The sequence below is a fragment of the Physcomitrium patens genome, chromosome 13 (genome assembly GCF_059467195.1).
Source record: "Physcomitrium patens ecotype Gransden chromosome 13, ASM5946719v1, whole genome shotgun sequence".
NCBI classification, from domain to species: Eukaryota; Viridiplantae; Streptophyta; class Bryopsida; order Funariales; family Funariaceae; genus Physcomitrium; species Physcomitrium patens.
Window position 1 is genome coordinate 9,560,165 of NC_143422.1, and position 72,089 is coordinate 9,632,253.

Consider the following 72,089-nt stretch of genomic DNA (forward strand, 5'->3'; position numbering starts at 1 on the left):
TATTAGAATACGTTTTCTTTGAAATAATAGTTATGAAAACATGTACGTAATAATGTGCCAATATTTCGAACATACACATATAAGCTAATAATTATCTATATAAATAGGTGGAAGTAAGTAGAAGTAAATAAAAGTAAGTTAATTCTATAATATCTTCTATAGAAGCTTTCCACAAGCTTCATAGATGCTACTTTGACTTTATAGGTATCTATAATTAATTTTTTGGATTAGAAAAGTAGTTAATAAGTTGGCCATATGCCACACATGTTGTTAGCTTGAAGATCAAGCTAACTATTTGGCCCACACATAGAAAAACTTACCTTGTAAGTCAAGGCATGTGTCTTATAAAGTCAACACATATTGGAGGTCCTATAAAACATTGCCACGTAGCCCCTAGTTAGATAGTATATATAGAGACAAGAGTGAAGTCTTTTTCACTCTTGTCAACTCTTTTCTTGCTTCTAGTCTAGTTTTAAGAGTCTTAAGTTTCTTGTCTTTTGGCAATAAGCTATTCCAATTTCTTTTTAATATACATACTTTTTTATTTCTATTTTATTACTCTTTCTTTGACATGGATTTCATTAGTTTATGCATCATCCTTTATTTCATGTCCTTGATAGCCAGTTGATGGGTCAACAATACAAATAATGCTTGATGAATCAAAACCAACATATATGGCCTCTTGTCAATGAACTTCAATGATACGTCACTAAAGTTTTGGTACTAGAATCCAAGCACAGCAATTAAACATTCATATATAGGATACATTTGTAACATGACTTGAAATAAGCTCTTGTGGTATAATAATTTCAAGAAAAGAAGGATAGAGGCATATTAATGTTGCAACATATAAAACTATATGCTCTCATATGGATGTAGGTAAATTTTCTTGAAGAAGGGGTGGTTAGGTAATAAGTTGTATATGCTTTATAAATGACTTTTTAAGTCTATTTTGAGTATGTTCATATAAAATATAATATGTTAAGTCAATCCATATTGTAGTATAATACTCTTCAAAAGACTTTGATGCAAATTCTTTTATATTATTTGTGCCTAATATTTTGATAGGATAATCAAAAAAATGTGCTCAAAAAAAAATAAGTATAGATATAAGATTGGCAAATACTATGTTTTAGATTGATAATAATAAAATATATGATTGTTTGCTTGATGCATCAATAAAGACCAAAAAATAAAAAAATTGACTAATTATTAGATTAATAGGACTACAAATATTACCATGCAATCTTTCAAGCATTGGTAGTAATTCTCATAGAAGTTTTCAAATTGAAGATCAAGCAAATATCTTGCCTTGCACACATGCATGACATAATTCTATAGAATCTCTATCTGCAGGTCTTAAATTATGCCCAGTTATACATGGAATTATCTTCTAAAATAATGTAGATCTTGGATGTCTCAATTGTCTATGCCAAAAAAAAATGCAACTCTCTATGATAGATGATGTAAAATTAAATATAATGGGAGGTTGAATTGTAAACTAATATAAATTATTTATCACAAGAAAGGTTTTTTTAGAAATTTATGATTCTCTGTAAAAATCAAAACCTCTAGCCTATCTAAAATTGCAGTTGAGAAGTGATAACTGTTAGCATGCACATCTTGATAGTTGATCAGACTCTGAGGCACTAAGGGTGCAACATTGCATGTTTACATTTTATGATGGAGGTCGCAAGCAATTTTACCACTGTTGTTCTTTCTTGGAAACAAAATACATTTGATCTAGCTATAGTCATTAAATTTTTAGTTTGCCAAATTGATGATTTTTTAGTAAAAAATTGTCTATTTTTCAAGATAATATGTATTGTTGTAGAATCAATGAGCACATCATTTGACTCATCATTAGAGGTTTTGTCATTCATGTAAGCTACTAAATCATCAATACCAATTGAGTCTATAGATACATCTATGGTATAAATTTCACAAGCCTCAGCTCAAAGTTTCTTATTTTTTTGGAATATATTAATAAAACATTCTGAAGTACGGCATGTATGTACTAAATATCCAATCATTCCTTATTTATGAAAAAAATACATTGCTAATTTTTATTTTCTATTTTAATTAATTGTAGAATATTTATTCTTTCTATATGAATAAAAGTGGTTACAATCATGATTGATTTGGTGCTTATGAGCACTTTTTCCATATTTATATAATTTTTTCTTAGACTTTGAAATATTAAATGCATGAGATTATAGAACCATGGTTTCATTAGGATGAGCTTCTATATTATGTAAGAGTAGCTCATTTTGTTTCTCCACAAGAAGTAGATAGGATATGAGATTAGGATGGTACTAAAATTTCATGTTTATATATTGTTGTACAAGTACAACAAATGTAGGAAGAAATGTAGAGAGAATTTTTTCAATCATTTCTTCTTTAGAGATGATTTATCTAAATAACTATAGTTATGAGATAATATAATATATTTCATTGTTGAAAGCATTTAAATTTGAAAAATCCAATATATGTAAATATGTCTAATCATGACGTGTAAGTAGAAGAAAAATAGACTTTTGATGATCAAACATGGATTTAAGATTCTCCTAAAGCTTAGTTGAATCTTCCATTTCTAAATATAAATGTTGTGATGTAAGTACAAGATGACAATAAAGAAAAAAAAAATGCTTTCCAATAGATAGTAAGAAAAATTAAAATACTTACAATAAGAGATTCTTCAAATAGAATTACATGTGAAAGTTTTTTGGTAAATAAATTTACTTTTGTTATTTTTACCTATAATAGATAATTATTTCTATTAACAGTCAATGGTGGAAATAGAAGAGCTTGAAAAAGTTGGGATGCAATGGTGATAGTTAGAAATATAGTAGATGTAATTGAAGATGTTGAAGCATTCATTATAAATAAATAAATAAGGGTCTGCAATGGAGTGTAACAAGGTGCGATATGATGCAGCAGTTGGTAGCAAGATGTAGTAGATAGTGACAAGATGTAGGAGATGGTAGTAGGGTATGGTAGTTAGTGGCAGGATGTAATAAGCGGCGGCAGGGTGCAGTAGTTCAGCAACAGTATACAATAGTCTATGATAGGATGCAGTAAACTGTGGCAAGATACAATGTTGTGTTGTAACACGATCATATAGTAAAAGATAACAATATGGATCTTATTATAGAAGAGCCAAGTTAAAAGAAAAAGTAGAAAAATATGGATAAAAGATAGGAAGATAGTAAAACTTTTAGTAGTAATGTTGCCCTTTTAAAAAAAATAGCTTCTACTTACTTTGTAGGGCCAAAAATAAGGCAAAATAAGGTATATTAGAAAAATAAATAATATAGACATCTTTAGGAGGAAGTTAAGAGTAAATTCTAATAAAAATTATCTAGAAAAATTAGATATTGATACCCAAAGAGGGCTGGTTATCAACCTAGGTCGAAATCAGACCCTGAGGCACAAAACCGAATACCTATAGAAATTCAAGGGTTCTTTTGCAAATCGAAGAGTGGGATTTGATAGAAAATTAGATAAGGTTTCTATGAGCATTGGTTTTGGGCAATTTGGAGTTGTTATGACTTTGTAAGAGCTTTATAAAGTCAAGATTGTTTTCAGATGACTTGGGAGTTTGTGAAATAAAATAGGATTGATTTTTCTAGTGATTTCAAGAGTTTTGTAATAGATCTATAAGTAAAATTTTGTAGATTAATGGTCATAATTTTTTTTAATATTTTTTGTGAATCTTAGCTCAATCTAACGGTTGAATTGAGGATTATTGAAGTTTAAGTGAATCAAGGTCTCAGAAAGTAGAATTTTAGGTCTAGTGAGGGTTTTTAAGATTTCTTGCAATCCACTAGTTGGATTGGAGTGAAATTTGTGTGAAAGGATATTAGACTTGTTTTTCTATATGTATGAGAATTTTGAGATCAATCGAATAGTGAAAAAAAGAGATATTAGCTCTGGGAGATTGGCATCAAGGTTGGAGAAGGAGGCCGGCCAATACCTAAGCACGTTTTTGAGGTTATCGTCTATTTAGTAATTTCGATCCTTTTCAAAAAATTTGTACTTTTTTTAAACTTAGTTTTTAAGAAGTGTGCAAATTTTGAGTTAAATCAACGGTTCATTCATTAATTATTGAGGTTTAATTCTATTGTAGAAGTTACTAGGGTTTGGTTAGGATTTCATTTAGGATTAGGATTTGATTAGGGTTTAGTTAGGATTTGGTTAGGATTTGGTTAGGGTTTGATTTAGGATTTAGGATTTAGGATTAAAGATTAGGATTAGGATTTGGTTAGGATTTTATTTAGGATTAGGATTTTATTAGGATTTGATTAGGATTTAATTTAGGATTAGGGTTTGGTTAGGATTTGATTTAGGATTAGGATTTGGTTAGGATTTGATTTAGGGTTAGGATTTGATTAGGATTTGGTTTAGGATTTAGAATTAAGATTGGAATTTGATTAGGATTTGATTTAGAGTTAGGATTTGATTTAGGATTAGGGTTTGATTTAGGATTTAGGATTTGATTAGGATTTGATTTAGGATTAATATTTGGTTAGGATTTGATTTAGGATTAGAGTTTGATTAGGATTTGGTTTAGGATTTAGGATTAGGATTAGGATTAGGATTAGGATTTGGTTAAGATTTGATTTAGGATTAGAGTTTAGAGTTTGGTTAGGGTTTGATCAAGATTTGATTTAGGGTTTAGGATTTTATTTGAATTTATTTAGGATTTAAGATTTAGTTAGTTTTTGGCCTAAAGTTTGAATGAAGTAAGATTTCAATTAGGATTAAATTAAGATTGAATTGAGATGTATTTGAAATATGTTTGTAATCATTCTAATATTTCTTTAAGATTTCTTATTGATTCTTTGGAATTCCTTTGAGGTTTCTCTGAATTTGATTAAAGCTTGTTCAGCATTGTTAGTGTTCTATTAGAATTAGGATTTTATTGCTGCAATTTCCATTCTACCTTCCACAACCAGGTGCCCTAAGCATTCTTAAGCAAGACTTCATGTTTTATGTCAACAATGCAACATTGCACCAATATTGCACAATAGTAGCAACAACACAGCAACAACACAACATAACAATAAGACAACACAACAAAAAGGTAAAAGAAATGAAGAAAAAGCAAAGGATAAAGTGCACATAAGTTTTTAAGAATGAAGACTAATGTATAAGAGCAATCATGTTAATAACGTGTTGAGAATATCTAGAGAGACACAAGAGTAGTTAGAAGTAATGTGCACAAAAACACATACACACACAAAAAGGGAGTATATTGATATGGTTATCTATCATATACAAAGAAAAGATGAGAAGATAAATAGTTTCTCTCTATTATATTCAAAACACTGTAGCTACAATAAATGCAATGAGCTTCATCCCACCTTAAAATATATATATAATATTAAAAACAAATGCCAATTGACATCAAAATTTTAATAAGTTGATTTGTTTGTTCTTCTTTGTTTTGTTCTCACCAAACTATTTGTGCATTGTTATTGCAAGGCATTCAACTTCAAATTTCATAATAAACCTTGTCATTGTTATTATCATCATTGTTGTTCTTGTATTAATTTCTTATTACCAAATATTGTTATCATCATAAATTATTTAATACATCATAAAAAAAATCTAATAATTTAATTATCATTTGAATTAAAAAATTAAAAACACATATTTATAAAAAAAAACTTAAATCATATATTGTGCAGTGTATTAAAAAATAAGATAAATTATATATATATATATATATATATATATATATATATATATATATATATATATATATACATTCTTTATTATAGTCTATTTGTAATAATTGTGAACTAAAATTATTGTATAATATATTTTTAACTTTTTGATTATGTTTATATTTTTAGTCATAATCTTTTTTTATTTTTTTATTTTTTTATGTTTAATAATAAGTATTAAATTTATTTATAATTTATATTTTATATTAGATTTTAATAAAATATCAAATTTTTATATGGCTTATTGGAAACTAGTTTATTTTTATTCATTTAATGTGTATAATTTATTGTGTTTTTTATATGGGTTTTTATTTTTTGTTTATTTTATGTATCTAATTAATATTTTTAAAAAATTATTATACATTCTTAGTTTGTATAATAATAATAATTTTATGTATTAACATATATATGTATATATATATATATATATATATATATATATATATATATTAAAAAATGTTGATTTTGAGGGTTTATGTAATGTATATTTCATTGCACATTAAATTTAATATATAGTTTACAAAACCTATAAACCATGTTTGTATCACATTTTATTTTTTTATTTTAGTCTTTAAAATAATTAAATAATATGTAATATTTAAAAATTAAAATATTCATTATAAAATCATATGTTATATATATAGAAGAAAATTCATAGTTAATTAGTAAATCTAAAAAAATATTGCACAACTATTATAATTATATAGAATTATATATATTTCTTTTTAAATATTAATTGAACATCAAATTTTAAGTTTGCATGATAAAAATTAAATAATAGTAATAATGATAATAACAAATACAAGAGAATGAAGAAACTTGTAAAAAATATTTTCTTAAGAACACACAAATACAAGTGAATTCCCTACCAACAGAAAAAATTATTTTAATAATCAAAATTAAAAAATAAATCTCAAATTTTGGTGCTCTTTCACAAGCCTATATTCCAATTAGTTAAACATTCTATTGTAAATACACTATCTTCTAGCTTACCAGCAAGAACCACTTGACTTTGGAATGCTTGTCTTATTCAGCCATATAACAACTTTGGTAAGCTATTATTGTTATACTAATACAGCTTGTGTACCCCCAGTACACTCAGCTGTCCTCAAAGAAAATTATGTTTTCTATGTTTTATGTAAAATCAAAAAAAACCATTACATTGAGTTGGTAATTTTGAATCTATCAAACTGATATTTTGTTCAATATACGGTGTAAGGGAAACAAACATGTTATTTTGTTCTAATTGTATTATAGAGATGGTTGATTGATTATATTTTCTTTTGTTTTTGTTTTTATTCTTGTAGAAATTGTTTCAGTATCTTTTGCTTAAATAGATTAGCTTCGCCATCACAATGTACGATATATATATATATATACCTAACAATCTATATTACCAACTTAAATAGCTCCAAGTTGCCACCATATGAGTGAAAAGAAGCTTCCATGAAGATTAGATAAGCCTTCCCCTTTTATTCTGTCCGCTTGTATTGTATACTGAACATGGAAGGACGTAACACAGACTGATCCTGCAGTAACAAGACATTCACAGAACTGGACGGTGATGAGGACTACTTGGTACGTAAAAAATCAAATGCGTTTGTCCCCTGATAAATAAATGAAGGGATATTGATCAGTTTGGCAACACGAGCATACACGGTCGCCTTTACTACTCTTTTTGAGACACTAAGGACAACCAGAAGCATGCTTTGAGATGTTGAAAATCATATCGTTCACACCTATACAGCCCTTTACATGAAAACCCGAAACCTTTCTATAAGCCATATGACTCATCTAAGCTACCTGGGTGACCCCAAATTGCTTCTCGAGGGGGACGAGCAGGCTGCTCTCGCCCCATTGGAAACTGCCAAAAATCATCCGAGAGTGACGATTGAAAGAAGAGCAGGAAGAGCAGCCCTGAAAATGCGATCATTCCAAGGAGCATCGCGTATAACTGCCATTCTGCTCGCCAGAAAATAAACAATGAGTAGCAGGATAAGCAAGTGATTGAACTGTTATCCAGTGCAAATAATCAGATATCATATCCCTAATCTAGCAGCATAGTACCAAGAATTTAGTAAGTGGGTCATCTCTGGTGATTAATGCGAGACCAACACAGTGACACCGACTCCGTTTTGATATGAACAACTCAAAAGTTTCAGCCTTTCACAAGATAGAGAGTATACATCAGAAACAATGAACGAAAATTACTCTGATAAAGGGCATCCAGTCACTCTTCGCAAGAGGATGAAGATGGGAAATTACCTTTCCATTCGAACTTTTTCAAGCGACTAACCCGAGCAGAAGAATCTGCTCCTAATGATAATAGTGACCTAGAATGATACCACACAATCAGATCAGCTGGGTCGCCAGTGAGGTTTCTGACATATGCATTGTGTTCTCTACATCCACTCCAAAGGTAGGAAAAGCAGCACTTTATTACACCAGATTAGGAACACTTTCACCATCTTAGAACTATATTGAAACAATGAAAATGATAGTAGCTGTACTACAAGCAAGCACAAACATATGCACTAGAACAATTCGACAGGACTTTATATGTACCTTCCGTGTTTGGAAAACTCCAATCCCGTAACAGATAAGCTGTGGGCGCTTCCAATTAGCTGAGTTACTTCCATTCTCCTTACTAGCACTACAGCTACATCACCTTCTATAGTCCCCCTGCACATTCATCTCATGAAATATCTCAAAATTTGTGATAATTTGTTGTGCCTGAAAGAAACGAAATAGCCCGCCAATTGAGCATGTACTTTTATGCAAGAAAACCCTTCGGCACACCTGAATATCAATAAAGGTATGCTACTCATCCAAGGACCAGAGATAAATAATAAACAGAATTGTCATGCACATTACGAATGAAACTGAAGCAACGGCCAACACGAATACTCGGACAACCGTAGAAGTGATGGATACGATTAACTTACAAGCCCAGAGATTTTCCATCTCGAGAAATGGCCAGAGCTGAAATGGAGGCATCAGCTAACTTTTTTAAGCCAAGTTTGCTCCAATCCATCATATTCCATACTCCAACATAGCCCCTTTTACCTGCATGAGTTAATTCAAGTGTTATCTATGTAAGCTACACCAAAACGTAACATAATTGGAGCATTTAGATGAGCAGTCGATCACACACTTGTATTCAGGCAACGGTATACACAAAAAAAACACATTATCGAAAGACTACATAGCTTACCCCTCGTAATTGAAACAAATAAGAAGGCTTGTGTTCCATCACGTGAAAACCTGCAGTAACCAAATTTCTCATCCTGCCATAAAAAATGATATTGACACGAATCAGCCATAAAGATAGCAGAGAACGTAAAACAGAAATAACCCCAATGTAGAGATCAGTACAGGTGCTGGCCACCACGGTACACCAAGTCACACCAAGTCATCCCTGATTCCAAAACCAAACAAAATTTTCAAATCTATGTCTATTTCGACTGTAAAACATGTGCCAGAAACATAAAACTCACCAATATGCAATGCCAAAGAAACATCCCACAACATTAACACGTCAAGCGAAATCCCTTGAAGTCTTTTAGAATGTGCAACAAACAGAAACTGACAACACTAACGTTTAAAAACATAGTTATTCAATGTCCAAGAATGCCAAACACACCTTCTCACGCTCCAACCGAACCAAGGATTCTAGTTCTACAATGTTCCACACACGACAAGCACCTTCCTCACCAGTAGATGCCAAATATCCTGAATCCAAACTGAGACATGTCACAGCCACCTTGATCAGATAATAATAGACATTGGATAATCAGAAATACTCAACTAATTATGTCATCCTGGCCGGCAAGGAAGTCGAAACGTAAAAGGAAGTAGGCATGTTACCTAAAATCAATATCTTGAATTGAACGATGTGACTGAGATTCATCGAGTGCAATCTCGCAACTGGGCCAAGCAAAAATTCGAAGATGACCATCCTGTTTATAAACATAGTTGCACAAAGTAATGCAAAAGCCACAGATGAAGACAATTTTACGCAGCCTTGGCAAACCATGACAGCTTAAAGTCTTATTAATTATTAGTCCTAACTGCCTCCAATACGTATTTTGGAGTTAAAGACTCCGTAAACGAACCAAGGAAGCTACTTCTGTACGCTTGGTGTCACATACAAAGAAACTTGAGCAGATTGCACCTAAGCACGAGTATGCCCCAAGTGCACCAAGCATTATCCCTGGTGCTTGGTAAAATCCACTGGGGCGGAATCAGTAGCAACAACATCAAAAATAGTTATTTGAATTACCTTGCCACCTGTGGCTAACAAGGAGCCATCTCCGCTAAAACATATGCAGTTCTGGATTCCAAGCCCCTGTAAAAGAGGAAGCTCGCGCTCAGAAGCTTTAAGCTTACATGCACCCTTGGGATTTATTTCAAAGAACCTGTAGAGTTTTCACACATTATTGGTGTTTCGGTGCTAAATGTTCTTCGGTAATACGAAAATGATAAAAAAAAATAAAAAAATAAAAAAATAAAAACTTTTATTAGCAACAATTTCTAGCCATGATTAAAATGCAGGATGACAAGTGAACTTGCATTTCAACTAAGGATAAAAGCGTCGCCTCATAAGAAACGGAAGTAAATGACAGCAAGTTGACACCCTATATCATAAGGATTGATATATTTTATTTTTAACAGAAGAAGAAGAGGAAGCCGCCTAACAAAAGTAAAAACTTGCAACTTGAGGACAAACGAAATAGAAAAAGCTTACTTGCAACTATTTGCAAAAAAACAGATTACTCCATCTCCACTTGGATGCACTGCAAGTCGCAAGGGAAGACCGTCTTCTGGAGAGATCGAATAAATCTACAAAAGCACCCGAAAATCAGTGCTTAGAAAAAAATTGGAAATTCATTTCACACGTTCATGCAGTATCTCTGGAATATACCAAAGCCATACTTGCTTCCATGTCTTTACCCTCAAGACCAGCTTGTAAGACTAGACAATCTGGATTTAAAAAAAACCGTTCTCACATTCTGACAATCACAAAATCTGAGCAAAATCTCCTGAAGATGACGCAATTTAGCCAAGCATTTTCTTTCCTGCAGTTCGGTAACAAATTCGATAATCGTATCTACAACCTAAAACCCCGGTTCCATGCGTCTGCAAATAATTCTTGGCAGTGATCAAGCACTCAATTCACATACAAGAGTCGTTGTTGTTTAATGGAAACACAAGCTTAACCCACAGCACCTACGGTGTTCTCCCAACGTAGTAACTCTCTTTGATTGAAGCAACTCCGACTACAAATCATTCCGTGAAATAAAGCAGCTGTTACCATAGTCTCACACATTCAATACACTTGGATAAAACCCTGACACGTGCGCAAACATGAACCAAAACCAGGACGATATGTCGACTGATCGGGTCGTTGCGTTCCTCACTGCCACATTGCAGTCCCCAATGCACACACGAGCATAGCAACGATTCTAATAACTAGCAAAACGAGAAACGCTTACAATGTCGGAGATGGTGTCAGAATCGAAATTATACTCCCGAAGGGTGATTGCCTTCGACCATTCTTCATCATCCCGGCCCAAGAGGACAAGAGCCGACGGGGAATCTGTCACACTCCCTGCCCGAGGTGCCCATGCCCCGCAAACTGCCCCAGAATCTTCATTCCTCGTCGTGGGGCGTGTATACTTCACCCTCCGTTGCCCATTCATCGTGTTCCTTCTCTCAATCCACACGCCAAAAACCCTAATACCCAGAAACCAACTTCGAAGTTTTCCTCCGAAACTTGAAAAGCAAGATCAATCGCATGAACACATAAACCCCCACCACGCTATGCCAATCAACCCATGAGCATAGTCCAAGAGGCAACAACCGGGAAACACGCACGGGGTGCTTCTTCGTGAGTGTCCTTTTTTCCTTTGCCTCCGACCTCGGCACCCAATCCCCAATCAGGATGCATTCTTTGATTCCGATTAGTTTCCGGGCCACGTTTGCAGGATAGCCGGAGGGGGAGAAATCGTGCACTCGGCGCATGCGTCTCGAATATGCGAGAGTACATTCCTTGTTGAGCCACGGCACTCCTCTGGCAGAGCAGCTCGGTCACGTCTCTCGGCTACTTTCCGTTTGTGACTGGCAGGGACTTCCTTCTATGAAAGTTTTTTGACTCAACCAGTAACAAAGCACCGAAAAACGTTTACATTCTAATGTGCATATACACAAAAATACTTACATGCACTCGATGAAAAATCAAGCATCATAGAATTAGTGGAAAAAGAAAAGAGAAATGTAAATAGGTAGATAGATAGAGAGAGATAAGGTGGTGTTTCAAGGCAATAAATTCTGCTACTGAGGGACAAAACTTTAACATTGTTTATTCCTTTTTCGGGTTGTTCTCCTTTTCCTCTGTGGGGTGTGGTGTATTTTTGTTGACAGTTACGTGAAATTCGAGGAAAAAAATTACATTACGAATGACGCAAATTGATCCGACAGTTCGATACTCCCCAGCTATTCTAAACTTAGAAGCGGCCCTTCACATTTCTAAACATACGTGCTCCGTTGCGTATTCGGCATATTTACGATTAAGCGGCAAAGGGGACAAGCATTTTGGTCGGAAAAAGCAGATCATCAAATACTTTTTCATCATACAGATGCGAATAATTCCTCATCCTCAGAGCATTGGCAAGGATCAAGATGCCTGACGATGCAGGGTTAATGGAACACACGGAGCAGCTCACAGAAACCACGACACCCGAGCCTTCATCTTCTCGAAGATTACGGGCCATCTGCCGAACTTGCACCCATCTGCCAAAGGTGAATGGAAATGCCGCCCCGCCTGGTGGGGAATATGTTGCCACATCACATGAAGACTGAACACAGAAAGCCTCTTCTCAATCGCATTGTAAGGATCTCACTTACAACAACACACTGCAAATCATCCGGCCTAAGAATGTAGAAGAGCTGGTGCCAGCACAATATCCAGCTTTCCGATCATGGATTGACACAGCGGGGACGAGGAATTAGGGCTTGCATAGAGTATGAGATGGTTCATCATGAACGGCAGGAACTTACATTTTCTTTCCAAATGTGACTCACGACTAGTAAACAAGCAGCAGACACAGTTTTTGCCCCACTGAATTTCAGGTTTTCGTATACAGCAGTGATGGTCGGAGGTTTTACTGCTCACAGGGGCTTCTCAAAATGTGAGCTGAACAGTAACGACCAAGATCACTTACAGCTTCACTTACAGACGGGTCGCAACAAACTTAACACTGGAGTCAATGAGACTTCACAAACATGTATGCAGCGGAACACAGCTAGACGCACAACATCGTCATCAAGCACGCACAATGCACCAGAAAAATTGATCCAAGCCAAAGCAGAGGGTCTACAAAGAGCAACCTACTGCATGTGAGAATCGGACAGAGATGAGACCAGGTAAATCGGTCGTCACTTCGCGGTGATCGACCTTTGTTTCTTCAAAGTCAAAAAAACGATCAGAAGCTTACAGGATTGCAAATTTTTAACCCTACATGTACAAACTTCCCGGTATCGTGAGATCTACGCCGACTTGAAACGTCTGGGCGTTGTCAAGCGAGAAGCTCACGTACGCATCCCAGCATTTCTGAGCGCTTAACATACTGTACAGATGAACCCTCCTCGCAGGGAGCAACCCTTTAGGTTTATCTCCTCTAGTCACACGAGGGCTTCTCTCTGAAGATTTCATAAGACATCAAACATCGACAAACCCTAGGCTCCGAGGAACAAGCTGAAACTGAAAGCTACTCGTGTCTGAGATTGACACACCCGGGGCATTGAAAGTCGGAGACTGGTGAACAGCTCTCGCAGCGCCACAAACTGTGATCACATTTCAAATGCACAGGATGTCTGCGCAAGGCTCGTAAACTGGCCATTGCCAGCTAGAGTTCGCCACTGCGCTTTACATGAGCCTTGAGCTGGGAGTAGTCTCATGGATCTGAAAGTCGCGTCGTCGTTCTTCTTAGCAAGCCCCATGATTATAAGAGAGTTTCCAGAGGCGGTGATGGTTAAGGACTTGAGCTCCCCGCTCTCAGTATCCTCCGGCACTTTCTCCACTGCTGTCCACGTATTCTGCTGTTGGGAATAAACAACAACCTCCTTGCCACGGATGCTATACAAGCGGCCCGCTAAGGCGACCAGAGAGCTCGGATTTGCTACAGCAGGTTCCGTGGATATAAGTGGCCACATGTTGTCAACAAAGCTCCATGATTTGGCACGAGAATCGTAAACCTCGGCACTCTCGCAGAAGGCGCCCTGAGATTCACTGCCATAGCCGCTCAAGACTAAGAAGCTGTCGCCCAGCACCACTCCTGTGCACTCATCCCGCTCCTCTCTCATGCTGCCCAAGCTCTCCCAGCAGTTCGCTTCAACATCGAAGGTTTCCACAGATGCCAGAGCTTTCTTGTTCTCATCGTGACCGCCCGCGACAAACACTTTGTTGCCGATAGCTCCACAAGCGAAGAAGTTGCGGACATTCACCATGTCGGCTCCCCTCCTCCACGTCTGAGTGCTGAAATTGTACACGAACACAGACTTCGACGGCTCCCAAGTTCTCAGCCACCACCCACCCAGCACCACGAGCAATCCGTTCACCGCAACGAGCCTGCAACACGTCGGCAATCCTCCCACGAGGCCCGGAACCGCAGGCAACCGACTCCAAATCTGCTCATTCACATCGAGAAGACTGACCCCATGAACGGGATCGGGAGAGCAGACAGCTCGACCAGCAAAATCCTTCTCCGGCACAGCCTCGCCGCCGCACATCGGCATCGGCTGCAACATGCACACGAACGACGAGGTCGTCCCTTCCGCCTTGCGCAGCTCGTAATACTCCCGGCTTTGAACCAGATCTCGAAACGAGCTCGACACTCGCTGCAGATTCGCGTGCCATTGCAACGGCACCCTCACTAAACACTCGACAAACAAATCATCGGGCAATGCCTCGATCAACCCAGCTGAGCTACAATCCACTCCGCCACTGCTCGACTCCACCATGCGATTGTACTCAATAAAATTCGCCATAACACCCCAAAAAACACCAACTCTCACCGAAAGCCGCCTTAAATCTTCCCTTGCTCACTACCTTAAGTTCACGCAATCCCACCCAATCATCGCGAGCTGCACAAGCGAGGCTGCTCCTGCTGCTGCTGGAAAATGAGCTAAGGGCAGTTGTCAAGGCGGGCGCAGATGTAAATATAGATCTGGGATATGATGCAGGTGATTCTTTAATTATTTTAGTATATAACGAACTTTTTAAAACTCTTTGCGATGTATTTTATTCTTAAATCTTGTGTCTAAAGTTCATCAAACCTTGAAAATAAAATAAAATGAATATACTTTTAAATTAACCAAGATTTTACTACCCTCGAGTCTTGATGAATGGTGCTAGTTTTTTTGCTCTATTATTTGTAAGCATTGAGTTTTGGAATGGATTTTTTTCTATGTGAGTTAGTGTCGTGTGATGGTTTTTATGGATGTGGGCATGGTTGTTGTGTCGTATAGGACCAAACAAGCACTTGTTTGAGGTAAATGGAAATTGCTAATTGTTGATGTTAAGTGAATTAATACCTCACTCATAATTACAAGAAAAAAAATAAGAAGACAAATTTAAAAATAATAAGATCCTTGTTGCTTCTTATAACATTGAGTTACATTATAGTGTTAATTTGATTTCATTGTTTTGCATCACATTATGTGTAAAACTTGGAAGTTGGTCAATCCCATTGTCAATCATGATACATTGTAGAAAGTTTGATAGTTCTTGAAAATGAGTCTTTATACTTTATTTTCTATGACAAGAAAAAAATTCTTGACAATTCTTGCACTCAAAATACAAACATTTTATTATGTTATCATGCATTTTTAGTAACATGTGTTGAAGTACCATAATTTGTGCACAAAAATACAAAGCAAAGTATTGTTCTTTAGAATGAGTACTATTGTGTGAGATTTATTGGAACATTGCTCACAAGTGTATAAATCGATTATTTTAAAAAATAAAATAAGAAACTAATGGAAAATCACAAGATAGTTGCATGAAGAAATTTTTAATAAACAATAACTACAATTTTGAGGAATTATTATACATGTTAGGAACATAGTCCTTAGAACCTTCTAGAGACAAGTCTTTGGAACCTTCTAGAAGCTTCTTAGTTGGTAGAAGATGTTAAGGACATAGTCCTTAGAACCTTCTAGAGATAAGTTTCTAAAACCTTCTAGAAGCAAGTCTCTGGAACCTTCTAGAAGCTTCCTAGTTGGTAGAAGTTGCTTGAGAAGCTTCCTAAATAGGAGTATATATTGGAATCGAGGCTGAAGAGTTCTTCAGTCTCGACAACACATCTCTTGGAGCTCTAGCTCACCTCTCTAGTATTGTTCTTGTATTCATCTCATTAATCTAGTTCTTGCCAGTTCTTCTTGAACTTCTTGGTAGATATCAAGTCTGTATTTCTGTGTCTGTGATAGTTTGTCGAGACTTCATTCACCTCAGATATCAGAGCTAGTTTCTTCTTTGTTAGAGTGTGGATTACCCCTCTGCTTGGAAGTGTACTAGCACTTTAGAGGTTGTGGATTACCCTCCTCTAAACTGATACTTCTTTTGTTACAATATTGGAGTCTTATTCTTCTTGGAGAGAGTGGATTATCCCTTTTCTTGAAGTTCTTAAGGCATTTTAGAGGTTGCGGAGTACCCTCTTCTAAATCAATATTGTCTTCTTATAGAGTCATTCCTGTCCTTCTCTTAGAATGGTCGGGGGGCCAAGACATTAGTATGACGGAAAGTTCAGAGTCCAAGTTAGATGCTATCATGAATGCCCTCGCTACGTTATCACAAAGAACTGCAGAGATTGAAGGAGTCGTGGCAAGGCTTGATAATGATGGAGCATCTGGGATGGTACAATCTAGGTTGCACCAGCTTCAAACTTCTACACTTGGAGAAGCAACTTTGCCTCAGGTTCGACAAGCACCGCTGGTTCTATAACATAAGGAACCCCGAGTTAGCCTTCCGGACAAGTTCGATGGTACACATTCCAAGTTTTGAGGATTCATCAACCAAATCAAGTTGATAACAGTTTTACAGCCCGAACGCTATCCAACGGAGGAGTCACGTGTTGGGCTTGTTGGAACCTTACTTACAGGACAAGCTCTATCATGGTTTGCTCCTTTGTTTGAGAAACGATCGTCCATACTAAACAACTTTGAAACCTTTTTGGAGGCATTTGCGAAAGCATTTGGTGAACATGACAAGGTTCGATGGACTACAACAAAGATCCGGTCACTACGACAAGGGATGCGTTCTACATCAGTCTATGCATCGGACTTCAGGCAATTAGCATGCGACATCAATTGGAACGAAGAAGCGTTGATGAGTCAATTCTATTGAGATTTAAGGGACGATGTGAAGGATTTGCTGTTAACTCTTCTTGATCCGCAAACGTTCAACGAAGCTATTAGCCAAGCTGTGAAGTGCGATAACCGCCTATTCCAATGTCACCAAGACCAACGTTCAAGACAACATACGGTTCGCCACACTCCAACTATGTCGGCAAGTAGCATGAGTTCACATTCAGAGGTAGAAGACATGCAAATTGATGCGGTATGTGTCACATCTCTTACTCTAGAAGAAAAAAAGCGGCGTATGGAGGAAGGTCTATGCTTGTATTGCGGTGAAGAAGGCCACAAAGTTGGAAACTGCCTCAAGAAGCAAAATCGACGTATTATCAAGACTACGAGTGCATTTATTCAAGAAAATGAAGATGTCCAACCACAATAGGAACCGTGCGGCTGGACAATGAAATATCGCAACAACAACCAGGTTCCTTTCTTTCCGCTCAACCTGTCCTTTGTTTTACAATCCCTTTGCTTATTGGCCCTTAGAAACTGCAAACCTTAGCATTATTAGATTCAGGAGCATCTGCTTGTTTCTTAGACGAAGAATTCGTAAGGCGTCATAAGATCTCTTTAGTACAAAAATCCAAACCTGTTCACGTTGAGGTCATAGATGGGCGACCTTTATTGTTTGGTAGTGTCACCCATGAATCAAAACCTATAGAAGTGACGTTTAAGGACCATAGTAGACATATTATTTTCAATATTATTAGAACCCCATCAAATCCTGTTATTCTTGGTCTTTCCTGGTTTGAAAAGCATAACCCATCCATAGATTGGAAGTTGCCGAAGATGACCTTTCCCACAAAACCATCCAAGAGCAAGCCTAATAGAAAACCCCGAATAGAGAAATCCTTATTTTTTGGAGCAAGAGCGTTTATAAGATTGTCCAAGGGAGGCACACCGTTTGTCATTTATGCGGCTTCAACTACCGGAGAGAAGATCTCGACAGCAAGTATACCGGAGCAATATAAGGATTTTAAAGACGTGTTTCAAAAGAAAAATGCCGACATGCTACCAAAACACAGACCATATAATTGTGCCATAGACTTACATGAAGGAGCACAACCGCCTTTTGGCCCAATCTACAATCTATCGCAGATAGAGTTGGCGGAGTTGCGGAAGTACATCGACGAGAATCTAGCCAAGAACTTCATTCGTCATTCAAAATCATCAGCTGGAGCACCCATCTTATTTTTGAAGAAAAAAGATGGCTTGTTGCGGATGTGCGTGGACTATCAAGGCCTCAACAAGGTAACAAAGAAGAATCGTTACCCATGACCCTTGATTTCTGGTCTCTTAGAACAATTTGGATGTGTAAGGATCTTTACAAAAATTGATCTAAGGAGAGCTTACAACCTCGTACGAATCAAGGAAGGAGATGAGTGGAAGACAGCGTTCCGTACAAGGTATGGCCATTTTGAATATAATGTCATGCCCTTTGGTCTTACCAATGCTCCAACTGTCTTTCAACATATGATGAATGACATTTTCCGAGAGTACCTTGACAATTTTATTGTCATCTATTTGGATGATATTTTGATATTCTCTAAAAATGAGGAAGAGCATGAAAAACACGTTCGTTTGGTATTGGAGAAACTACGCGAGCGAGGACTATATGCCAAGTTGGAGAAGTGTTTATTTCACCAAATAGAGATGGAGTTTCTAGGGTTCGTTGCGACTACGAAAGGCTTGAAGATGGATCCCAAGAAGGTGGAAGCAATTGTGTCTTAGGAGGTTCTGAAGACGGTTAGAGACGTACAATGCTTTCTTGGTTTTGCCAACTTCTATCGGATCTTTATCAAGAATTACTCTCAAGTTGCTGCTCTTCTTACTCGGTAGACATGCAAGGATAAGCTGGAATGGGGACCTCTAGCAGAGAAGGCGTTTCAAAACCTGAAGATCGCATTTACTACGGCTCCAATCTTGGTAAATCCAGACTTTACAAAGGCCTTCTATTTAAAAACAGATGCTTCGGATTTTGCTTTGGGAGTTGTACTTTCACAAATGGAAGAAGACAAGAAGCTCCATCTGGTTGCATTCAATTCTCGAAAGTTCTCTGCTGCTGAAATCAATTATGAGATCCACGATAAGGAAGTTCTTGCTATAGTGGATTCTTTCCAAGAATGGCGTCACTTTCTTGAAGAAGCTGCACATCCAGTGACCGTATACACAGATCATAAGAATTTGGAGTATTTCATGTCGGCTCGAGTTCTAAATTGACGTCAAGCTCGATGGAGTATGTTGCTATCTAGGTTCGATTTTATTATCACTTATCGACCTGTAAAGCAGCAAGGACTATTTGATGCCTTATCAAGGAGATCGTATCTTGTACCATAGGCTGGAGATGCAGCGTTTGATCAACAATGTACGATATTGTTGAAGCCAGAGTAATTTCAACTTTGCGCCACTATTATGCCAATTGATGCTGACTTCCTGAATCAGGTAGTGCTGTAACCATTGAAGATTCAGTAGCCATTGATATTAAGCAGCGTGCCAATGACGACAAGTTTAAGGTGGAGGGAGATCTTTTATACTTTGAAGAGTGGTTATATATCCCAAAAGGACCAACACGACTCTGAGTTCTTCAATCTTACCACGATTTTCCAACTACGGGACATTTTGGATTCAACAAGACCTTGAAGCTTATTTCTTGAGATTTTTGGTAGCCCCAAATGTGGAAGGATGTGAAAGATTTTGCCCTCTCCTGCGACATCTGTTCAAGATCCAAGAATCCTCGGCATCGCCCTTATGGACTCATACAGCCATTGCCGATTCCACGTCGACCATGGTCTTCAATTTCCATGGACTTCATCACGGACCTGCCATCATCGAACTCATTTGACAGCATCTTTGTCGTAGTAGATCGGCTTACAAAAATGGCACACTTTGTCCCTTGCAAGAAGACATCATCCAGTGAAGTCACAACAAGGCTCTTTCTCGATAATGTGTATCAATATCATGGACTACCAGATGATATCGTATCAGATCAAGGATCCCAATTCGTATCAAAGTTTTGGAGATCTCTCTTTGAGATACTGAAGGTGGATATCAAACTTTCTTCGGCTTTTCATCCTCAAATTGACGGTCAAATGGAACGGGTGAATCAAGTCTTGGAACAATACTTACGATGCAACATCAACTATCAGCAAGAGGATTGGATGACATATCTGCCGCTAGTCGAGTTTGCATATAACAACATCCTTCATGCGTCGACTCAATACACACCATTCTTTTCCAACTATGGGTATCATCCAAAGCTTGATTTATTGAGTCCATCAACAAATAACAATCCAGCAGCTGAAAGATTTGCGAAACAACTATCAGAGCTTCAAAATACGTTGAAGCTTCAATTACAATCCGCTCAAGAATCCTACAAGGTGTCTACAGATAGATTTCGGAATCAAGCACCTACTTTGAAAATTGGAGATAAAGCATGGCTTCTTCGACGGAATATCAAGACCAAGCGACCATGTGATAAGTTGGACTATCGAAGATTGGGACCATTTATCATCCAAAAGCAAATCAATCCAGTGGCGTACCGTCTGGAATTACAGGCTTCTATGAAGGTACATCCAATCTTTCATGTTTCTTTGTTGGAGCCTTATCGAGAGTCATCTTTTCGTGGAAGAGTGCAATGTCCGCCACCTAGTATTGAGATCGAGAACCACGAGGAATACGAGGTTGAAAAGGTGCTGGATTCTCGGCGAAGGTGGGGCAAGTTGGAGTATCTTGTTCAATGGTGCGGCTACGACATTAATGAGCGAACGTGGGAGCCAGCTGAAAATCTCACCAGTGCGTCGCAAAAGGTACAAGAGTTTTATCAACAACATCCTCATAAACCTAAGCCGGTTCGACGATAGCTTCTTTCTGAAGCTTGCTCACCCAAGAATATAAGAAAGGGAGAGAGCACCACCAAAATTCGTAGTTGATGTAGTTATTTTCTCCAAGATAAAATAGAATTTTTTCAGTAGCCATAGTTTGATCTTCTGATATGGATAGCCAAGAGATAGATACTATGCCAGTTAGATTATGTCAACGAACTAGTTCACGAAGGCGACCCCGAGATGAAGAACCACCTGCACCACGACGACAACGGAGGATACCAAGTAACCGATCACTGGTGATTGTATTTGAGTCCGAACTTGCTTACCATGGTCAACCAGAAGGCATATTTGTAGGATAATTTCACAATGAAGACACGGAAGTTCATGCTTGGTCAGAAGTTGAAGGAGTGGGCCACTACCGTTGGCTTCAAGGGCCGATGAACCACTTACCTCGTGAACAACAGTTGGAGTTCATAGCAGACATTATGCGACAGATCTTCATTTTCTTGCGTTGGTACTGATTGATAACAACATTGCTTCTCAGAGACCTCGAAGCTAAAGGAGGGGGTGATGTTAGAGACATAGTCCTTAGAACCTTCTAGAGACAAGCTTTTAGAACCTTCTAGAAGCAAGTCTCTGGAACCTTCTAGAAGCTTCTTAGTTGGTAGAAGATGTTAGGGACATAGTCCTTAGAACCTTCTAGAGATAAGTTTCTAGAACCTTCTAAAAGCAAGTCTCTGGAACCTTCTAGAAGCTTCCTAGTTGGTAGAAGTTGCTTGAGAAGCTTCCTAAATAGGAGTATATATTGGGATCGAGGCTGAAGAGTTCTTCAGTCTGGACAACACATCTCTTGGAGCTCTAGCTCACCTCTCTGGTGTTGTTCTTGTATTCATATGATTAATCTAGTTCTTGCCAATTCTTCTTGAACTTCTTGGTAGATATCAAGTCTGTATTTTGTGTCCGTGACAATACAATACATCTAATAATTTGGAACATTGTGTATATCTGCATATATGGGTTGTATTTCACATTAGCATATTTTTCCCTCAACTTTTTAAAATCCATGTCATTGATATGTGTGGTTTTATTCTTATAATTTTATTTTTATTTATTCCATTTGGATGACAAACTTTTATGTTTGAAGTTTCAATTTTTGTATTCCTTTTTCTAAAATTTAACATATTATAGAATATTATATGACATGAGCGTATCATGAATATTAAAGAGAACTAAAAGTTATATAGTAAACTTTCAATTTTGTTGTCACATCTTTGTTTGATTACAGTGTGAAACATATGAATTTCCTGTATAAACAAAGCATTCTTGTATTGAATCAAGTCCTAATCAATATTTTCATTTGATATTCTCACGTTTCAAAACTATGAACAATCTCAAAAGAGTTCTTTAGTTATATCTTTTTAAATCATTCAATCTTAAAAAATAAAACTCAATAAATATTTAATATTTAATTAGTTGATATTTAGATATGTATTTTAAACATCTTTTATATTATAATCTATAGTATGTTCAAAATAAAACAAAAAAATGAAGTAAAACTAAAATTAGATATACAAATAATATTTTGCTACTTCTTGTACTGTTTTTGTTAACCTTTTTGTTTCACTTTTTATATCAAGTACCAATTATTTTTAGAAAAAGATGTGCACTTAAATCCATGTACGAAAAAGTTTAGCTTTTCTTTTATTTCTTTTATTAAAAAAGAAAACAGTTGTAAAATCATATTATAGTTATAACACTTCTTATTTTTGTTTCATTCTTAGAGAATATTAAGTTTAAATTGATGATTTTTCTTTGTGAATACATTTTAGTTACAAACATACATCAGATCATACACATTAAAGTAATTAAAAAAGTGTTCGAATCCTTCAAGTTTTGGTGCTAAAATTTCAAGTATACTTCATAGATAGAAATGTTAGGTATGTACACATGCATATTTATTCACATATATAATATGCAGACAAAAACAAACAACTTCTATATACTTTTTTGTGAAAGACTTGCTTCGCATTTGATAGTAATTTTTCTTTTCTTTTCTTAATAATAAATAAATATATACTTTTTAGACACATAGATTTTAATAATATTATTAAATATTATTTGAAGTTTTAAAAAATTAAAGACTACAAACAATATGCTAAATTCTTCAACTCCATTTTTAAAAAGAAGAATAGGTAAAGAACTTAAAAGCTATACTAACTACCAAATCAAACATCAATGTGTCTAGAAGTTGCAAGATGACAGAATTGGGCCATTTCCACAATTAATGTGGTATTCTTTTTTGTTTGTATACTTTCTGTAAAAAGATGCCTTCATGCTGATATCACCCAGTTTCATAAGCAATAAAAACAGACTTTTGAGATCCATTGAATTCTTTAATATATGTATATGTATATATATATATATATATAATCAAAAACCAATTCCCTACTTTTTAATCATGGTTATCATGCTTGTGCATGAAGTGCAATGACATTTCTAAGTATCTGAATCATTTCATCACCTTACTAATTTTTTAAATTTTAATTACGTAACTTGTACACACACACACACACACACACACATATATATATATATATATACATATATATATAGATATATAGATATTAATAAAAGAAAGAAGAAATAGTGCCACAAGTGTTTGTTCCCATGAAGAATAAGACTCAAGCTTGTTGGGCACTTTGCACTTGGAACTCTAGAATCTTGACATGTGGCATGGTTCACTGATTCTCTTGAACTGCCTGCCTCAAGAAGTTGAGTTCCAGAAGCTTCTAGAAGCTTCCATCCATACATCCATCCACTCACCCACCCACATCCATCCATCCATCCACTCATCCATGTCTGGATGTATGGGAAATGATCCCATAAAAGAGTGAACAAGGGCCATGTGCCATCTTGCCTTGGAATCCTAACTCTTCATGTGTACATGTACATGACAATGTGCCGACCAATTTCTTTTCAAGTATCCATTGCAAACCAAACCGAATTACACATAATTTAATTTTTATGCTCGTAAAATTCAATGTACAGAATTAGATTTATTGTTATGTATGAGAGAGAAATGGGGGTTGATATGAAATTGGGAACACCAAACTGTGCTACAGTTGCAGCATTAATGGGATCATGGGACATATGAGCATGAGCATACCCCTGTGAATGCACATTTGAGAAGAGTAAAACATCAAAATAAATAAATAAACAAATAATAGAGCCTTGTTCAATTATGAAGTATTGTTTAGAAGCTTCCAAAAGGATATAAGGGCGCCATTCTATTAGGTGGTATTGTCTAGAAGCTTTTCAAAACCTAAAAAGTATTATACCCTAAAAGTCTCTGCTGTTGAAACCCCTCAGGCTTAGATGGTTCAATCCTTCAGATGGGTATATATATATATATATATATGTACATATATAGGATCTTGAAATGAAACATACATTGAAATGTTATTTGTAAGTGTTGTTTAGGTCTTTCTAAAGAACATGGTTAAAGAAGTATTGTTCATTAAGAAACACTCATTTTCATATATAGAAACATATATGAAGCTTCAGAAAAAATTGCAGAAAATTATTGAAATGTAGTATGTTTTGATGTGGTTTCATTTGATTAAAAATAGGGGCTTTTTGTCAGTTTATGTAAACTAACACACAATAACCTTTTCTACCACATAGAAGCAAATCTCTCACAATAATCTTATTAGAAAATTTTCTATGTTGGCTTTTCAATAATGGTCAGTATTCATTTTTGTATTTTTATTCTCTAGTATGTAAAGTTTAGTTGAACCCTACTGTATGTGCATTGCAACCAACAGAATTAAGCAAAATATAACAAAATTATATATATATTCAATGAATTTTTTGTCATGTTAATATGAAAAAACAAGATCTTTTCATATTGTGAACTCCAACATTGGTTATTTCTCCAAAATATACGATTTTTCTTGTTTATTTTTTAATATTATAGATGATATAATCTAACTCTACATGGCTGGCAACTACTGGAGAAATGTTTTTGGAGTACAAATTGATTTATTGGACAGCACAATGAGTGGCTACGTCAGCTTTCTTTCTCCTTGCCATGAATTGTTTATTCTTTTCATTAAATATAATATGTTTATGGGAATGATGCCATAAAAGTCTTTAATCCAGTCCACTATTCAATTTATCATCTCATACACATTCATTTTCCTTTGATCCATACAGTGAAAGACAATAGGGTCCACCTGCTATAATTTATTATTATACATTGTTGCTGAGTCAGCAGATTCTAACTCCATGCTCCTACAGGATGCTGATTTGTGTCACTGCCGTATTGTTGTTGAACTACACTACTATTGCCTTTTTCATTGCATTGTAAGTGGGTCTATGTTATTAGTTCAACTACTTAAACAGGTGTAATAATAAAAAAACTGCATTGCAATAGTTACATAATAAGTGGCACATACTTGACACTACTACTAACCCATTGGTTACATCAATAATTCTGTTGGACTGATACCTTTGTTAAAGAAATTACTAAGTTGTACCAGTAGGTTGGTTGATTTAATAACTTGGTTCTGGTGAAATTTTATCGTGTTTTAATAAGTTTTTTAACACAAATATATTTGTTATGCTAATTCCAATAAGCAAAGCTATTCTATGTGCTTGAAATCACTTCTGGTAGGAACCTATGCTGTACAATTGAGAAGTCACAAAGTTTTTGTCATGTACACACATACATGAATGTGTACAATGTATTGATTCAATACCAATAAAAGAGGAAATAAAATGAAGAACATAGCTTAAATTATTTGATTCCATTATTCATTCAAACCATTGTTTGAAACATTAAGGAGATTCAGACTTGAGGTTTTTGGGTGATATTTCACCCATGATGATATCTCAAACTACCATGTGATATTTCAAAATATTAAATTTTTGATGAAAGTGATAACAAGTTGCAACAATTTTGATGACTTGTATTGCTTCTAGTTTCAAGTTTTCTTGAATTCCAGACCCAAGTTTGATATCTAACGTAAAAATGTATTGTGCACTTGCATGAAGCTTCTTATTCTAAATTTAACCTTGAAAGCTGTCATTTTGCATACAGACCTACAGAATTCTCATTGGTGCATGTAGAGTTAATATGATGGGAATATATATATATATATATATATATATATATATCTAGAGAGAGAGAGAGAGAGAGAGAGAGAAGTCTGTATCCTAAAACAGATGGACGAAACCAGACACAAACAATGCAAAAAAAATATCAACAAATGGAATTCACCCCATGATCTAACCCGCAATAATATACTAATTAAATCCTTACTAATTCAGCGAAACCCGACACTAATAAACCAGCACGAGGTTGATCTCCAATGGATGAATGAAGGAGGGAACAAATGAACGAGGCCGTGAAGTTGATGGACGGAAAATGGAACAGATGAGGGATGAGACGAACGAAGCCCGTGAATGGATAGATGGATGAATGAAAAAGCTGCACCGACTGGGGAAGGCGCCGAAGAAGCAGCCGCGGGGCCCAGACGGGTCGAGGCACCTCCCACGAAAAAGAAGCTTGAGATCTATCCATGCACCACCACTCCTGCGATCGAAGGGCGCAGAGATTCTTAGAAGCTGCTGTTATAGTAAGTAGCTAAAAAATCCCTTCCTGCAAATCCTCACTATCGACCCTCCTCCTCTTTGCTGCAACTATAACGCCGAATCTAGCAGGTCGCTCATGGGGAGAATCGTAGCTGGGGGAGGTGTCTATTGCCTCACGCCCGCGTGGGCTGGGCCCTACAGATTGCCTGGGTGCGGTGCGTTAACGCCGGGACCCCATTGCCGCAGCTCCAACTCCCTAAGCTGCGACGAGGAGCCGTCAGGTGCGTTTATCTCTCGGTGGGTGGGTGAGTGCTGGATCCTATCGCAGCTCAGATCCATCACCGTTCAGTGATTCCAGAAGCTTTTGTTTGAGCTTCGATGTTGGGAGTGAGGGGTTTTGTAACATGAGTTGCGAGAGCGGGAAAGGGATAAAAGGTCCCTGGAAGCTGGAACACAAATTATGGCACACAAAAGTGGAGAGGGAGAGCGAGAGAGAGAGGATGGGTTTGGACACTTTTTTTTTTCTGGCCCAGTGGGTGTGTGGATTTTTTTAGTGGGAAAGAACGGACCGGAACGTATGTGGAGGAGCCCTCCTGACCTTATCACATAATTAGGAGTTTGCATGATAAAAGTGGGGAGGATCATATGGCTGCGTGTGTGGCAGTTGCGATGATAGGGGGGAGGGGATGGGTGGGAACAGGAATGAGGTCTTCATTGTGACCGTGTTTTTTGTTTTTTTCGTCTGTCAAGGAAATGTTTAGAATTGCTCACAACGATAACTTTTTATAGTAAAAAGCGAGTGGCAGAGCGGTGCCGACATGGCTCATGGGCCCCTTTAAAAGACAGATAAGTTGTCTTGAAGCGGATGCTTTCAAATCACACCAAGAGGGCACCAAACTAGTTTTTTGAACCTGATGCAATCATCTTCACCAACCTTCACTGATTGCGTAATAGGTTTCCTGGCAGAAATCCAAGAGACTCCGTAGCCCTCGATTAATTCTTTGGCGTACGTAGTAGTCACGACGAAGGTTCGTCCTCAAGCTGTGAAGTAGCTAAGGAGCTGCAGCTGGATGGTGCTGCAGGCCAACATACATGAGGATTTTCATAATGACCACTGTAAATGGACATGACAGACGCAGACGTGCTGAATCAACATGAATCTGTTTCTAGGAAGAAAATTGTTTCTGCATTATTAGGTGAACCCATTCTGGCAGGGATAGAACCTATAAACCTGACAAGACAATACTGAATAGCATTTAGCAACTTTTAGGTGAGGTTACTGAGGGCGGCACACCTGTCACCTGACAATAGACAAAACAAGATACACGACTAAACAAGAAGAAATTTGTTGGATGGGTCCCACATTGTCGACAAGGACATTGCAACGGCCACGTTGGAATGGTTGCATCTTAGAACTGCGCTTCGGAGGACAAAATCGTAAATACGGACGATGTTGCATTTGTTACATATTGTATTGCATGAATAGCAAACGCACATAGTTAACAGTAACGTGGATTCAAACCAGCTGGGTCATGGCACAGATCCGGATCCGAGCATGAATCTATTTGAATAGTGGTCTTCGTAAGAACTCCATGACGTCAGCTCCAAAACAGGGAAGCTGACTGAATATGATAAAATTCGGATTTTGGTGTTTTTTCCTGATCGTTGACACTTAACTTTGAACGGAAACTCTCGAAGTCTGTCAATTTGAATTACCAATTAGCACTTCTTGGACACTGCTGATTTTGGACAATGCAAGTTCAGTTGTGAACCTAAAAAATGGAATTCCAAGGTCAGATTACACCAAAAAAGAAAAAGAAAAAAGAAAAAGAAAAAAATAATTATCATTACTTTCGAGTAACTGGATTTTTTTGCGATCGTAATAAAAAAAAAAAAAAAAAAAAAAAAAAAAAAAACACACGAAGTTTTGGTCATTCAATTGACTTTACCGTCAAGAGTGGCCCAGAGGATGAGAATCTTCACTGTACCAAGTTTCATCCTGAGAAATTGAAGAAAAATCCTGGAGAACGAAGGCAACCAATTGACGTCAATACACTATCTCCAGAAAGTAGAAATTTCCATTAACTACTGACTTCGTCCAATAAATAGAAATGAGACCAAGTGGTACCTCTAGACACCCCAGACGTAACTAGTAATACGATGCCTTTTCCTTGCGGCTTCGTAGCGGGCGAAACCAAGAGTTGTCTTCATTATCAACTAGTGAATTGATACCAGCAGATAGAGCGGCTCGTGGTGCACGAGACAGCAATACTACGTCTCTTTGGTTTACTAGAATTCTGCAAAAGATCGACAAAACAATCGAACACTCGAATAGACTTAGCACATTGAAATGCAAGAAAAAGACGCAGTTTTTAAGCTTGAGTACGAGATATAATAGTGGAGCAATCACAGAAGTCACTGGCGAACTTATACTAGGTAAATTCACATTTGAAAACCCTATTACATTCAAATACATCAAAAAATCGTTTCAGCTCTGCCGTCGAAAGAGAACTTAAAAGTATTACAGACTAGCTCTCGTTAGAGACAAACCTCTGGATAACCCAAGGTTGAGGTTGTCCTCCAACTTTTGATGACTGATGCCGCTTCAACTGCTCCAGCTGCACTCCATCCAATATAGTAACTAAATTCATGCTGGGTGAACTATCTACTGTAATTAAAATCGGAGCAGTAACTGTGTGTCCCGAAAAAGTTAGATTACACCTTCAATTGTTGAAGAATCCCAATTCATATGTACAACCAGCAAGCCAGCTAAAAATATTTAAGCATAATTGGAATGCTACAACACCGTCACTGTGTATCTATCGTTACAAAAAATTCGAGGACGTTTACTCATTCCAGGGACCAGAAACTGGAGAAGAGAACTATGAGGGTCTGCTCCTCCCCAGCCCTCCCCCACCTCCCAAAGAAAAAACACTGTTTGACTGCTATTCTCCTGTTCCTGGTCCTGAGAATGGAGTGCATGCAAATAAACCCTTCGTATTTGAAGAAACGGTTGATATAAACAATTATTAATATCAAATTTAAACATGGAGATTTAGACCAAACTTAAAGGCGAATACATGTCGGCTCCTTGCAAAGACGGACTCAAAGACCAACATCAAAAGGAGACTAAAATGACTGCGTCTTCTGTGCTAACTTCACATCTATTGACATGTTTGACTATGAACATATTATTTCCTAAAAGCCACCAAAAACTTAAATACCATTATGTAAAAACTGACACTGTAAGTTCTGTTAAAGCTCTAATAAACACAAAACACGAGTGGGATACTAGGAAAATTGAGTGGAGCTGTATCAATTACGTAATAAGCGTCTTCATCTACATACATGTAAAACAAAGAACTACTGTACTGGTGAGAGAGATGTGATTCAGTGATACACAGAAATCCTAAACGCTCCAAAAGCTACCAATGATTACGTCTGAATGGGATACCCCTACTGTAAAGTATAGTGTCGGCAAATCGCACCGTTCTTTACAAAAGAATCCTGGTGCGCACAGCCTGCATGTTGCGGGCGATTCCAGAAACATCCACACAACGAAAGAGATCATACCCACAGCTCGGCAGGCGTTTTCCTTGCACTAGGAGAAGGCATGATCACCTCCTTCGAACTGCCCCGTTGGCATTCGATGCATTCCACGACAACAGCATTTGGCGCACGCCCAAGACTAGCATAGACACACCAAGAGCACCTCATTTAAAAGACCTTAAATTACTCTCCTGCCTCCACTACAATTAACCCCATCCCGCCCCATATTCACCACCAATCTGGCATCCATAGTGCGAATTTTATTAATTTCACAACCTTGCTTTACCAGCTCTAAACTACTCCAGGACCACAATTCATCAAGCTGCATCCACTCAAACACCACTCCCTCTTTTCCTCCAGATTAGTCCTGGGACATCGCTATCAAACGTGGGACATGTGCACCGGCGCCTGACGTTGCATGATCCAGACCGAGATGTAGTACCCCAGAATGGCAAGAAAGAAAGAGCAAAACGTCACAAACTGTATAAACACCAGCAACGACTCTTCACTCTTCCTTTTCTGCTGATTCTTCTTCGTCTCCGAAATCTCCATCACCTCAGCTCTTCACACTCCAATTTGTTCTTCAAAAGGCCACTCCTCTGTACTTCACAACCGCGCTGGGCAACACAGAATCCACGACCCCGCTCAACCCTTCAGCTCCGAGTCGATTTTCGACGGCTCCCGCAACCCTACCAACTACCCAACATCAACGGAACCCAACTGGACAAAAGCACGATTCTGGACCCACCGAGCGCCGAAATGGAATCCAAAAAGAGGCGAAACGAAACAAGCGAGGCTGTTACCGCGATGTCGGTGAGGAAATGACGGAGGCGACGGGAGATCCAGTGCGGGAGAAGAGGGGAAGCAGCAACAGCGAGAGACGGGACGGGACGACAGCGACGCTGGAGACTGACTGCCGCGTGTGAAAGGCACCGAGAGGATTTAGACGGATGGCGCCGGATGGTGACGGATGACGACGGACGACGACGGACGACGACGGATGATAAGGATGGGTGATGGATGACGACTGGTGCGGTTTGGAATCTATTTGGCTGAGCTGGCGGCCACCTGGACATGCTTCCGTGGCAGCACAGCGGATAAGCTTTTGTTTTTGCGTGCTGTTTCTGCACACCAAAGTAACAAATACCACAAACTGTGTGTGTATATATATATACTAATGGAAACCCGTGCAGTTGCCCACGTTTTTATCCCTGTATTTGACTCATGAACTGTTTTATGTGAGAGATTGTCTTGTAAGATTAACGAATTTCATATGGATGTACTATTTTAATAATTGGTTGAAACAAAAAGAATAATTACTCAAAACAGCCATTTGTTCAATAGTGCAGCATGTTTTTATCATCACATTTTGATATTTGATCAGATCTCAATTGATTACATTACGTGAGTGAGCTATATTTTAGATTTTTAAAAAGAGCATAAAATGATCAAAAAGACAGTTTTTGTAATCTTGGAATTTTTGAAAAATACTTATATGATACTGATGAAAATTCCATCCCCAGACAATTGAAAATAAAAGAAGCAAGTATAGTTTACGATTTATATTTATAAAAAATACATGTGAAAATCTTCTAATTTGACATATACTAGAAAAGATTGGAACAAGAAGGACAATTACTTAGAACAGCCATGTGTTTAATCATGCAGCATATTTTTATCATCACATTCTGATAATTGGTTAGATCATATATACTACCTTCGACTTATCACTGCATATTTTCGAAACGGAGTTGGTCACAAATTAAAAAAGCTAAGTACAACAGCTCAACGTCATGGTTTTTACAATTTGCACTGAACGTGCACATGGAAGAATCCGATGCGCATGGAAGAATTTTAGAAAGAATGAATCAACACATCGGAAATATAGAATAGCCGGGGCCTTATTAGAAAAATCCTCGCATGGCCAGGCATTATTGAACTAACAAGTGTAAACACTTTGATTTCTAGTGAGAACTGGCCGCACAAATTTTTGACACAGTGTCCGATGCTGGCAGTTGCAGACCAGATTTGTCGACGATGCAGTGCTTCTGCTCTGAGAATGATCAACTCTTGGAGAAAAATTCTTCAATGTCCATTAGCTCCAGAATGATCATGCAACTGAACCCTAACAATATCTTGAAAGCTGCATGTTCAAGCGATGCTTCGACAATATTAGGAGTGCTTACGACGAAGCAGATCCTCCCTCTATTTTTGACTTTCAATCAGTTTGGATCGGATCTTCGTGGAGTAGGAAACTAAAAATCTGTATCCCTTGCAACCATTTTACAAACAATCAAGTTGCCGCAGGGACTAACGGCTCCTCAACTTTCATCTTAAACCTTTCCGCCTCAAACTTCGTTCGAGTATCCGTGGGCCTCGTAAAATGATGCACCTCGCAAAATTCAACGCTCATCGCCCCTCACAGCTGGTGCTCGATTGCCCGATTCCTTAGGCTCCCTGAATTATTCACGCATGAGTTTTGTTCTACCAAAGTTCTCGCATGCTTTCCCTCTTTGGAAACATCGTGAAACAACACGTTAATGTCAATTAACTTACAATTAACTTACAATTAATCTAAGTTTTGGTTCACTTTTGATGAAAGTTTTTTGATGAAAACAGTGAGGCATGCAACCAATCACGGAGGGTTTTTTTTGACTCCTCTTGTTTATCGCTTGTATTTGTCTCACAGTATAATAGATATATATATATAAAATAAAAATAAAAATAAAAGTTGAGGTGGAGAGAGGGTACCATTTAAAAGGTCACATGATTAAATTTAATCAAGTTAAAATGCTCAAGAGATTTTAGCTTTTCCTTTTGATACATTTGCTAACAGAACTGTTGTATGAGAATTTTTTTATACGTTAGGAATTTTGTAATTGAATTTTATTTGGTTTTGTGATGGTTACTTACTTATATATATATATATAATTTTATTTTATTTTTTCCTTTTTTCAGATTGTCAATCCCAATTTTTTTTTATAAACAACATCTTTGTTTGAATGACATCTCTAAAATGCCTTTTAGATGGACATATTCAAAAAATATGCTGTCACAAAAAAATCTAAAATATTTCCCTCTCTATATATATCTATTTATTTTTATTTTCATTTTATATGAACATTTTTGCACATTTTTCAGTAATGATATTTCTGCAAAGAACAAGCTTGGTTTTGCACATTCTGTAAGTTTCTAAAAGTAAAAAAATATATGGTACAAAAACACGTTTTGTATTAATCGTATCTTAATCTTAGAGTACATATTTAATAGGTACTTGAATGGATTGTTATAAAAATAAGTTAGGTATTGATGATAATCATTTGATTATATTATTATTTGAACCATGATTTATTTTATAATCATGAGTTTTTAATTACTATGAGATTTGATATCTATAGCAATACTTCTAAAGTTCTAATATTAAACCTTATATCTCAATTGAAACAAATTTAATAATTGCTTTTAGACTTTCAATATATGTGTTCATGAATAAATGCAAAGTTAAACTTGACCTTATCAACTTTATCTTTAATTATGTTTATGTTTTGATTTACAAGTCTTCTTACATTTTTGATAATTATTTTATTTTATTTTATATATTTTAAATATATTTAGTTTTATATATCATTTATCATTATTATTATTATTATTATATTTGAATTAATTTTAAAAAATACTAATGCAATTAAATTTTAATTTTGTATATACAAATCTTTAGCATTTATTTTTTAGAATATCATTTTAAAGTTGTGATATTTTGTTCATTCAATTAATTATTTGTTAATAGAATAAATTCTAATGATGTCCTTAAACTTGTTGAACTTAATGAAATAAAGATAAATTTTAGATCAATTGTTATTATTGTTATATCAACTACTTCTTACCTTGTCCTAGAGCCACACCATACAACTTACTACTATTAATATTTATGTTATATGAAACTACTAAGAAAGAAACTATTTATATTATGAAGAATGAAGAGGAGATGAAGAAGAATAACAATGGTGAGGGTTAAGTTGGGAATAAAGAAAGATGGCCTAAAAATGGCTTGTAAGATAATTTTGAGTATTTTAGAATTCATCTTTATCCTTCATTGTATTTTTTGTAAGTTGTTGATGTTCAAGTTTAGAATAGCGGCTTTTGTTTTTCTATCATAAGATTGTGTTTAGAATATTACATTCTTAATTTTTATTTTTTTAAAGAAAATATTTGAAATAAATAAATAAAATTTTTATTTATCATACTAAGGCAATAAATTAAATTTTTAGACATTGATGTGTATAGACAAAATATACTAAAAAAGATAATGAGAAGCTTTTGCATCTTGCAAAATTTATGCCAATTTATTCACAAATAATTTATTTGTAGAGTTAGTCATATCCCAACTCAATATTTAGAATAATATAAAAAAAACTTGGATGATGAATGTGTAAGGAATGAGAATTATGAACTTGTAGATAATTTTCTAAAGCTATAATAAGAAAAAATTGATCTGAATTATGAATCTAAGTCAACAAGGCCAAATTTAGTGGATGTGAATGACAATGAAAAAAATGTTGTTAAATGAAAAGACTTGTTTGACTAAAAGATAAGAAAAGAAGGTTACAAAATAAAGAAAGAAAAAATGGTTATAAGAGGCAGGCTAACTTGCATTGTTGTGAAATTATTAGGAGCCCGAAGCTACTAATAGTAATAAACAATAAAGACTTAGCAAATAGAGTAGAATTGTTTACAACATTGAAATTCAATGAAAAAAAAGCTACCATGTAGATTTTTTGAATTTAAATAAGAAGAATAAAATTTTAAAAATCTATTATATCTAATTATTTTAAAAAAATATTAAAAATATTAAAGCTTAATCATATAAAGAAGAGATAAATATGGATAAAGTATCCTAATATAAGAATACTCTTGCAATAGTTATACATGTAAGCTTATTAGTTTAGTCATTGATTAGTGTTTTTTAAGCCATAGCCAATTTATATAATAGAGATGATTTTTACTCTATATCTTTTAAGTTTTATGTTAAAATTTTGTAATGTTTGAATTTTAAAAATTCATGTAATAATCATCAATTATTTGATATTATAACTTTTAAAAATCTTATAGCACATGTTAATAAATTTAATATTTTCAAATTTTTATGGCAGCAATTTAAGCTTATGTTTTCTACTCCACAAATATATAAAATTAAACTCAAAGAAATTACAAAGATGGTCTATTCTAAGAATTTCATTGAATATTGATTAGATGAACATAGTAAGCTCAAACTCTTCTATAACTAGATGTTTAATCCATTCTTAGGTTGGTTTTTATGTAACACAACTTTATGGAATTCAAGTCTAGATAATTAAACAAAAAGACCTTAAAAATTGATAGGATTGATAAAAAAATATATTATAATATATGGTTTTATATCTTAAAATTATATTATTTAAATTATACTTAAATAAAAATCAAAAACTTATTGTAGATTTTTGTGAAGTTACTTTTGAGTTTTTAGATTTTAATAATGTTATAACCATTTTTTTTATAGAAAAAAAATTATCAAAGAATGTATGCTCAACTATCATAAGTACTTATCTTTGAAATTTATAGCATTAAAAATCTAAAAAGAGTAGGACAAGGACCAAATGCAAATAAAAGTTAAGATTTTGTGATTGTATTTACAACAATCTTATTTCAAGTTATAAGATTTTTAGTGATTTGGTCTCTAAGAAGTAATATTGGTTAAAATAATTAGCATTCATCAGTTACTTAAACTTTTGGAATATAATGGAAGAATATGATTTTTTTACATCCACTATTAAGGTCTAATATATTATATAGAAATTAACTCAAAAAAAAAAATTTAAAAATTGATAATAATAGGCTCTGAAATATATTTAAAGAAATCTATAATAATAAAATAGGGTAGTATAACTTGAATAGTAAGTTGTATTAAGAATATAATATCTAAAAAATATTCAAATTTATTGTAATAATAGTTATAAGGACCACAAAATCTTTAGCTAAGAAGATGTCAAATTATTACTTATATATATAATTTATTGTTATGATATATATATATATATATATATATATATATTTATATTTATAATTATCTAAATAAGATAAATAGATAGAAGTATATAAAATAAAATTAATTTAATAATGTCTTATAGAAAAACTCCCTAAAAGCTTCATAGATGTGGTTTCATCTTTATACATGTCTATATGTAGTTGATAGGTTGAACACTTGACTAATAAGTTAGCCATGTGTGATATATATTGATAGCTTGTGGTACAAGCTAATCATATGGTACATGTATAAGAAACTTGCCTAACAAGTCAAGACATATGTCTTACAAATTGGACATGTGTTGAATGTCCTATAAAACATTGTCATGTAGATTTTAATTAGATAGTATATATAAAGATAAGAATAAAGTCTTCTTCACTCTTATCAACTCCTTTCTTCTTTCTAGTCTAGTTTCAAGAGTCTTTAGATTTCTAAGATTTGGCAATAGCTATTCTAATTTTTTATTGAATATACATACTTTTTTATTATCATTTAGTCATATTTTTTTGATACTTATTACACTTGTTTATGTATCTTCTTTGAGTTCTTATCCTTGATAGATTGACAAATATATACTTATAATATCAAAGCTTTGTTATTTTTTAATCAAAAGTAAATTACTTCTTTCTCTTGATAAGATGTAAGTATATTAGAAATTGTAGATTATCCACTTTTAAATTGATATTATTTTTAGATTTCTTTTTTGTCTAGTAATTTCTTCTATTTACCTTAAAAATATTAGATATCTACTTTTCTATTGTATAATGATGGCAAAGCTTGTTAAAAAGAAAAATGCAATAATAAAAATGATAGAGCAATTAAGGGAGTTAATGCTTACTATGTATCAATTCAATTTACTACCACAAGGAGTAATAAGATTGATAGGAAGTGAAGATATAGAAGGAATTAATGCTTATTATGTATTAATTCAATTTACTATGACAATGAGTAATAAGATTGGTAGGAAGTAAAGATATAGAGATGATTAGAGCTACTTCAATGTCTACACCAAAGCATATTATTTTTCCTACACTTGAATATTGTTCAAGCTTTAGAAAACCAAAAATTATCTTGCTTAAAAAATTTGATGGTACAAAATCAAAGTTTTAAAGATTCATCAATCAAGTAAAAATAGTGATTGAACTTCAACATCAATACTATCAAATTCCAAGATGATAAGTCATGCTTATTAGAATATTATTTTAAGTTTTGTATTATTATAATTTTTATCTTTTATTAAATAATATGATTCAATATTGGATAATTTGGAGGCTTTTTTAATAGAATTTTGATCCACATATGGAGAACATGATGCAATTCATGTTGCAACAAACAAGATCCAAATTTATGATAAGGTAATTAATTTGTAATGTTGTCATGTAATAATACAACTATATGGTAAAAAAAATAAAAATATGGATTTTATTATAAAAGAGCCTAGTAGAAAGATGTAATAAAAAAACAAAGACAAATGATAGGAAGGTAATATAAGGTTTAGTCTCAATGCTGCCTTTTAGAGAAGGAAATTCTATTTATTTTATAGAAGCATAAATGCCTCAAATCAAAGTAAATGAAATAAGTAATTCATATAGACATGTTTAGAAAATAATTGCCAATAGGTTTAGGTAAAAATTACCTCAAATTATCAAATATTGATACCTAGAGAGGATTGGTTGTTAACTTAGGTTGAAATCAGATCTTGAGGCACAAAACCATGAACCTATGGCAATTCTAGAGTTCTTTAAAAGATCAAAAAAATGCGATTTGAGAGAAAACTTCTAAAAAGTTTTTTAAACATTGGTTTTATGTCAATCAAGTTAATATTTAGTTTTTGAGAGATTTTCAAAGTTAGTGATGTTCTTGATTGGATTAGATTTTAAAAAATAAAATTATGTTTATAAAATTGAAGGTTTCTTGAATTCTATAGTATTTACATAAATGACTTTTGGATAATGTGTTGATATTCTGATTGTTAGATTGTGTGCAAGTTTTGAGATCAATTAAAAAATTAGATCAAAGTGTGTGAAGGTTTTTTTGTATTGAGGTATGAGAAATTAGAGTTTAATGGTCATTAAGTATTTTTAAGATTTCTAGCAATATGTTAATTAGAGTACAATAAATCTTTTTTGTATAGATAATAGATTCAATTTTTAACAATTAAGGTAAAATTTGGAAGTAATTTTATAATTTAAGAAGGAGATATGGCTCTAAAAGTTCAACATTTAGATTAGAATAGAAAGCTGGCCAAATTCCAAGTAAAATTTAAGATTGATCTTCTATTTTGTAAGTTCAATCTTTTTCAAATTTTGTATGCATATTGCCAACTTAGTTTTTGAAAGGTGTTTAAAATCTTAAGCAAGACCAACAATATAATCAATAGATATTAAGATTCTAAATTCTCCTAAGATTAGATTAATTTAACTAATATTTGATTAAGGTTTAGGATTTGATTTAGGATTTAGAAATTAGTTAGGATTTAAGATTTTTTTAAGATTTAGAATTATTTAGGATTTAATTAAAAACTAATAGGATTTTAATTAGGATTAAATTAAGATTTAATTTTGGATTTATTTAAAATATATTTAAGATTTTATTCTAATGCTTTCTTTGAATTTCTTTAGGATTTCTTCATACTTCTTTCATAATTTTTTAAAGATTTTTTTGGATTTGATTAAAACTTGATTAGAATTTTTAAGATTTAATTAAAATTATGTAAGATTCTATAAAATTTAGAATCTTATTGTTGCAATTTTCTATCTACCTTCTATAATGTCACAAATATACATAGATACTCTAATAAATACCTATATGATTAAATAGAAGTAGATAAAAATAAATAAAAATAAGTTAATTTCATAATACCTTCTAAAAAAACTTCTTAAAAGCTTCATAGGCACTGCTTTGATTTTACATGTATTTATAATTGATTGCTAGGTTAGAAACTTTGTCATTAAGTTAATCACGTATTGATAGCTTGTGGAACAAATTATTCATGTGGTGCTCATATAAAAAACTTTCCTTGCAAGTTAAGATATGTATCTTATAAAGTCAACATGTTTTGGACGTCCTATAGGACATCACTATGTACCTCCTAGTTAAGAGTGTATATAGAAGCAAGAATGAAGCCTTCTTCACTGTTATCAATGGCTTTCTAGTCTTTAGTCTTTTTTTTAGACTTTTTAGTTTTCTTGTTTTCGACAATAGCCATCCTAGTTCAATAATATATCATCTTTGAGTGACTTTTTAGTCCTTTTGAGCGTCACAAGAGTATGTTGAGGATTTCTTTCTTCAAGATTCATGTCCTTGACAATTTGACAAGAGTCTTAACTTATTGTTTCTATCTTGTTTTAGAAATAAGTGGATTACTCCATTTCTATTGTTGTATTTTGAAGGTTGTGGACTATCCACCTTTAAACAAATAATTTTATTTTTTAACACTAATTTTTTTCTTAAAGAGAGTAGTTACACCTCTTGGTAAAAATTTTACGGTTAGAGGTTGCGGATTACCTTCCTTTAATTTAACTTTTTGAATTTGTTTGAATTATCTATGATAGAAAATATTATGGATGCTACTTTCAATGGAAGTAAGAATAGATTTGTAACTATTGCAGATCTTTATGAACTTGTGAATACTTTAAGAGTAGAAATTTCATATATTTCTAACATGAATCATAGAAGTACTATTCCTATGCTAATAGAAGAAGTTTAGAGTTTGCAACAATAAATTGTGTAATTGAAAGAAGTAAGTAGTTCAACCTCACAACCAAATCTGGAAAATTTTGCTTCTATAAGTATAATAGGAATAAGTGTAGAATAGATATTAGTTCGTTTTTGTAAGATATTGGTAAAATAAACTAATAGTCCATAGAATAGTCAGTTTAGGAGGATGGATGATTGATTCAGTTATTAAAAGCGGTTATTATAGGATTACGGTTAGAATCTGGAAATCAATAGCAATTATATAGGAGTTTTAGAAGTTTGTCGGGATGCCAGACTGTGATAGTCATGAGCCGGAGTTAAGCTTGGTGCTTCCTCTTTGTTTTTTTTTTTATTTTCTTTGTTCTTGAAGAGTAATGGATAGTTTTTGAATACTGAGAAGTGAGTCTGTGGAATAAATCAGAGATTGATTTATGAGTTATTGATTATGTAATTGGAGTACTGAGTGATTGAATTATATGAGAAGTTATTGGAAGATTGATTATGGATGGAAGATTATGATTGTTGTTTATTGAGAGTTATATATGTGTATTTTGACAGAAGAAGTCTGTGATTACAGGAATTCTGTGAATTTAGATTGATTGGAGTGAATTCTATTATTCTTGGTGTTGGATGGAATTTATTGAGTTTTGAGCGGTCTTTTGAGAGTGCACGGTTGCACATTGTGGTTTTGAATTGATGAAGGAGTATTGTTACTGGGAGGAAGCATTATAGTGTTTCTTAGTGTTTTCGTGGTTCGGAATATAGTTAATTGTGTGACCCTAATAAGTGAAACTTATGCGCTTAGTTTTTCCCTGTGTTTGAATTTTCCTATATAAGTTTATTCTGGAAGGAATTGTAGAATAAGTAAAACGACAATCACATTTTGGCACTGCTGTCGGGGATTGACAATAGCATTGAGTGTTAGGAATTAATTGTCAGATGAGTAGATGGGAAATAGAAAGCAAATTTAGTAGTATATAATGAAAGATTATGGTTATTAAGAATGAGACTATTGCAGTAAAGAAAATATGCCAATCAAAAGAAATACAAGAGAGAGCGCAAGCAAGAGAATCGTTGCGAAACAAGCAAGAACATAAGTTAAAAACGAAGCGTCGACAAAGTTGGATTAAGCCATGGTTGCATGCATGTCAGTATATTTGAATATACCCAGAAGCTGATTGACATCAAATATTTCAGCAATATATACCATTAAGAAAATTACCAAGAGCACTCGCAGGAAATTTTGTCAACAATCCAATATATCTCTTGAACTCGTTCACTCCAAGTGGAAGAAATACAGAAGAATTGAGTACTCCGTTGGGTACCTTTTCAATAGCGGAAACTGCCGATTCTATAAAATCTGGTTCCGTAGAATGGCATAAATTGCTCGCTAATAAGGGCCAATTCAGCATATTTCAAAATTCATCATTTTCACCTCCAATTCAATCAATAAAATTATTTAGAGATAATGATAGTAAATTAAGGAGGTTGGAAAGTCTGGAAAAGACAATTGGAAAAGGCAGTGGTAATTTTATTAAGAGATTAAGCAACACATTGTCCTCTTCAATGGCGACGGGTGGTTGAGCGATTCCAATAGCAGTACAATGAGGTGACATGAGTGATTGCAAAACAAGCATAGCTCCATTACATACTTTTAGGGGTTTTCCCGGTGCAAACTCCGATCAACATTTGTCTTAGTTTTTGACAGCATGTGTAGCCAATAATGGAAGAACCAAAGATATTTGGTTATGATGGTTGCCAGCAACGTTAAAGGATACGGCGTTTGAATGGTACAACCACCAACGAGTGGGTCAATTTCCAAATTGGAAAGCATTAAAGAATACATTTTTAACCCATTTTCGGCCAATAGGTTTTAAGGATTGTCTTCGAGAGAGGTTAATGAACAGCAAAATGATCTTAGGAGAGGCGGTGGAATCGTATTATGGCCGGGTGGCTGATATATTCAGTAAGTGGCCTAATCACCAAATGTCAGAGACATTTATCTTATCCATATTAATCAATGGTTTGCAATCACCAAGGTCAAAAATATTTGTGAAGGAAGCTCAACCTGTTATGGTGTCTGCATCCCTTAATAGAGCTAAGGTTTAGGAAAAATGCCATTGTGATCAATTTTTAATTGCGAGAGCTACGATGATTCCAGTTCAAGGCAGTTATCAAAATCTGACTTGGAACGGATCAATGAGTGCTTATCCACGGATGTTAGATACATGAACCAATTCCAGTGCCAATATTCAAGGGCCAGTTAATGTCACCTCATTGCAAGCTATACCACCGAACGTGACAACAGTGTATACTCTCTATTTTCCATATCAACAATAAGCGTTAACTATGGCAAAGTTACTAATAATACCAACCCCAAAAGATTCCAATGAAGCCTTGTTGTTGAACTTGACGAAGAAAATGGAAGAAATGGCCGTCAATATGACCAAAGATAAGGAGAAGAGGCAAAAGCCTACCAATACTAGGACCAATATTTGGTGCAATAATTGTAAGGGCCACGGTCATTTGGTAACAGAATGCCCTTCACCCTCACAAATGATGGGTCAATGTACATTTTGCGGAAGAAAGCACTTAACAGATAATTGTTGGAATTTGCAAAGGCAACAATAATTCAGTAATCAAACCATGATCCCACCAATCCTCTTGGATGTCAATCAAGTTCAATCAAGAAATACGTTTGAATGGAATGAAAATCAATCTAATCGACAAAATCGAGCATTCAATAACTTTCAAAGTTCCAATTTTAATCAAGGGTCTACATCAAACCTCCAGAACTACAGGAAGGAGCAATAGAGGTATCAATAATATGCTCCACCGGTGTCATCGAACTAACTTCCCTCTATTCCAATGGGACAACCAAGATCATTTTCTAACCCTACATGGAACAAGCCTAGTAGCTATATACCAATGGAGACACCCAATATGCTTCATGGGGGTACAAGAAGACCACTTTGTTGTTTCCATTACAGACAGATTGGCCATTATGCTAGTGAATGTTCTAATCCCAGAGCTAGTGACGATTATGTACTAGTTTGTGGGAATTGTAAGCAGTCCGGGCATACTTATCAGCAATGTAATGCTCCGTTCAATTTTAATAATTGGGATCAACAAATCCAAAATCAAGGAAAAATGGAGGAAATAAATCAAGGTCCTGAAGATTCTTTGATAAATCGGGTGGAATGTGTCCAAGCTATTCTTACTAAGAGTCAGCAAAAAAGAAAAGGACCAATTCAATAATTTGGTGATCCTGAAGCGAAGGACCAATGTGACCCAATTATAGGGCCATCTAATCCAAGTCCTGTTACGAGCCTCTTACCCGGTATGAGACCTGACTCGGTTGGACAATCTAATGAGGTTCCGATTACAAAGGCTTCGATTCCGTTTGAAGCTGTTCTGTTCTCTATGTCATTCCGAGAAACATCCTTTCTTTTGAAAGATCTTCTAGGAGGCATGAATTCCAAGGAAACTCCATCTGCTATTCCAATTTTGAGTCCAGGGCAGAAGAATATCTTACCTCACGGAGTTAAACTCAAACCAATGAAAAGAAAGAGGACATTGGGCATTATCCTAAATATAGAATCCTATGATATTTTGAAGGATTTGGATGCTATTTGGCCTTCTATTTCTATGAAGCAACTTCTAGCAATCGCACTAGGGTACCATTGTACATTGAATTCATCATTAATACGGCATAGGCAATGCAATAAGGAAGTTTGTGAAGTCAGTTTGAACCTTGATCCAGGTGCACCAACCATCGATGTTTCGATTGACGATGTCATGATCTTTGGTGTTCAAGTGGATGGTGGTTCCAGCGTCAATTTAATGAACGCTGATGCAATGGATGCTTTACATTTGGATCACTTAGTACCGATAACATTGGTATTATGGATGGCAGATCGTAGCCGAGTTAAATCAATGAATATTTTACAGAGTGTTCAAACTATAATTGTTGGTATTGTATATGTAATTGACTATATCATCTTTTGGCTACAACGTTCAACTTTATCATATCCAATTTTATTGAGATGACCTTGACTTTATCAGGCGAAGGCCAAGAACGATTGGAATTGGGGTACTTTGACAATTGGCAAGGGCAGTGATAAAATGATATTACAAATGTACCCAGTACGCTATCACAGGGAATCTCAATTGCCAGCATCTGGATTGATGACGGATGATAAGCTTAGCTCTGATGATGATACAGTCACACTGATTATGGAGGCGTCCGTAGAAGCAGCGCAACATCCTGGAGTGCTATATCGATGTGGAGGTCCGGGGGAGTACTTGATATACCCGACGGATTCAGAAAACTCTGAGTATGTTAGTATTGATTGGATGACCAAGTATGATGTGCGCCATGTAAGTGCTCTAGACACAAGATTCAATACTTTGCACATGTCAGACATATCGACTGATTTTCAACCAATGCGAGAGTTGGAACAGAACATCGCCGTTGCATCTTTATGTCAAACTATTAATTTGGCGAGCATAGTAGAACCTCGGACAATTAAGGTCTATGAAGGTATTAAGGAGCAGGAATTGACCTGTTGGATAGAATTTTTCTTGCATCATAAATCTGCTTTTGCTTGGACTTATGCTGATTTAAAGGATATTTCCGCTGATGTCTATGAGCATCGGATCATTTTAGAAGAGAACGCTAAACCGGTATGGCAAAGGCAACATCACTTTAATCCTAAATATTTCCTTGTGGTGAAGGAAGAATTGGACAAGCTTCTTGCAGTTGATTTTATTTACCTGGTACCGAATAGTGAGTGGATTTCTCCAATCGTCATGGTGTCGAAAAAGAATGGAAAAATCTACATTTGTTAGGATTTTTAAAAACTTAATGCGGCTACTAAGAAAAAAAATTACTTTCCATTACTTTTCATGGACACAAAGTAGACTTAATTATGGTATAAGTGTGATAGGGTATAGGGGCGGCTGAAAGGATAGTTAGTAGTTATTAATGTGTCAGATGGGATGGATGTGAAAAATGGACAGTATGGGTAACATGTTGTCATGATCATCGGTAGTAAGAGAATAGGAGTGGGGCACCAATTAGAGGTCATTCTGTGTTGTCATTCTTGGTTGTTTTCTGAGATTGCTATTTCTTATATATTTTACGTTTTTGAGTGTAGTAGTTCCAGTTAAGAATTTGACAGAGGGAGCGTCATGGCAATTGAAAGTGCAAAGTGAGCTACAGACAAAGAAGACAGTGGCCAAAACGTGAGAGCTAGATGCGCATCAAAACCACCTTATGTGATAATTGTTACTAATATAGAGCCGATGAAATTGGATATCTGTTGGACGTCGAAAAGAATAAAAGACTTTCAAAATGTGTAGTTGTTTCAGTTTTTGCACCTGTCAGATTGCTAACCATCAATTAATGTATCATTAGTGGAAGAATATATCGCAAACTACGACCCAAAGAATGGATCGAGTGTGATATAAGGGCAAATTATCGGAATCGATGGAACAATCCTGAAAAAGGTGCTGTGTCTTTCCATTGGAGAAATTACGATAGGAGCTGATGACTCAAGCGACTTCAGTCTAAAAAGATATTTCAAGGGAGGTATGTCGGCCTTTGAGAGGAGCCAAGGTTAGCGGACTGCTGAGGCAATTTTACAAGAACTCGTAGAATGGTTCCGTTTTGTGGTGAGGCGATTAGGATTGTACCGACACCCTACATATATGTCCAAACGATTGTTGTATGCAGCGATAGGGATGCTAGTAGGGATGGTGTTCAACTGGATAGCGTATGTAGCCACTCATATTCATGTGGAGATAGGAGCCAAGTGGAAATTGAAAAAATTCACTTATTTGCTTTATTCCAATTATGTGTATGTTGTGATTGTGCACACATTGCATCAAATAATGCCAGTAGATGAAAGTCCTATACCAGTGCCAGTGCCTCCGGAGAGAGAATGAAATTCGTTGGCACAGAATGTCAATATAGCGGATGTAATATATAAAATTGGGGAGTCAAGTCGTACAGTGGCACAAGGGGTCGTTCCAGTTATTGAATTAGAATGGGTTCCAATTCGTTTAGCGGTGGAGGAAGAGAATGAAACCCCAATTTTGATGGATATTAATCAATTGGCGTTTCTACAAGGTCGATTGCTCAAAGCAATATCTCTTAAGAATGCTTTATTAAAACACATTTCACAAATATGTTGTATGGTGCGAACATTGGATGTAGAGGGTAGTAGCAAACGAGATTTAGAGGATAGTAAGAAGGTGATATCAAAGCAAAACCGAAGAATTGAAGAGCAAGAATGGACGATAAATGAAATTGGGGAATCCAAGCTGGTATTGGAGCGAAAATGGATTCACCAATATGAGTCTTGGATGAAAGAAAAAGAACACATCTTACGGATTATGGAAGGACAATAGGACGAATTCATCCAGAATTGCAAACATGAGATTCGGAATGGGAGAAACTCAAATGCCAATTGCAGGTGGAAGGAGAGAAGACAACATTATTGATGAAAGAGAAAGAAGCATTGAGTGACTAATTCAGGTACTAAATGGAGAAGTTGAGGTTCAAAATCAAAGTTTTACAAGATGAGGTGACAAAATTAATGGAAGAGTTAATAGTGAGAAGCCAGTCACAAGTGTCAATTGAAGATGTTCTAAAATGGATGAGTCAGCAGCAGCATCAGTTGGAACTCCGTGATGTCCAGATCTTGAAACTGGAGGCTCAAGTCCATGAATTGAGTGAGTATAATGAAGATCTATCAAACCAGTTGAGGAAGGAGTTGATGGATGGATTGGAGAAAGAAGAAGATTTGAATTTAGAACCAGATTCAATGGAACCTACATTAGATAATGCAGCAAATGATTAATTGGGTGGGCCAGAGGAATTAGTAATTTTGTAGAATTTTGTTAAGTAGTTTTTAGATAGGAATCAATTATGTGTTTGTGAGGACGCTGCATAGATAGGAGTGAGGCTATGTAGAATAGATATTAGTTCATTTTTGTAAGATATTGATAAAATAAACTAATAGTTCATAGAATAGTCAGTTTAGGAGGACAGATGATTGATTCAATTATTAAAAGTAGTTATTATAGGATTATGGTTAAAATCTGGAAATCAATAGCAATTATATAGGAGTTTTAGAAGTTTGTCGGGGTGCCAGACTATGATAGTCATGAGTCGAGGTTAAGCTTGGTGCTTTTTCTTTGTTTTTTTTTGTTTTCTTTATTGTTGAAGAGTAATGGATAGTTTTTGAATACTGAGAAGTGAGTCTGTGGAATAAATTAGAAATTGATTTATGAGTTATTGATTATGTAATTGGAGTACTAAGTAATTGAATTATATGAAAAGTTATTGGAAGATTGATTATGGATAGAAGATTATGATTGTTGTTTATTGAGAGTTGTGTGTGTGTGTTTCAATAGAGGAAGTCTGTGATTACAAGAATTTTGTGAATTTAGATTGGTTGGAGTGAAGTCTGTTATTCTTGGTGTTGAAAAATAAGAAGGTTTGTTAGATGCCTTTTCTAGATATTTTTATCCTGTACCAAAAGAAGGAGATGCATCTATTGATCAATAAAAAATAATCTCCTTGAAGCTGAAGTATTTTCACCTTCAAGTAATAAAATCAACATTAACTATTGATTTAATCTTTTTAAGAAAATGCAATCAAGTATGTTCTATGATCCTCTTATCTATGATATCCTGAATAACTTTTTAAAGTTTCATAATACTTCTAAGTTCAAGTTGAAGAAGATCCTACTCTATTTCAAGGGACAATAATACATTCCAAAAGGTGGGACACAATTACATATTCTTCAAACTCTTCATGACTTTCTAATAGTCGAATATTTTAGATATAATAAAACTTTAGAACTAATAATGAGAGATTTATGATGGCCTCAAATATAGAAGGTAGTCAAAGACTTTATACAATTATATGATATTTGTTCAAGATCCAAAACTCGCCATCAATCTTATGGACTTCTTCAGTGTTTACCTATTCCAGAACAACTATAGTCTTTTTTTTCTATAGATTTTATTATGGATCTTCCAGTCTCAAGTTTTTATGATTTTATATATATAGTAGTAGATTATTTTATAAAGATGGCATATTTTGTACCATGTACAAAATCTATCTCATGTGAAGAAATGACAAAGTTTTTTTTTTTAAGAACATCTATCACTATTATAGATTGCCTAAAGATATTATATTAGATAGGAATTTTAATTTATATCAAGATTTTGGAGAATCCTTTTCAAGATATTAAAGGTAGATATAAAACTCTCATTGACTTTTTATCTTCAAAATAATCAGTAAATGAAACAAGTGAATTAAGTTTTGAAGGAGTACTTAAGATATACCATCAATCATCATCAAGATGATTAAACAACTCTTTTATCATTGATAGAATTTACTTACAATAATTCAATACATTCTTCTATTCAATAAATACCTTTCTTTGTAAATTATGGTTATTATCTATGATTTAATATTTTTTACTTTTTAAAAGTTGATAATCTTCCAGTGAAAGATTTGGCAAGTTGTTTGTCAAAGCTACATATAATAATGAAAGTACAATTAAAGGGAGCTCAAGAAAAATAAAAGATTAATATAGATGCTTATTGCAAAGAACAACTACAATTCAATGTAAGTGATAAGGTATGATTACTTTGTCACAATATCAAAACTATCCCTCCTTATGACAAGTTGAATTACTATAGGATTAGACTTTTTCTTATTAGTGAATAAGTTAATTTTGTTGCTTATTGATTATATCTACTGGAGTCTATGAAGATCTACCACATATTTTACATGTTTCTTTTTGAGCTATATAAGATAGTGAATATCTTGGAAAGAAGACTAATACCACTTTCTTTCATAGAAGTGGATAATAATCAAGAGTTTAAAGTGGAAGAAGTCTTAGATTCAAGGTGACATTGAAATAGGTTAGAATATCTTTTTCATTCGCATGGATATAATATTAATGAACGTACATGGGAGCCAACAAAAAATCTTGCAAATGCAATAAAGATAGTTGAAGGTTTTTATTGATGACATCCATCAAAACCAAGTTAAAGAATAGCAAATCTTTGCTATAAAAGAAACAAAATCAAAGGAAGATAAGATTCTACCTTCTATCCTTTTTTGTAATCTTTATATATTTGGGATATTAATGAAATAAAAAACTAGTAACTGATAGATTTAACTCAAAAGCTTTCATTTACTAATTTATTAGATGAAACATTGTGACTGTTGCAACTTTAAAGACGACGTTGTCGTGTTGTAACATGACTATATGGTAAAAATATAAATGAAAAAGATTTTATTAATATTTAGTCATCTTGGTTGATAAGAGTTCAAGACAATTTAGAAAGGCTTTATAAAAGATTTTAGAGTATTTTCTTGTCTTGATAGCTAGTAGATAAAAGCTTATCATTAAATTTTCTTTTTAGATTGTAGAAACTATTTTACCACTTTAGAAAGGCCATAAATTAGTAAAAATAAGATAGATGAAGTAAAAAAATGATATGGTAGATAATAAGGTGAAGTTGAGGATAGGGAAGTGCTGAAAAACCTCTAGGATAAGTAGGATTGATATCTGGGAGACGACCATTTGTAGGTCAGGGTCAAAACCAGACCTCTAGCCACTAAAACGGCCGCTTAGGGCAAAGTAGGAGGGCATTCGGAGATCAGGATTTGAGATCAGAGAGCTAGCTTTAAGTTAATTTCAAAGGTGTAAGACTTAATTTTATAGGATTTGGGAGGACTTTTCAATCGTTGTTCAAAGTCAGTGTTTATATTGGTGATTTGGATTTTTTGCAATAAAGTTAGTACTAGTATACTTAACTGTTTTGTAAAATTAGAGAAACATCTATAATTGAAATTTTAGAAGTATCTAGATGGTTGAGTATGCCAAGTGCATGCAAAATTTTGTGTTAATCTAATAATCCAAATAGAGGATATTTGATCACTAGTGTAAAGAGGTATCAGAAGTTGGCAGATTGGGATTATTTAGGATTTTTGCAATATCTGGAGATCTATTAGCTGGAATGAGGTGAATTTTGGCGTAATAAGTTGAAGACTTAAAGACGGAGTTGCACACAAATTTTGAATGAGAATTAACAGTTGGAGAAGGAGAAATTATAATTCAAAGTTCATCATCAATTTTCTAGGCGGCGATCAAGGGACATCTGTGTCGATTTACTACGTTTTCTTGTAATTTGTAAGTTGGATTGGATTGAAACTTCTTGAGCATTTAGAAGACTTGCAAAGACACTAGTAGTAGAAGTTTTAGAATAATTCGATGATCAGATTGAGAATTACAGCTTACCAAAGCTTATTGTCTAGGATTAGGGTTTAAAAATTATTATTATTATTTTTTTTTAAAAATAATACTAATAAAAAAATAAAATAAAACTAACAAAGTAACAAAAGAATTTGTGCTTATAATAGCTTGAAGTTATTAAAAATAATGTTTTTAAGTACTTTATATTGGGATTAAGCTTTTACATTGAAATCCAAAATAGTTTGTATTTAGATGGTTGAAACCCTCTAGACTACTTGGATACTTGCAAAACATTGTTTTATCTTTTATAGCCAGATGCTCGGTGCATTTTCAAGCAAGATAGCACGTAATACAACAATATAATTAAGATAAAGATCTTTAAGAACAACATGTCTTGCCTCAAGTAAATGGCAAAATATAACTTGTTTGATATCACCACCTTGAAAAAAAGTCCTGATGTTTGGTGATTTTATAAGAGGTACAAATAATTCTTGATGGTATTTTAAATGTTTTATTTGAAAAAAATTATAAAAGCTTCAACAACAATCAAATAATAGGATGATCTTCTGGCTTTAATATGAGATACTATTAATGGTTTAGAGGACCTATCAACCATCTTTGAATAGAACAAAGATCACAATATGAAGCAAATATAATTTGTTGTATCTTATATTTCTTCAATATGTAATGACTACTCGTTATGGAACTTGTCTTTTGAATGGAAGATAATATTACAAATATATATAGATATTTTAATAAATACCTATATGATTAAATAGAAGTAAGTAAAAATAGATAAAAATGAGTTGATTTCATAATATCTTCTAAAAAAGCTTTCTAAAAGCTTTATAGACTATAATAGGGAATAAATAAGATATTTGTATTATTGATACATAAAAATAGATAGCTAGAATCATGTTTGAGAAGTTATGTAAGTTTCTAGAATTAGAATTAGGTTAATGGACAAGATAAGATCCATTATGGAACATTCTAGAAAGAATTTGGGATAGTTATCTAAGTAGGATCTACCATAGAATTTTTTAGAAGGAATTTAAGGTGGTTTTCTAAATAAGGTCTATCATCAAAAAATATTTTGGAAAGTCCAGGATAACAGAATAAAGTATAAACAAGACTAAATAGGATCTTTTGGAGCATCTAGTCAAGTATGATTTCATATCTTTTTTCTTAATATAATTGGATTTTGTATCTTCCTGTTCTATTCTATTTTGTTTTAATTCCAATTATTTAGTTTTTTCTTCCATGTCCCATTTTGTTTAGTTCCATTCAATTTTATTTTAGTCCAATTTTTCCTACCTTGTTATGAGGTTTTATGTTACTATGGATTAGAAGAGTCATGGACACTTGAGATAGACCGGTCCTATTTCATTGATATAAGAGCAAGTGTTAAAGTGTTCTTTGGTAGTGTGTCAATAGTCATCATCTAATTCAAAGTGAGTTGTTGTAGTCACATTAGATATTGTATTGAGGCTACCACAAGCTATTCTTAAAAAGTCAATCAAGAGGTGAGAAGGCATTACAATAGTGGAATCTAGTGGAGAAATTATAACATGGGAGATATGGTAGAGCAATCCCAAATGGAGGCTCAAATACAACACTTTTTAGGCCAAATAGCTACTTTGTAAGGCCAAGTTGAAGCCTCGAGGACAAAGAAGTCGACATCTATTAAGCTCAAATTGAGTAAGTCAAGTACGCACTCTGAGACTTGAAGACAAGAAGATATATATCAATGGCTCTTTAATATTCAACAATACCTCCAACTATTTGGAACAAATATCACTAAAGGAATTATGTATGCATCCAACTATTTGGATCAATTCCTACAAGATTTGAAACCTAAGGTCTAATAAGAGGTGGAACTAAGGGATCCACAAACATTTGAAGAGGTAATTAGGATTGCAGAGAAGGTTGATGTTATAGCTTTTAAAAATTATAGAATATGACTTATAATATGAAGTTCTATGCTGCTATCTAATATTATGGCACAACAATCAATATCAATGGAGATTGATGTCCTATAAGGATTATTGATACTACAAAGACAACAAATAATGGTGCAAAAGGAATTTTGTTTTTATTATTGGGAGCAAGACCATGAGATTGGAGGTTGTTCAAAATGTCAAAATTTAAGCACCAATAAAACAAGGCAAGTCCACAGTCTCAAAATTCATCAAGTCAATAATGAAACAGAGTAAAAAAATGAAGCTCCCTAATAAAGGTGCTGAAGATAAATACTAGAGATAGCTACTATCTTTCAAAGATAAATGGCATAGCTTCAAAAAATTATAAAAAGAATTTATTAATGTATCTAACAGGACTACTAAGAAGATAACCATATTGAGTACTTGTAAATTGTGGTTCTATAAAAAATTATATTTCAATTGAAATTATCGATTGACTTGGAATTAAATCAAGGTAATCAAGAGAAGAAATATATACCTTGTAGATGATCAAGAGAATGTATTGAGTGATACATGTAAAGAAGAAACTTTGAGGTTGGCTCACATCTACATCTTAAAAGAGAAGTTCAAGGTGACAAAGCTAAGATATGATATTATTTTTGGTATGCTATAGCTAGAGATGGAAAATAAATAAGTTGATTGGATAGCAAGGACAATCTCTTTTAAAGATGGTGGATGCAAGGTGACTCTTCACACCTCCATATTAAGTATAGAAGAAAGATAATTTGCAACCAAAGATTTATTCATAGAGACGACCTTTATGAAGAAGCAAATACAGCATAAGCAACTGGTATATATAGTGGTTCTAAATCTTATATCAATAGCAAGAAAGATAGCTGAAGGAATAAAATAGGCAAATCAACTCATACAAGAATATTGGAATGTCTTCCTAATTGACCTACCTAATAATGTGCCTCTTGATCGAGGTGCCTCTTTTTAAATAAAACTATTGTCTAGAGCCAAATCAACAAGTTGACCAATTTATTGCCTAGCACCAAAACAACTTAAAAAGCTATGAAAGATATTGAATGAACTCTTAGAGAAAGGCTTCATTCAAAAAAACATATTACCATGGAAAACACATGTACTCTTTGCACTCAAGAAGAATAGTAGACTTTGCCTTTGTATCAACTATTGAGCCCTCAATAAGCAAACTGTTAAGAATGCATATTCACTACCATGCATGGATGATCTTCTTGACCAATTTCAAGGTGCAATAATCTTTAGTAAATTAGATCTTTGAAGCAACTATTGACACACATCTATCGCAAGAAGGGATACCAAGAAGATGGTATTTTGTATAGGATATGGATATTTTGAATGGCTTGTTTTATCTTTTGGCTTCACCAATGCTCTAGCCTCTTTTATAGATCACATGAACAAATTGTTTTGAGACCTTTTGGACAATTATGTAGTTTTTTTCATTGATGATATCCTCATATATAATTAAATTCCTAAAAAGCATGAGCAAAACTTACAAAAAGTGCTACATCAACTTCAAGATAGTTGCTTATATTATAAGCAATCAAAATATGAACTTTGGAAGTCAAAAGTCACTTTTTTGAGGCATGTGGTGTTGTCCAAAGGCGTGTGTATGGAGCAAGATAAGATAAAAGTGATAGAAGATTGGCCAAGCTTTAAAGATGCTTCTGAAGTACGCTCATTTTTAGGCCTTGTTGGATATTATCACCATTTTATTTGGTGATTTTGACACATTGTTGTATCATTGATAAACTTATTGGAAATATTGCCCTTTTTGAATAAAAATTGGAGTAATAAAGTACCTTTGATAGTTTGAAAGAAGCACTCATCACTGCTCCAATATTGCAATCATATAATCTTAACTTTTCTTGTATGCTGTCATGATGTAACATGGATAAAAAGTAAAAGAGTGAAAAAAATATCACGTTTTGAGGATCTCACTTCAAAAATATTGTAGCAAATTATCTTGGAAAAATAGATATTTGTCAAAGGGTAGAAAAATTAAAGGTGCTAATGTTGCCTATTTACAAATTATGCTTCTATTTACTTTGTAAGGCCATAAATAAGGCAAAACAAGATAAATTAGAAAAACAAAGGATATAGGCATATGTAGGGAGGATTTAGGAGTGCAAATTAGTAAAAATTACTTCAAGAAGACGAAATTTGATACCCGAAGAGGACCGGTTATGAACTTGGATCGAAATCAGACCCCGAGGCACAAAACCGCGCTCTGACGGCGACTCAAGGGTTCTTTGGAAGTTCGGAGAGCCGAATTAGAGGGCAGACTTGTGGAAGGATTTTTGAGAGGTGATTTCGTGTCGTTTGGATCAGTATTGGATTTTTGAGGGATTTTCAAAGCGAGTGATGTTCTCTGTAAATTTAGATCTTTGAGAAGTAAAACCAGTTTACAAATTTTTGGATTTTGTGACTTTTGTAGTATTTTTATAGGTAAAAATTTAGAGACTTATTGGTATGCTTATTGTGAATGTGTACAAGAGATTTGAAGTCAATCAAATGGCTAGATCAATACATATGAAGGTTTTTGTGTACTAAGGTCTGGAGATTCAGGGTTTTGAGGACCAGTAAGGTTTTCTTAGTTATCTAGCAATCTGCTAGTTGGATGGAGAGATTTTTGGTTTTATCAGTAGAAGGCTTGATTTTCTATATGTAAGTAAAATTTGGAAGAAATTGAACGGTGGAAAAAGGAGATATTGGCACTGGAAGTTTGGCATTAGATTAGAGAAGGAAAGGTTGGCCAACATCCGAGTGGGATTTTGAGGTCATCAACTAATTAGTAAGTGCGATTTTCTTCAAAATTTGTGTATTGGTTGTTAACTTAAACTCCAAGAAGTGTGCAAATTTTGAATTAGAATCAACTGTTCAATCTTTAGATATTTAAATTTCAAATCTTTGATTAAGGTTTGATTTGGATTAGAATTTGATTAGGATTTAGGGTTAGGATTTGGTTAGGATTTGGTTTAGGATTTAGGATTTGGTTAAGGTTTAGAGTTAGGATTTGACTAGGGTTTGATTAGGGTTTTTTTAAGATTTGACTAGGATTTTTTTAGGATTTAGAATTGATTAGGATTTGTTAGGATTAGGATTTGTCTAAGATTTGACCAGAGTATGTTTAGGATTTAGGATTTGTCTAGGGTTTGATTAAAGTTGGATTAGGATCAGGATATGGTTAGAATTTAAGGTTTATTTAGATTTTTGTTAGGATTTGACTAAGTTTTCTTTAATATTCTTTTATATTTCTTTAGGATTTCCTTGTGTTTCTTTTATAACTTCAATAAAATTTAATTGAGCTTGCTTAATATTTGATTATGATTGTTAACGTTTAATTTTAATTTCTCTATAATCCTATTGGATTGTTAGGACCTTTTTTTGCAATTTTCTTTTACCTTCCATAGCCAGGTGCCCGGTGCATTCTCAAGCAAGACTTCACATAATACAACAACACTTAACATTGATACTTTTGACTTTGCTATTAGAGAGGTCCATCAACAAGACTTTGATAAGGGCCTTCAACTTGTGGCATATGAATTATGCAAGCTCAAAAAAATAGAACGTAATTACTTTGCATGTAATCGAGACCAATTAGTGATTGTATTTGTTACAAAGATGTCGCAACATAATCTATTGGAAAAGCCAGTGGTTGTTTAGATTGACCATGAATCCTTGCTATACGATTTGCATATGAAAAATATAAAATCATGACATCAACATTGGGAAGAATAATTGTATCTTTTTAAAATCTAGCTTGAATATAAGGAAGGACAACAACATATTGTGCCAGACAGCTTATTGTGGAGACCAGACTTAAAAGATGAATGGAAAATCAAGGCAAAAATTGCTATCATTAGTGATGTCATTTCAAATCTAAACAAAGAAGCAAAATGGAAGAAAGCTATGCATAAGGATGCTTATTTCAAGATGTTTAACAATCAGCCAAAAGTAGGTGATATATAATATGAAGATTATAATCTTAGTGATGGCTTATTCTATTTTAAGAAATAGATTTATATACTCAAACATACTATATTTCAAATGATGATACTTCAAGAGAGATATGACATTCCAAAATCTGGATATTTGAGATGAGAGAAGACTTTAGAATGGATGTCAAAGACATGATTTTGGATAAGTTTGAATTATGATGTTTGAGCTTTTGTATGCTCTTGTAAGTCATGTCAACATAATAAAGTATGCAATATAGTATCTTTTGAATTATTGTAGCTAATTCCACTATCTATGGCACATTGGAAGTATGTGACTATAGATCTCATTTCGTATTTGTCAGAGACACCTCATAATTTTATCGTGGTTGTTATCTTTGTGGATTATCTCTTGAAGCAACTTCACTTGGCTGTGATAAACTTGGATATTGATACCCTAGTACTTGCATAAGTCTTTTTTAATACTATCTTTTATCACTATAGATTACCTTGTGTCATCATTTTAGATCAAGATCTATACTTCACGAAAAGTTTTTGGTAAGCCTTATTTAAGCTATTAGATACATGACATGTCATGTTTATAGCCTTCTATCTCTGAATATGTAGACAAACAAAGCCTGTAAATTGAACCTTAAAAGATATACTACAGACATTTGTGGAGGTTCATCACAATGATTGGGATGAATACTTGATGCCCTTAGAGTTTACTTCCAATGATAGTATTTAAGCAAGTACCAGTTATTTACCATTTTTCTTTAATATCAATCAGCATCCAATTATGTCAATAACTTTCTATTGTCCTATCGACATCAATAACTTGATAATCGAAAAATTTATACAATGGCTTATAACAACCTTACAAGAGGCATGGCATTGCTTCTTCATCACACTAAATTGACAGAAGCAGTATGTGGATAACCATTGACAATACAAGACTTTTTGAAAGGATGAATAGGTGTTACTCTTCATTGCCAACTTGCCACTTGCTACATCAACTCTAGTCCATAAACTAACACCTTAGTGGCTTAGACCTTTTCACATTTCTGTACTATTTTTGATGTTGCATATTGCCTCAAGCTTCTACCACATATTCAGGTCCATTGAGTCTTTCATGTTTTGTAATTGAAAGAATTTTATATTAAACCAAAGGGCTTTTTGGATCAATACTAACCACCACCACCACCACTTGTTGTGGTTGATAACTAATAAGAATATAAAGTAGATAATATTTTGGAGCATCATTACCTTTGCCATGGCATGGGACGTCTACAACTTCAGTACAAAGTTCTTTAGAAAGATTATCTTATCTATGATGCAATGTGGAAACCTACACAAAATCTCACCCATTGCCAAAAAACAATTTAGAGATACCATTGGGAACAAAACAAGGACATTTTACATTAATGAAGAGAAATTAACTATAACAAGGAATAAATAAGATATTTATATTATTGACACATAGAAATAGATAGTCTAAATTATGTTTGAAAAATTATAAAAGTTTTTTGAATTGAAGTTAGGTTAGTGGATCAAATAGGACATATCATAAAATATTCTTGAAAGAGTTTAGAGAAATTATCTAAGTGGGATGTGAGCCCAAATTTCACCACTAGATGAAACTGATGCCACACAACAAATTTAAGAGGTGGAATAGAAGAACTTCCAATTGTGTAATTACCAAGTTGATTTAAATCTTAGTGTTAATAATTTAATTTAATTTAATCCTTTCAAGCAATGGTTACCAATATAAATAAATAAAAAAATTTAATGAGATTAGTATGGTCTTGAAGGCTATTTGCATGATCTCCACTTAAATTTCAATGGGTTGTTCAAGACTATTTATATAATCTTTAATTCTTAATTTTTATATGTTTATAAAAGTATAATTAATTAAAATAAATAAATAATTTATTAGTTAGAACTTATATATTATTATTCCTTTAATAACTCATGGTGAAAGTACTTGATCAAGTTATTACCATTAATCTATAGTAAAAATTAAAAATCTTGAAGGTTGAATTAAAAGTAAAAAATAAAGTTAAAAGAAAAAAAAAGAAGATTAAAGGTTAAAATTTAAAATTTAAAAATTAAAATATAAAAGTTATAAATTATTATAAAAATAAAAGTAAAAGTGGAACTAAAGAGAGATAAAACCAAAGGTACCTTGATAACGTTTAAGAATTGAGGGCAGCAACTCCTTTCTACTGTCAAATTTGCCAAAGTTTGTGATTAATTCCAAATTAAATAATTTTTAGTTTTTTGAAAATTATACTATAATGTCCTCATGTTTCAATAAATTAAAGTTCAATTTAATATTTAAGCAGCGGAAAATGCTCCTTCAAAGTTTGAGTCAACAAGTTTGTTATGGCAAGCAACCTCCCTCTACTTGAAAATTTATCAAAAATTCAATTTTTCTTTGAATTTAGTAAAATTTATGCCATTAGAAGATCAGTTTAAAGATAAACTTATTTGAAAAATTTCACAATAATCCAATTAAGAAGAATTGAGAAATACCTTTTCAAAGATGGATGATATAAACTACCAAGGCAGCCAACCCCCGCTTACTCAAAATTCTACCAAAATTTTGCCTTTACTCCAAATTAAGTAATTCTTATCTTGTTGGAAAGCTAACATCAAAAGCTACAAATAAAAAAAGTATTTACATCAAAATTCAAAAATTTAATAATTGATTGAGGGAGATCCAAGGCTCTTAAACCATTGGAATATTTAGAAAGCCGAGGGAGCTATTTACCACAATGACCTATACCTTAAAATCGAATGATCATCATTCACTACTTAAGATCCATGTATACACAACCACAAATTTATAATGTGATTAAAAATCAAAAATAAAATTAAGATTAGGATTTAGGGCCAAAATTTGGTATGGCTTTGCCCTTCACCAAAAGAAGAGAGGTAGAGGGTTTGAAGAACCAAGCCACTCTTATACAATTGAATGGTGGATTGTGGAAAGGCAGCCACATCTTTGCCCTTGATCTCTAAAATCTCTAATGTAGATCTACGACTTTCATTCATTCAAGAACTAATTTCATTACCAAGATTGATGGTTCTTGTAAGTGGTCAAGAAAGCACCTTTTGATAAATCTAGCTTCATCATTGTGTTCAAAATATCTTTATATGCTAAAATCAATTATTTTTATGCAATAATTTATGCTCAATTACTATTTTTATAAAAGTTTTTATCTACAAGGATCTTAGTAATTCTTGTAAAATCCTTAAAAATAATAATTTCATTGCTCCACTTATATTTTGAAGGAGAGAATATTGATCTTATTTTTTTCACTCCACGGGGTGAATCGAGTGCCACTATTTTATTAAAAAGACTTCCATTAATTAAAAGAACCACTATATCACTTGAATTTATTGAATTGGAGGAAATTTCAAATCTATCATTGCTAAATTTCATTAAATCTTTAAAAAAATTATAATTCTAACTCATTCTAAATCATGCAAAATGATTATAAGTGAACTCATATGCTTTTAGCCAACGCTCATAGTAGTGACTAACAACTTCTAAATTATTAAAACTAACTAAGTTGCTATTCTAATCTTCTAACTCTTATCACTTTGGTCCTAATTAACCTAACTTAAGGAATTAGGCTATAATTTATACCATCAAAGGTTGGAATGCTAAAAATTCTATTAAACTAAATTCTACTTATATAAATTCTAATCTAACATGTTCAATTATTATAAAATAGAAAAATAATATAAATTTAAATTTTAGAGCATAATTAAGAGCTCACATGCAGTCCTTTATAGAACCTTCTAAAAAGAATTTAAGGTAGTTATCTAAGTAGAGTCTATCATTTAGGAACATTTTAGAAAGTCTATGGTAGTAGAAAAAATTATAAGTATGAATGGCCAGGGCTTTTTGGGGCATTTCCTTAAATATGGCTTTAAGCCCTTTCTTTCAATACAATTGGATTTTGTATCTTCTTATTTTATTTTGTTTTATTCTAATTTCTCTTGCTTAGTTTTAACTTCCATGTTTCATTATGTTTAATTTTGTTCTGGTCCACTTTATCCTACCTTATAATGAGATTTTATATTGCTATAAATTAAAAGAGTTCTAGATACTTAAAATAGACTGATCTTATTTCATAGATGTTGCTTTGATTTTATATGTATTTGTAGTTGATTGGTAGATTAGAGACTTTATCAAGAAATTAACTATATATTAGTAGCTTTTAGAACAAGCTAATTATATAGCGCACATATAAAAAACTAATCTTGCAAGTTAAAATATATATTTTGAGCATAATTAAAAGCTCCAACGATTAGTTATAATTCTTTTTATAAATTTTAATATATTTTTACTAATTTTAATGATAATATAACTTATTAATAGATCCAAATTAGTTTTTTAGTTGATTATGACTTTGATCATATTTTTAAGTTGTTAATTAGATGGACACTTCTAATTAGTAGATCGATTGATTATTTTAAAATTTAAAAGAGAAAAAATAGTAAATTTAGAAGATCTATGATTTCTTTTTCTTGAATTAATTTAAATCTTTTTTTTAGTGATAAAACTACACTTTTAGTAGAATTTCTCTTCTAATTCTTCAGAATTATATCTTAAATTAATCCAAAATCTTAATTTTCAATCCAAGAGCTAATTTCTAATTTGGCTATGGTTAGAAAGTCCGTTAAACCTAATTGTTCTATCTTTTTAATTAATTTTGAGATTTTTAAGTTTAAATTTTATTTCATAATTCAATTAGATTAAAAATATAAAGTCTAATTGTTAAATTAATGATGATCTTAAAAAGATGGAGACAAGCTAAATTTTTGGTGGAGTTTCCTCTCATAGTGATTTTAATCACTACTTGAAGTTGAAAAAAAGGAAAAATTGGAAAAAATCACAAATTCAAGGCCAATTTGTAATTAGGTTTTGGATTTGCCAAGAGTTCATGCGTAAGGGAGTTTAAATTGAAGAATGGTGATTATGAAGGCTTTGATGGCAAGAATCTATGCTGATTTCCAAGTAGGCTAATTAGAATTAGAATTGTAGTTGAAATTTACAACTAAATTAGCAAATTAATTGATTCTTATGATTTAGAACTCAGATTTGGACTTGTGACTAGTTGATCTTGGGATGAAAATATGTTTTAGAGACATTGGTGGTGTTAGTTTTACTAGAAAGGTGTTGGTTTTTGAGTTCTAGGCATTTCCAGCCTTTAAATCGGAGTTGGGCTGAGAGTTATTGAAGACCTTTGATCTTGGTTAGGAATTTTCTAATTTTGATGGTGGAGATGTGTCCACCACTTTTGGACCTCCTCCCACCTAGTTAAGAGGGCTTGGCTGATTGAACTCCCTTTCTCCCTCCATCTTCTTCTGGCAAAGCCATGGCAAAATGTTCCCCCATCTTGTGAATGCAAATCTTCTTTAAACTTGTATGGCCTCAGTTTTAATTCGCTCAGTCTATCTCTTTTTATTTTCTTTTTGTAAAACTTTGTAAGCATATCCTACTTACCCTTAGCTTTGTAATAGCATAAGGCACGCCTGATTTGAAGTTGTGACGAATTTTTGGCGAGTTTTCAAGATGGCAGGGGTCTACTACCTTGGTAGTGTAGGAGCATCAGCTTAAAAAATCTATAACTCAGTGACCTCTGACTCAACTTTGATGTAGGTTGTTGAAATGAATGTAATCTAAATCTTAGTTTACTAAAAAATTTAAATCACTAATTCTCAATCTATATCAAATTTTTAATGAATTTTTAAATGCAAAGAGTTTTGCTGTCTTGGCAATGTTGAACAATCAGCTTTGAAAAATTGTATCTTAGTATTTACTTACATTTTTTTGCTGAAATTTGTTAGAAAAGAAACTCTACTAAGTGTGGTTTTAGGAGAAATTATACTTGTTAATTTTAAACTATTAACTGATTTGTAGTGAATTTTTAAGTAGAGGGGGGTCTGCTGCCTAGGCAGCTCAAGTCGCCTTGCTTTGAAAACACATATCTCAGATGTCTAACCTCGGATCACCATGAAATTTATTAGATAGGAGCAACTCTAAGTCAACCTTAACCACAAAAAAATTTCAAATGCATAGGAGCTATGTGAGAATGTTAGCAAATTTTTGAACGACAAGGGATCTGCTGCCCTCAACTTGACATACTCTAAGTAAGTTTTCCTTCCTTAATCACCCTCTAGTCTTATCCTTTAGCACCTAAATTGCTATATTATCACTCATTCGTTTTACTATCATTAATTTATTTTATTTAATAATTTCAAAGAACTTTTATCTCACTTTGGAAATTAATCTTAAATTCTTAACTTTCCATCTATTTTTATCTTTTAAGAATAAATTAAAAAAAATTAATCTGATCTTTTAATTTTTTCTTATTTTTTTTAATCTTAGCATTTTAACTTTTACTTTTAACCTTCAATTTTAAACTTCAACTTTAAAATTTTACTTTTAATCTTCAACTTTTACTTTTGTTACTTTTAAACTTTTACTCAATTTTTAATTATTAATTCTAACTTTAATTTTAATTTTATTTTTTATTTTTGATTTTTAATTTTGTAATCTTCTAACTTTCATCTTTTATCTTAAAAAAAATCTTAACATCATGTTAGTGTTGAACTTAAATATTTAAGGCTATTTATTATTGATTTTCTAATTCTAGATGAAGTTTTATCAAAAAAACTTCATCTGTAGATAACTTCCTATGTAGAACTCTGATTTATATGGTTAACACTATCTTGGAAAGCCCTAGACTAGCACTTTAGTATGGTATTTAATATTTTTATTTTATTTTATTATAATCCATAATTTTTAGAGTTTAAGTTTGATGAAATAAGTCTTGGAAGGTACTTAACTAAATGAATTGAAAATGCTAAAAATTAAATCATAAAAAGGTGTAATTAACTTATTGTATTGTTGGATTAATTTTTATTATTACATCATTTTGGTTTTTCTATCTTATAGATGATTTTCATCTCCACATTAATTAATATTGGGCTCTAATCTAAGTTATAATCTAATTAAATCAAATTTAAGTGAGGGGAGGAAAATCCACTCATACATGTCTTCCAAAGTTAACACGTTTTAGAAGTCCTATAGGACATTTCTACATAGCTCTTAGTTAAAAGTATATATGGAAGAAAGAATGAAGCCTTCTACACTCTTATCAATGCCTTTCTATTACTTAGTCTTGTTTCAAGAATTTCAAATCTTCTTTTTTTTGACAATAGCCATTTTGGTTGAATAATTTATCATCTTTAAGTGCCTTTTTAATCCTTTTTAGTATCACAAGAGTGTTTTGAAGATTTTCTTTCTTTGAAATTTATGTCTTTAATACACAATCAAGTGCCGAATGCATTCTCAAGCAAGGCTTCATGTAATACAACAACATTATTTGTTTTATAATTTCAACAACTTACAATTGATAAAGTGAGAAGATGTTACATTCATTAGCCAATTTCTTTTCGGATTATAATATGGAGTGAAGAAATTTATGCTCAATTTATCTAATCTTCAAATATTGAATCAAACAATTGACTTTGTTATAAAGTATGACAATTGGCTTTTTGAATTTTGATCTTAAAAACATACAAGTAGGCTTCAATGTTATCACAATTCAATAGAAATACCAATGTCTTCTTAATACATATATTCAAAAATAGAGGATATATAAATTGATGTGATACATTTTAAACCTCTTTTTAAGAAAAAAAATTATTGTCATTAAGAAGGATTGTATTTATAATGTGGAGTACCTAAGCACATTATTCAACATTATTCAAAGAAGCAATACTATCATATTATGTGAAGCCTTGCTTGAGAATGTACCAAGGACTTAATTGTGGAAGGTAGAAAGAATATTGTAACAACAAGATTCTAATTTTAATAGAATCCTAGATAACTCCAATTAAACCTTAACAGTGTTAATCAAGCTTTAATCAATCTAAAGAAATGTTAAAGAAATTACAAAAGAAGCATGAAAAAATCCTTAAGAAATTCAAATAAAGTATAAAAATAAAATCTAAAATATATCTTAAATAAATTTCAATCAAATCTTATTTTAATCCTAATTAAAATTCTAATATTTTTTACTTAAATCCTAAATCAAATCCTAATTTAATCCTAAATAAGCCCTAAATCTTAACTAATTTCTAAATCCTAAACCAAACCATAATAAAATTAATATAACCTTGGAAGAGTTTAGAACCTCAATATCTATCAATTATGCCATTAATCTCGCTTAAGATTTTATACGCCTTTCAAAAACTAAGTTGGCAATAAGCACACAAAATTTGAAGAAGATCAAACTTGCCAAATTCCATTTGGATGTTGATTAGCCTCCTACTCTAATCTAATTGTTGAACTTATAGAGGCAATATCTCTTTCTTGAATCATTGAATTACCTTCAAAATATACTTAAATTGTAGAAAATCAAATCTAGTCTCTATACAAAAAAGATTCACTTCAATCTAATCAAAAGATTCCTAAAGATCTTAAAAATGCTTATTAATCCTCAAATTCTAATTTTTGAGACCTCAACCTACAAAAACCTTCATATACTTCAATCTAACTATATGATTGACTTCAAAATCTTCACACATATTAATAACTATAACACCTATATACTACCTAAAATTTATTCATACACACACCACAAAACTCAAAAAATTCATAATTTTGTAAACATAATTTTATTTTTTAAAATATAATCTAATCAAGAATATCACTAATTTTGAAAATCTTCCAAAAATTAAATATTAATTCAATTAACATAAAACCAACATTTAAAATTTTTTTTATTAGCTTATTTTCAAATTCCACTCTTTGATTTACTAAAGAATCCTAAAGTCATCATAGGTATGCATTTTTGTGCCTCGAGATCTGATTTCAATCTAGATTGACAACCGGTCCTCTCTAGATATCAATATGTGATAATTTGATGTAATATTTGCTTAAATATATTAAAAGCTCCCTTTTAAACATGTCTATATTAATTACTTATCTCATTTACTTTTATTTGAGGTATCTATGCTCCAATAAAGGAAATAGAAGCTCCTTCTCTAAAAGGCAATATTAAGACTAAATATTTTATTACCTTCTAATCATTTATCTTTGTTTTTCTATCACATCTTCTTATTAGGGTCTTTAATAACAACATCTATATTTTTATTTTTTACCATATAATCATGTTATTATATAACATATATCTCTTTTGAACTTGTACATCCTTTGATATACATCAAATAATTCAAACCTTGTTTGATTCATATTATATTATCCATGCCTTCATTCAAATCTTCTTCATCATTTTTTCTATCCAAGTAAAATCTATCTTCTTGTCTTAGAAGATTTTTGTTGTTAATAAGGTCTTCTTTATTTATTTCCATTTTTTTTTATTTGAACATCTTTACTTACTTCTCTGCAATTGATATTTTTAACCTTGTTCCATTTAATTTTTGTAATAAATAAGTTACATTATCATATACAATTGTTATCACATATGGTCCAACTATGAGTTGTTTTATTAGCCTACAATGTAAGTGACAAAAGTTGTGGCTATTCTCTAACCTTCCTATTACAAGCTTTAACTAATTATACAATTGGTGGATAATATTGTTCAATTTTTGTATTTCTTTTAAGATTAAAAGTTGTAATCGATGATAACTTAATTCCATATCTTTCAAAGAATTCACAAGCTTCTTGTGCATTTAATTCTCTACAATCTGTAATGATTTTTCCTACACATCCATAGTAGTAAATAACATCTTTAAGCCAAAATCTACAAATCTCATTTGTAGACTTTGTTTTTAATACTCTACTTTTTACTTTGTTTGATAAATCTTCATGAGCCAATATCAAATATTTCATTTGTCATAATCCTATTGGCATAATAATCAAATCAACAATCTACTTAAAATAAATAGTTAAAAGATATCTAGGATAGAAACCATCTCGGTGTCATACTGTAAATGCTTATAGTATGTAAAATTAGTTAGAACATATAATATGCTCATAAGTCTTGAAGTATGTTAAAATGGTTAATAGATTAATATAAAGAGAGTGGATTTAAGAAACTTTATTTTGATTTTGATTTTTTTTAATTAGGAGGCTTATTGGGAGGGATGAAAGCAAGGCATGGTTGGATGAAGGCAAGGAATAGGGATCTTCATTCCTATTGGTTGAAGGCCATGCCCAATGGACTTCAAGGAGGCTACCCAAGGCCTTATTGGAGATTAGGGTTTTATTTTTGGAGGAATTTGAGCTTTGGAGGCTAGGATTAAGAAATTCAAAGTTTTGGATATAATTTGAATGAAGAGTTTGTGTAATTTTGAGTTTTTGTGAAAGAGATATAGGTGTTCAAAGTTAAGGTGTCAAATTTGTACTTACTATCACTCTTTGAAGCATAACATATGCGTACGAAGAGAAATGAAAGATCGGTGATTGCAATTGAAAAGAACACTTCTTTGGCTACACTTTACATATAATTTTTGATAAGTTCCAAGTCTAAATGAAGGAATTATAGAACATTGAAGACAGCACATGTAATTCAAAGGCAGTAAGTAAGTCATTTTGTTGATAGTAATGGTTGGAGCCATATCTTGAGTTTTTGGATGAATTTTTGGCTCAAAATTTCTATAAGTATGAATTATTAAGTTAAAAAGCTATAAATTAGAATTTCATGATATTTAAATACTTATTTTGTGAGATATGAAGAAAATAGCACATCGGTGTATGTAAGCTAGGGTTTAAAGCTGCTGTTAGGATTTTGGTGATATCTCAAGATTTGTAACAAATTTGCAATTGAATTTTTTTGTGGTATTTTTTGAAAGTATATCAGTACTTCATGTAAAATTTTAGATTGTTTGGATAGTCCGATCGTGAGATATGAGTTTTTGAAGTTTAGAAAACATTTCTTATAAAGATATATAAGGTTTTAAGATACTTTATCATACATTTGGATGTTTTTTAGGTACTTGGGCTTATGTATTGATGTAATTGCCCAAAAAAAAATAATATATATATATAAACTTGATATTTTTATATCTTAGATTTGATTGAGTATTTAGTAGCAGCCAAAAGCCTAGTCCTTTCTTGAAGCAAACTCTCTCTACCTTGACATCGGTATCATATATTAGAATACATTTGACAAGTTTTACATAATTTTATAAATAAAAGCACATCTTGATACATATTTTTTTTTATCAATATTTCTTTTTAATTTTAGCAAAATTAACTCAAATTTTCCTATGCCTTGTCCATAAACTATCATAAAACTCTTTTAATAATTTTTGTTACTCTTTTTTGTTACTTATCACTTGATGTGGAATTTCAATCATTTTTTTTTAATCTCTTATATAAAAATCCTTCTTGAAGTAAAAATTTATATTTTTTTTCTTTCTTTATTTAATTTTTATAGATCAATTTTTTTTTTAGTCAAAGTATTTGAATAATGACCAATATTCAAAAACTTTCCTTCATAAAGTTCTTCAGAGAATAGCTTTTCTTCTTTATTTAGTTTTAATATTGAATAGAATTTTGATCTAATATCATCAATTTCTTCAACCATCTCATCTTTTCTTTCATATCTTGCTCGAGAAAAAATGTTTGCCACTATATTGTCCTTTCTAACAACATGCCCAAATTCTGGATTTAATGATTTGATATAAAGAATATATCTTAATATTGCAATATTTAGTATTGAACAATAAGTAATCATTTCAAGTAGTGACAAGCAATCGGTTCAATTACTACTGCTTCTCCAATCAAATAATATTTTTTAGCTTTTATAGCTAAAACAACTCTCCATATTTCTCTTTTGACTTCAAAATATGTACCTTGACAAGTATTCAAACCTTAGCTCTAAATCAAATTGCAAACTTGTTCTCACTTGAATCATCTTGATTCATAGTCCACTTAATATTAATAGGACTAGTATCTACAGTAATTATTACTTGCCTATTATATTTATAATCAATTCTTCTTAAAATTGAAGGTGTCAAAAATAACACTTTTAGTTTTTACATTGCTTGAATATATATATTTTTTTCCATTTAAATTGATAATTCTTACATAATAATTCATACAATGGATCTACTATATGAGCATAATGAAGAATCTATATTTAATAAAATATACAAGCTCTTAAAACCTTACATACTTCTATTAATAAATCATATGTATCTTTTATCCTTCTAATCGCATCAATTTTATTTAGATCTAATTTCTTTTTATAAAATCTATACAAATATCTTATAATAATAACTTCTTATATTTTAAATATAGATTTTTTTTCCAAAAGTATAAGATGAACTTCTTTAAGTCTAGTTATTTTTTTTTAATATTGTATATAGTCAATAACATACTTGCAACATCTTCTTTCATCTAAAGTATCATCTTTTTTTTTTTTTTTTTTTTTTTTTTTTTACATCCTTTGATAGAAACATCATCTAAAAAAGATATAGTTTTTTCAAGAATGAAGTCTCTCAATACCTTGTTTATCTTATTCATCATATGTGCAACTAAATTAATCGCTCTTTGTAGAAGAATATACATTTTAAGTAGTCCAAGTGGTATTTTTATTGTTTTTAAATCTCTACTTCCATGTGCAAGTTGAAATTGATCATAATTCAAATGTAAATCATCCATTGAATAAATCGCCCTCCTTGCAAGTGATTTTATAAATTTATCTACTAAAGATCTTATACCTATATTTTTAGTATTTATTTTATTTATTAGCCGCATATCTTGGATAAAATGCAATGATCCATTTTTCTTAGGTACTATAAACTAATGACTAGAAATCCAAAATCTTTATTTGTATCTTTTCTTTTAATAATTCTACCAATTTAGGTAAATATTCTTTTAGTAGAAGAGTTGGCCTTAAGTTCCAAAGCACATGTGGTATTGTGAAGATAATCATAGGGATAATATTATTAAGATCCATACATCTTATTTCATGAGGTCTAAAGGCAAATGATTTATTCTATTTCGCAAGCATTTGTTTGAAACATTCAATTTTTGCTAGTAATAAAGAACCATTACATTCAATCTTTAATTCTTCAAAAGTCTCTTTTATAAATTAATGTCTAATATTCTTTACATTTCTTAAACTTATTTCCTTTAATGCTTCTCTTATTTGTTTCATAGAGTCTTCTAGCAAAGGACCGACAATAGGTTTTACCTTATCTATTTTTTAATTTTTTATGTCAAAAATCAATTTTGATACTTCAAAAGATTTAAGTATAATATAAACCTCTCTTGAATGAATTTCCACAATCTTATCATCATCTCCTTATTCAACTGATGTAATTAATTCCAAAGAATCTTCCAATCTATTTTCTTCATAAATACTTAAAATTCTCTCATCATCTTTGAATGTCTTTAATTTATATAATTTACTTTCAATATTATATATATATATTTTAAATTTTCAACTTTCTTATATATAATACTTTTATTTTCAAAAATACCAATAAAACTTGTATCAAAGACACATATATCTTATATGAGTACATCTTTTTTTATACCTCCATAATTTTTTTTTACAATGGTATTTCTCCAAAATCCTTAAATCCTTCAATAACTCTTGGCAATGGCTTCTCTGTCAATCTATCTTGATATTGTTCATAATTAGGAGGTATGGTTAAAAATTGTATTTCTTTCTTTCCATCTTCACTATATATTTGTGCATAAGTTGAGCCATCATCTAAAACTTTTTTTTCTATTTGTGTCACTGTAATATAAAATTGTTCTAAAATCATTGAATACAATATTGTATCTTAAATAAAAAAATATTTTTCTATTGTAATATCTCTAATCCAGATTTTAACATCTGAATAAGCTCCATATAATTCATCTTATGTGTTATTAGTTGCTCATATTTTCCATCCATGCTCTATATCAATTGGCCATTTGTGAGCTCTCAATTATACTCTAAAATTTAAATTTTTGTTATTTTCCTATTTTATGATAATTAAACATGTTAGATTAGGATTTATATAAGTAGAATTTAGTTTTATAGAATTTTTAGGATTACAACCCTTGATAGTATAAATTATAGCCTAATTCCTTGAATTAAATTAATTAGGACTAAAGTGATAAGAGTTGAGTTAAAAAATTAGAACAACAATTTAGTTAGTTTAATAATTTAGAGGTTGTTAGTCATTACTATGAGGGTTGACTAAAAGCCTATGAGTGCACCTATAATCATTCACATGATTTAGGAGTTGGAATTATAACTCTCTAAAAGATTTAGTGAAGTTAGCAATGATAATTTTGAGTTTTCTCCCAAATTCTACAAATTCAAGTGGTGTGGTGGTTCTTCTAATTAATGGGAGTCTTTTTAATGCAATGGTGGCACCGGATTTATCCCATAGTGTGAAGAAAACAAGATCAGCACCCTCTCCTTCAAAATACAAATGAAGCAATGAAATTCTCATTTTGAAGAATTTTACAAAAAATTTCCAAGATCCTTGTAAGTAAAAATTTCTATGAAAATTGTAATTGAGCATGGATTGAGGCATGTGAGTAGTTGATCTTAGCTTGAAAAGGTGTTTTGAATACAATGGTGAAGTTAGATTTACCATAAAATGCTTTCTTGACCTCTTACAAGAGCCATCAGCCTTGTAACGAGATTAGCTCTTGGATGAATGAAGGCTATAAATCTAGATTATAGATCTTAAAAATCAAGGGAGGAGATGTAGCCACCCTTCTACGAACCTTCCCTCAATTGTGTAAGAGAGGCTTGGTTTTCCAAGCCCTCTCTCTCTCCTCTTTTGGATGAAGGGTGAAGCTATGCCAAAATTTGGCCAAAACCCTAATCTTAATTTTGTTTAGACTTAAAATCTCATTGTGAACCTTGTGATTGTGTGTGTATGGATTTTGAATTGTGAAGGATGGTCATTAAGTTTTAAAAGATGCTTCATTGAAGTAGATAGCTCCCTTTGCCTCCCCAAATATTCCAAAGGTTTTAAGGGCCTTAGATTTTTCTCAAACAGTCACTCAGTTTCTTTTGTTTTGATGTGAAATTCTAAATGATTGTAGCTTTTGTTTTTAGCTTTCCGACAAGATAAGTCTCGCTTGATTTGGAATAAGAAGGAAGTTTTGGTGAATTTTTGAGTGTGAGGGAGTCGAGTGCCTTTGCAGTTTGGATCAATCAAGTTTGGAAAGGCATTTCTCAGTGCCTGATAATTGGCTTCATTTGAAATTTTGGAAGCATCAATATTTATAAGTTAAGCTTTGAAGAGCATAAGTTTTGTTGGATTTGAAGACAATCTTAATTTTTAGTGAATTTCTAAGTGAAGAGGGTTAGTTGCCATGGCAGTTTAGATCACTCAACTTCAAGGGAGGAATCCTCATGATTGGATCATTAGATTACAACGAAATTTATTAGATCAAGAGCGTCTTTAAGTTAGACTTGCAACAAGCTAAGAATCATTCAAATTGAAGCTGATTACAAATTTTGGAAAATTTTGGAGTAGAAGGGGGTCGCTGCCTTCAATCCTTGTGTATTGTCAAGGTACCTTCGGTTACACCTCTCTTATTTTATTTTTACTATTATCTTCACAGTCAATTGTAATCTCCTTATTTCACCTTTTAGCTAATAAATTTTAAGTTTTAAGTTTTAACCTTTAATTTTATCACTTTAACTTTTAACTTTAACTTTTAAACTTAATTTTAAATTTTTACTTTTTAACTTAATATTTTTAATTTTAACTTTTAACTTAATCTTTTAATTTTAAATTTTAATTTAACTTATTGAATTTATTTTTTAAATTTTAGATTTTAATTTTTTACTTAACTTTTAACTTTAACTTTTAATTCAAACATAAGTTTTTATTCTTAATATCAATTAATAGTAATAATTTAGTTAAATTTATTTTACTATATTTGCTTAGTAAATTTCATTTAATATTTTAATTTAATATCGGTAATCATTGTTTAGAAGGTGTTAATTTGAATTGAACTAAAAATATCTATATTTAAATTAATTCAACAATTTCATAATTGGGAGTCTTTCC

The 72,089-nt window shown here is 32.8% G+C and overlaps 3 protein-coding genes and 1 long non-coding RNA gene across 8 annotated transcripts; 1 reads left to right on the forward strand and 3 right to left on the reverse strand.

Moving 5' to 3' along the window:
- Positions 1–7,311: 7,311 nt before the first annotated feature.
- LOC112290504 (SEC12-like protein 1) lies at positions 7,312–11,733 on the reverse strand. Of its 3 annotated transcripts, none has more exons than XM_024536819.3 (10): positions 11,228–11,733; positions 10,480–10,574; positions 10,015–10,150; positions 9,600–9,691; positions 9,376–9,475; positions 8,947–9,019; positions 8,678–8,798; positions 8,298–8,414; positions 7,998–8,065; positions 7,312–7,694 (listed from the first exon to the last, which is right to left on the reverse strand). In XM_024536819.3, the coding sequence occupies exons 1-10, from the start codon at positions 11,432–11,434 to the stop codon at positions 7,507–7,509; spliced, it is 1,197 nt and encodes a 398-aa protein (XP_024392587.1). In that variant the 5' UTR covers positions 11,435–11,733; the 3' UTR covers positions 7,312–7,506. The 3 variants fall into 3 exon arrangements, with proteins under 3 accessions (XP_024392587.1, XP_024392589.1, XP_024392588.1); XM_024536821.3 differs by having other exon boundaries at positions 11,047–11,230; XM_024536820.3 differs by lacking the exon at positions 11,228–11,733 and adding an exon at positions 10,966–11,182.
- Positions 11,734–13,150: 1,417 nt separating this feature from the next.
- On the reverse strand, positions 13,151–14,921 carry LOC112290505 (F-box/kelch-repeat protein At1g15670). The gene has a single exon (XM_024536823.3). The coding sequence runs from the start codon at positions 14,778–14,780 to the stop codon at positions 13,584–13,586; it is 1,197 nt and encodes a 398-aa protein (XP_024392591.1). The 5' UTR covers positions 14,781–14,921; the 3' UTR covers positions 13,151–13,583.
- Positions 14,922–26,588: 11,667 nt separating this feature from the next.
- On the forward strand, positions 26,589–27,856 carry LOC149987934 (uncharacterized). The gene is made up of 2 exons (XR_016506051.1): positions 26,589–26,844; positions 27,530–27,856. It is a non-coding gene; the product is annotated as an uncharacterized LOC149987934 (long non-coding RNA).
- Positions 27,857–28,001: 145 nt separating this feature from the next.
- Positions 28,002–31,020, reverse strand: LOC112290793 (uncharacterized). 3 transcript variants are annotated; one of them, XR_002972262.3, is made up of 6 exons: positions 30,594–31,020; positions 30,137–30,251; positions 29,114–29,181; positions 28,692–28,860; positions 28,513–28,583; positions 28,002–28,335 (listed from the first exon to the last, which is right to left on the reverse strand). XR_002972262.3 is itself a non-coding variant. In XM_024537482.3 (5 exons), exons 1-4 carry the CDS (start codon positions 30,662–30,664, stop codon positions 28,713–28,715), a joined length of 402 nt encoding a protein of 133 aa, XP_024393250.1. In that variant the 5' UTR covers positions 30,665–30,864; the 3' UTR covers positions 28,489–28,583; positions 28,692–28,712. The 3 variants fall into 3 exon arrangements, 1 of the variants encoding a protein (XP_024393250.1); XR_002972263.3 differs by having other exon boundaries at positions 28,002–28,262; positions 30,594–30,964; XM_024537482.3 differs by lacking the exon at positions 28,002–28,335 and having other exon boundaries at positions 28,489–28,583; positions 30,594–30,864.
- Between the last annotated feature and the right edge of the window lie 41,069 nt (positions 31,021–72,089).

Excerpts from the sequence above, each read along its gene's own strand:
- LOC112290793 (XM_024537482.3), bottom strand. The coding sequence starts at position 30,664 with ATGGAGATTTCGGAGACGAAGAAGAATCAGCAGAAAAGGAAGAGTGAA. Across the intron at positions 30,252-30,593 it reads TCGTTGCTGGTGTTTATACA|TCTTGGGCGTGCGCCAAATG; the intron begins GTTTGTGACGTT and ends TGTCTATGCTAG. Across the intron at positions 29,182-30,136 it reads AAACGCCTGCCGAGCTGTGG|CTGGAGCAGTTGAAGCGGCA; the intron begins GTATGATCTCTT and ends GATGGAGTGCAG.
- LOC112290505 (XM_024536823.3), bottom strand. The coding sequence starts at position 14,780 with ATGGCGAATTTTATTGAGTACAATCGCATGGTGGAGTCGAGCAGTGGC.
- LOC112290504 (XM_024536819.3), bottom strand. The coding sequence starts at position 11,434 with ATGAATGGGCAACGGAGGGTGAAGTATACACGCCCCACGACGAGGAAT. Across the intron at positions 10,151-10,479 it reads TTTTTTGCAAATAGTTGCAA|GTTCTTTGAAATAAATCCCA; the intron begins GTAAGCTTTTTC and ends AAAACTCTACAG. Across the intron at positions 7,695-7,997 it reads GAAAAAGTTCGAATGGAAAG|AATGGCAGTTATACGCGATG; the intron begins GTAATTTCCCAT and ends TCTGGCGAGCAG.